The 72,089-nt window shown below is 44.1% G+C and overlaps 3 protein-coding genes across 8 annotated transcripts in view; 1 reads left to right on the top strand and 2 right to left on the bottom strand.

The window, feature by feature from the left end:
- Positions 1-879, top strand: part of rell1 (RELT like 1) — a 60,535-nt gene extending 59,656 nt beyond the window's left edge. For all 6 annotated transcript variants that reach the window (XM_036958272.2, XM_036958271.2, XM_090214894.1 and 3 more), the window contains one exon: positions 1-879. This exon is cut by the window's left edge and continues 1,279 nt beyond it. The gene's annotated coding sequence lies outside the window, so the exon portion shown is untranslated.
- Positions 880-13,687: 12,808 nt separating this feature from the next.
- Positions 13,688-43,951, bottom strand: zgc:194930 (uncharacterized). The gene is made up of 3 exons (XM_021578291.3): positions 43,552-43,951; positions 27,345-27,397; positions 13,688-17,266 (listed from the first exon to the last, which is right to left on the bottom strand). Exons 2-3 carry the CDS (start codon positions 27,374-27,376, stop codon positions 16,441-16,443), a joined length of 858 nt encoding a protein of 285 aa, XP_021433966.3. The 5' UTR covers positions 27,377-27,397; positions 43,552-43,951; the 3' UTR covers positions 13,688-16,440.
- Positions 43,952-57,459: 13,508 nt separating this feature from the next.
- Positions 57,460-72,089, bottom strand: part of nwd2 (NACHT and WD repeat domain containing 2) — a 94,844-nt gene continuing 80,214 nt past the window's right edge. Inside the window, exons 6-8 of the mRNA XM_036958270.2 lie at positions 66,166-66,316; positions 63,884-64,473; positions 57,460-61,826 (exon numbers count right to left, since the gene is read on the bottom strand). Coding sequence (XP_036814165.1) covers positions 57,927-61,826; positions 63,884-64,473; positions 66,166-66,316 — 4,641 coding nt within the window. The 3' untranslated portion in view covers positions 57,460-57,926. The remainder of the gene's footprint in view (positions 61,827-63,883; positions 64,474-66,165; positions 66,317-72,089) is intronic.

The raw sequence follows: 72,089 nt of genomic DNA, 5'->3' as shown, positions 1-72,089 counted from the left end.
CTTTTTTTTTTGTGTGTGTTTGTGTGTGTATTTTTCAACGTGAATCATGAGGTCAAATGTTTTGTTTTCTATGGTGAATAAGGTTTTTTTTTTTTAGTCCAGGACTTGGAAACATGAACATTACCTTTAGAAGAAAAAAAAACGGTATTTTTAAAAATCTAGAACAGGAGCTGAACCAAAATTATTATACAATGCAAAAAAATATATGTATATATTTCTCAGTGAGGAGAAGTCTTGTGATCAAATGTGTTTAAAATGTCATTTATACTGTAACAATTAATCTATTGACTCCCATTTGCCATGAATTGTAAACAAATGTCAAAGTATGTTAAAACGGACAGTGTTTCAAATGAACCAATACCAAAGCCAAAACTATTTTCTGGGCGGGATTACTTTTTAAGCTTTCCATTCGTCAACGAGTAGGCCTGCATTGAGCCAACCTGAACCACGTACAACGAACGGTACTCCAATCCATAATCTACCATCAGACATAAAACAAACCAAAAGAAAAGGGGTTTCAACCGTCTCAAAGTTTTCCCTGTGAACGTCTCCTCGTAGATGAAGGAAGAAGAGACAAATCCACTTTAGGTTTTTGAGGAATGGTGAACTTTTTTTGGGCTAATTTTAAAACTGGAATGTCTTTCATCTAAGAGCTTTAATATCAATAAAAAAAATTAATGTTTTGAGGATTTTCTCCAAAAAGCATTTGTTTATGTGAAATAGGAATGTTTTGAGTGTCTGACCTATTCAGTATCATTCAATGTGTTTTGTTATTTGCTCTCACGTTTGCTTTGGAGACTTTATCGTCTTATCAAAACCTTTTAAAACTGTTGTATGAAAATGTATTTAAAAAATAAAGCAAACTGACTGAAAAAAAAACTTGTAATGTTTTTGCCATTTTATGTTGACAGTTGACACTAATAAAAAAAAAAAAAATACTATAGAATTGAATGAGTTTTTTTTAAGGAGAGAGATGACGTGTTTTTAACTCATTTAAATTGATTAATACCCATCTTTGTGTTTTGAAGTCTTCTCTTCAGTCATCTTTTCTACTCTTCCTCGTCCCCTCTATCACATTGTCTATTTTCAGTATTCAATAACCTGTCGTTTCTCTTTCTCGCTCTCTCCATTTCCTGCCCTCCTCGTGATTACTTATCGTGGTCGTTTTTAATAGATCTACTTTCCCTTTGTCTTGATGTCATAGTGTTGCCAGATGGAGGAGGTGACGAGATGTTTGTTCTTTGTCTTGATGTCATAGTGTTGCCAGATGGAGGAGGTGACGAGATGTTTGTTCTTTCCCTTTGTCTTGATGTCATAGTGCTGCCAGATGGAGGAGGTGACGAGATGTTTGTTCTTTGTCTTGATGTCATAGTGCTGCCAGATGGAGGAGGTGACGAGATGTTTGTTCTTTGTCTTGATGTCATAGTGCTGCCAGATGGAGGAGGTGACGAGATGTTTGTTCTTTGTCTTGATGTCATAGTGCTGCCAGATGGAGGAGGTGACGAGATGTTTGTTCTTTGTCTTGATGTCATAGTGCTGCCAGATGGAGGAGGTGACGAGATGTTTGTTCTTTGTCTTGATGTCATAGTGCTGCCAGATGGAGGAGGTGACGAGATGTTTGTTCTTTGTCTTGATGTCATAGTGCTGCCAGATGGAGGAGGTGACGAGATGTTTGTTCTTTGTCTTGATGTCATAGTGCTGCCAGATGGAGGAGGTGACGAGATGTTTGTTCTTTGTCTTGATGTCATAGTGCTGCCAGATGGAGGAGGTGACGAGATGTTTGTTCTTTGTCTTGATGTCATAGTGCTGCCAGATGGAGGAGGTGACGAGATGTTTGTTCTTTGTCTTGATGTCATAGTGTTGCCAGATGGAGGAGGTGACGAGATGTTTGTTCTTTGTCTTGATGTCATAGTGCTGCCAGATGGAGGAGGTGACGAGATGTTTGTTCTTTGTCTTGATGTCATAGTGCTGCCAGATGGAGGAGGTGACGAGATGTTTGTTCTTGATGTCATAGTGTTGCCAGATGGAGGAGGTGACGAGATGTTTGTTCTTTGTCTTGATGTCATAGTGCTGCCAGATGGAGGAGGTGACGAGATGTTTGTTCTTTGTCTTGATGTCATTGTGCTGCCAGATGGAGGAGGTGACGAGATGTTTGTTCTTTGTCTTGATGTCATAGTGCTGCCAGATGGAGGAGGTGACGAGATGTTTGTTCTTTGTCTTGATGTCATAGTGTTGCCAGATGGAGGAGGTGACGAGATGTTTGTTCTTTGTCTTGATGTCATAGTGCTGCCAGATGGAGGAGGTGACGAGATGTTTGTTCTTTGTCTTGATGTCATAGTGCTGCCAGATGGAGGAGGTGACGAGATGTTTGTTCTTTGTCTTGATGTCATAGTGCTGCCAGATGGAGGAGGTGACGAGATGTTTGTTCTTTGTCTTGATGTCATAGTGCTGCCAGATGGAGGAGGTGACGAGATGTTTGTTCTTTGTCTTGATGTCATAGTGCTGCCAGATGGAGGAGGTGACGAGATGTTTGTTCTTTGTCTTGATGTCATAGTGTTGCCAGATGGAGGAGGTGACGAGATGTTTGTTCTTTGTCTTGATGTCATAGTGCTGCCAGATGGAGGAGGTGACGAGATGTTTGTTCTTTGTCTTGATGTCATAGTGCTGCCAGATGGAGGAGGTGACGAGATGTTTGTTCTTTGTCTTGATGTCATAGTGTTGCCAGATGGAGGAGGTGACGAGATGTTTGTTCTTTGTCTTGATGTCATAGTGCTGCCAGATGGAGGAGGTGACGAGATGTTTGTTCTTTGCCTTGATGTCATAGTGCTGCCAGATGGAGGAGGTGACGAGATGTTTGTTCTTTGTCTTGATGTCATTGTGCTGCCAGATGGAGGAGGTGACGAGATGTTTGTTCTTTGTCTTGATGTCATAGTGCTGCCAGATGGAGGAGGTGACGAGATGTTTGTTCTTTGTCTTGATGTCATAGTGTTGCCAGATGGAGGAGGTGACGAGATGTTTGTTCTTTGTCTTGATGTCATAGTGCTGCCAGATGGAGGAGGTGACGAGATGTTTGTTCTTTGTCTTGATGTCATAGTGCTGCCAGATGGAGGAGGTGACGAGATGTTTGTTCTTTGTCTTGATGTCATAGTGCTGCCAGATGGAGGAGGTGACGAGATGTTTGTTCTTTGTCTTGATGTCATAGTGCTGCCAGATGGAGGAGGTGACGAGATGTTTGTTCTTTGTCTTGATGTCATAGTGTTGCCAGATGGAGGAGGTGACGAGATGTTTGTTCTTTGTCTTGATGTCATAGTGTTGCCAGATGGAGGAGGTGACGAGATGTTTGTTCTTTCCCTTTGTCTTGATGTCATAGTGCTGCCAGATGGAGGAGGTGACGAGATGTTTGTTCTTTGTCTTGATGTCATAGTGCTGCCAGATGGAGGAGGTGACGAGATGTTTGTTCTTTGTCTTGATGTCATAGTGCTGCCAGATGGAGGAGGTGACGAGATGTTTGTTCTTTGTCTTGATGTCATAGTGCTGCCAGATGGAGGAGGTGACGAGATGTTTGTTCTTTGTCTTGATGTCATAGTGCTGCCAGATGGAGGAGGTGACGAGATGTTTGTTCTTTGTCTTGATGTCATAGTGCTGCCAGATGGAGGAGGTGACGAGATGTTTGTTCTTTCCCTTTGTCTTGATGTCATAGTGCTGCCAGATGGAGGAGGTGACGAGATGTTTGTTCTTTCCCTTTGTCTTGATGTCATAGTGCTGCCAGATGGAGGAGGTGACGAGATGTTTGTTCTTTCCCTTTGTCTTGATGTCATAGTGCTGCCAGATGGAGGAGGTGACGAGATGTTTGTTCTTTGTCTTGATGTCATAGTGCTGCCAGATGGAGGAGGTGACGAGATGTTTGTTCTTTGTCTTGATGTCATAGTGCTGCCAGATGGAGGAGGTGACGAGATGTTTGTTCTTTGTCTTGATGTCATAGTGCTGCCAGATGGAGGAGGTGACGAGATGTTTGTTCTTTGTCTTGATGTCATAGTGCTGCCAGATGGAGGAGGTGACGAGATGTTTGTTCTTTGTCTTGATGTCATAGTGCTGCCAGATGGAGGAGGTGACGAGATGTTTGTTCTTTGTCTTGATGTCATAGTGCTGCCAGATGGAGGAGGTGACGAGATGTTTGTTCTTTGTCTTGATGTCATAGTGCTGCCAGATGGAGGAGGTGACGAGATGTTTGTTCTTTGTCTTGATGTCATAGTGTTGCCAGATGGAGGAGGTGACGAGATGTTTGTTCTTTGTCTTGATGTCATAGTGCTGCCAGATGGAGGAGGTGACGAGATGTTTGTTCTTTGTCTTGATGTCATAGTGCTGCCAGATGGAGGAGGTGACGAGATGTTTGTTCTTGATGTCATAGTGTTGCCAGATGGAGGAGGTGACGAGATGTTTGTTCTTTGTCTTGATGTCATAGTGCTGCCAGATGGAGGAGGTGACGAGATGTTTGTTCTTTGTCTTGATGTCATTGTGCTGCCAGATGGAGGAGGTGACGAGATGTTTGTTCTTTGTCTTGATGTCATAGTGCTGCCAGATGGAGGAGGTGACGAGATGTTTGTTCTTTGTCTTGATGTCATAGTGTTGCCAGATGGAGGAGGTGACGAGATGTTTGTTCTTTGTCTTGATGTCATAGTGCTGCCAGATGGAGGAGGTGACGAGATGTTTGTTCTTTGTCTTGATGTCATAGTGCTGCCAGATGGAGGAGGTGACGAGATGTTTGTTCTTTGTCTTGATGTCATAGTGCTGCCAGATGGAGGAGGTGACGAGATGTTTGTTCTTTGTCTTGATGTCATAGTGCTGCCAGATGGAGGAGGTGACGAGATGTTTGTTCTTTGTCTTGATGTCATAGTGCTGCCAGATGGAGGAGGTGACGAGATGTTTGTTCTGTCTTGATGTCATAGTGCTGCCAGATGGAGGAGGTGACGAGATGTTTGTTCTTTGTCTTGATGTCATAGTGCTGCCAGATGGAGGAGGTGACGAGATGTTTGTTCTTTGTCTTGATGTCATAGTGTTGCCAGATGGAGGAGGTGACGAGATGTTTGTTCTTTGTCTTGATGTCATAGTGCTGCCAGATGGAGGTGACGAGATGTTTGTTCTTTGTCTTGATGTCATAGTGCTGCCAGATGGAGGAGGTGACGAGATGTTTGTTCTTTGTCTTGATGTCATAGTGCTGCCAGATGGAGGTGACGAGATGTTTGTTCTTTGTCTTGATGTCATAGTGCTGCCAGATGGAGGAGGTGACGAGATGTTTGTTCTTTGTCTTGATGTCATAGTGCTGCCAGATGGAGGAGGTGACGAGATGTTTGTTCTTTGTCTTGATGTCATAGTGTTGCCAGATGGAGGAGGTGACGAGATGTTTGTTCTTTGTCTTGATGTCATAGTGCTGCCAGATGGAGGAGGTGACGAGATGTTTGTTCTTTGTCTTGATGTCATAGTGCTGCCAGATGGAGGAGGTGACGAGATGTTTGTTCTTTGCCTTGATGTCATAGTGCTGCCAGATGGAGGAGGTGACGAGATGTTTGTTCTTTGTCTTGATGTCATTGTGCTGCCAGATGGAGGAGGTGACGAGATGTTTGTTCTTTGTCTTGATGTCATAGTGCTGCCAGATGGAGGAGGTGACGAGATGTTTGTTCTTTGTCTTGATGTCATTGTGCTGCCAGATGGAGGAGGTGACGAGATGTTTGTTCTTTGTCTTGATGTCATAGTGCTGCCAGATGGAGGAGGTGACGAGATGTTTGTTCTTTGTCTTGATGTCATAGTGTTGCCAGATGGAGGAGGTGACGAGATGTTTGTTCTTTGTCTTGATGTCATAGTGCTGCCAGATGGAGGAGGTGACGAGATGTTTGTTCTTTGTCTTGATGTCATAGTGCTGCCAGATGGAGGAGGTGACGAGATGTTTGTTCTTTGTCTTGATGTCATAGTGCTGCCAGATGGAGGAGGTGACGAGATGTTTGTTCTTTGTCTTGATGTCATAGTGCTGCCAGATGGAGGAGGTGACGAGATGTTTGTTCTTTGTCTTGATGTCATAGTGTTGCCAGATGGAGGAGGTGACGAGATGTTTGTTCTTTGTCTTGATGTCATAGTGCTGCCAGATGGAGGAGGTGACGAGATGTTTGTTCTTTGTCTTGATGTCATAGTGCTGCCAGATGGAGGAGGTGACGAGATGTTTGTTCTTTCCCTTTGTCTTGATGTCATAGTGCTGCCAGATGGAGGAGGTGACGAGATGTTTGTTCTTTGTCTTGATGTCATAGTGCTGCCAGATGGAGGAGGTGACGAGATGTTTGTTCTTTGTCTTGATGTCATAGTGCTGCCAGATGGAGGTGACGAGATGTTTGTTCTTTGTCTTGATGTCATAGTGCTGCCAGATGGAGGAGGTGACGAGATGTTTGTTCTTTGTCTTGATGTCATAGTGCTGCCAGATGGAGGAGGTGACGAGATGTTTGTTCTTTGTCTTGATGTCATAGTGCTGCCAGATGGAGGAGGTGACGAGATGTTTGTTCTTTGTCTTGATGTCATAGTGCTGCCAGATGGAGGAGGTGACGAGATGTTTGTTCTTTGTCTTGATGTCATAGTGCTGCCAGATGGAGGAGGTGACGAGATGTTTGTTCTTTGTCTTGATGTCATAGTGCTGCCAGATGGAGGAGGTGACGAGATGTTTGTTCTTTGTCTTGATGTCATAGTGCTGCCAGATGGAGGAGGTGACGAGATGTTTGTTCTTTGTCTTGATGTCATAGTGTTGCCAGATGGAGGAGGTGACGAGATGTTTGTTCTTGATGTCATAGTGTTGCCAGATGGAGGAGGTGACGAGATGTTTGTTCTTTGTCTTGATGTCATAGTGCTGCCAGATGGAGGAGGTGACGAGATGTTTGTTCTTTGTCTTGATGTCATTGTGCTGCCAGATGGAGGAGGTGACGAGATGTTTGTTCTTTGTCTTGATGTCATAGTGCTGCCAGATGGAGGAGGTGACGAGATGTTTGTTCTTTGTCTTGATGTCATAGTGTTGCCAGATGGAGGAGGTGACGAGATGTTTGTTCTTTGTCTTGATGTCATAGTGCTGCCAGATGGAGGAGGTGACGAGATGTTTGTTCTTTGTCTTGATGTCATAGTGCTGCCAGATGGAGGAGGTGACGAGATGTTTGTTCTTTGTCTTGATGTCATAGTGCTGCCAGATGGAGGAGGTGACGAGATGTTTGTTCTTTGTCTTGATGTCATAGTGCTGCCAGATGGAGGAGGTGACGAGATGTTTGTTCTTTGTCTTGATGTCATAGTGCTGCCAGATGGAGGAGGTGACGAGATGTTTGTTCTGTCTTGATGTCATAGTGCTGCCAGATGGAGGAGGTGACGAGATGTTTGTTCTTTGTCTTGATGTCATAGTGCTGCCAGATGGAGGAGGTGACGAGATGTTTGTTCTTTGTCTTGATGTCATAGTGTTGCCAGATGGAGGAGGTGACGAGATGTTTGTTCTTTGTCTTGATGTCATAGTGCTGCCAGATGGAGGTGACGAGATGTTTGTTCTTTGTCTTGATGTCATAGTGCTGCCAGATGGAGGAGGTGACGAGATGTTTGTTCTTTGTCTTGATGTCATAGTGCTGCCAGATGGAGGTGACGAGATGTTTGTTCTTTGTCTTGATGTCATAGTGCTGCCAGATGGAGGAGGTGACGAGATGTTTGTTCTTTGTCTTGATGTCATAGTGCTGCCAGATGGAGGAGGTGACGAGATGTTTGTTCTTTGTCTTGATGTCATAGTGTTGCCAGATGGAGGAGGTGACGAGATGTTTGTTCTTTGTCTTGATGTCATAGTGCTGCCAGATGGAGGAGGTGACGAGATGTTTGTTCTTTGTCTTGATGTCATAGTGCTGCCAGATGGAGGAGGTGACGAGATGTTTGTTCTTTGTCTTGATGTCATAGTGTTGCCAGATGGAGGAGGTGACGAGATGTTTGTTCTTTGTCTTGATGTCATAGTGCTGCCAGATGGAGGAGGTGACGAGATGTTTGTTCTTTGTCTTGATGTCATTGTGCTGCCAGATGGAGGAGGTGACGAGATGTTTGTTCTTTGTCTTGATGTCATAGTGCTGCCAGATGGAGGAGGTGACGAGATGTTTGTTCTTTGTCTTGATGTCATAGTGTTGCCAGATGGAGGAGGTGACGAGATGTTTGTTCTTTGTCTTGATGTCATAGTGCTGCCAGATGGAGGAGGTGACGAGATGTTTGTTCTTTGTCTTGATGTCATAGTGCTGCCAGATGGAGGAGGTGACGAGATGTTTGTTCTTTGTCTTGATGTCATAGTGCTGCCAGATGGAGGAGGTGACGAGATGTTTGTTCTTTGTCTTGATGTCATAGTGCTGCCAGATGGAGGAGGTGACGAGATGTTTGTTCTTTGTCTTGATGTCATAGTGTTGCCAGATGGAGGAGGTGACGAGATGTTTGTTCTTTGTCTTGATGTCATAGTGCTGCCAGATGGAGGAGGTGACGAGATGTTTGTTCTTTGTCTTGATGTCATAGTGCTGCCAGATGGAGGAGGTGACGAGATGTTTGTTCTTTGTCTTGATGTCATAGTGCTGCCAGATGGAGGAGGTGACGAGATGTTTGTTCTTTGTCTTGATGTCATAGTGCTGCCAGATGGAGGAGGTGACGAGATGTTTGTTCTTTGTCTTGATGTCATAGTGCTGCCAGATGGAGGAGGTGACGAGATGTTTGTTCTTTGTCTTGATGTCATAGTGCTGCCAGATGGAGGAGGTGACGAGATGTTTGTTCTTTGTCTTGATGTCATAGTGCTGCCAGATGGAGGAGGTGACGAGATGTTTGTTCTTTGTCTTGATGTCATAGTGCTGCCAGATGGAGGAGGTGACGAGATGTTTGTTCTTTGTCTTGATGTCATAGTGCTGCCAGATGGAGGAGGTGAAGAGATGTTTGTTCTTTGTCTTGATGTCATAGTGTTGCCAGATGGAGGAGGTGACGAGATGTTTGTTCTTTGTCTTGATGTCATAGTGCTGCCAGATGGAGGAGGTGACGAGATGTTTGTTCTTTGTCTTGATGTCATAGTGTTGCCAGATGGAGGAGGTGACGAGATGTTTGTTCTTTGTCTTGATGTCATAGTGCTGCCAGATGGAGGAGGTGACGAGATGTTTGTTCTTTCCCTTTGTCTTGATGTCATAGTGCTGCCAGATGGAGGAGGTGACGAGATGTTTGTTCTTTGTCTTGATGTCATAGTGCTGCCAGATGGAGGAGGTGACGAGATGTTTGTTCTTTGTCTTGATGTCATAGTGCTGCCAGATGGAGGAGGTGACGAGATGTTTGTTCTTTGTCTTGATGTCATAGTGCTGCCAGATGGAGGAGGTGACGAGATGTTTGTTCTTTGTCTTGATGTCATAGTGCTGCCAGATGGAGGAGGTGACGAGATGTTTGTTCTTTGTCTTGATGTCATAGTGCTGCCAGATGGAGGAGGTGACGAGATGTTTGTTCTTTGTCTTGATGTCATAGTGCTGCCAGATGGAGGAGGTGACGAGATGTTTGTTCTTTGTCTTGATGTCATAGTGTTGCCAGATGGAGGAGGTGACGAGATGTTTGTTCTTTGTCTTGATGTCATAGTGCTGCCAGATGGAGGAGGTGACGAGATGTTTGTTCTTTGTCTTGATGTCATAGTGTTGCCAGATGGAGGAGGTGACGAGATGTTTGTTCTTTGTCTTGATGTCATAGTGCTGCCAGATGGAGGAGGTGACGAGATGTTTGTTCTTTGTCTTGATGTCATAGTGCTGCCAGATGGAGGAGGTGACGAGATGTTTGTTCTTTCCCTTTGTCTTGATGTCATAGTGCTGCCAGATGGAGGAGGTGACGAGATGTTTGTTCTTTGTCTTGATGTCATAGTGCTGCCAGATGGAGGAGGTGACGAGATGTTTGTTCTTTGTCTTGATGTCATAGTGTTGCCAGATGGAGGAGGTGACGAGATGTTTGTTCTTTGTCTTGATGTCATAGTGTTGCCAGATGGAGGAGGTGACGAGATGTTTGTTCTTTGTCTTGATGTCATAGTGCTGCCAGATGGAGGAGGTGACGAGATGTTTGTTCTTTGTCTTGATGTCATAGTGCTGCCAGATGGAGGAGGTGACGAGATGTTTGTTCTTTGTCTTGATGTCATAGTGCTGCCAGATGGAGGAGGTGACGAGATGTTTGTTCTTTGTCTTGATGTCATAGTGCTGCCAGATGGAGGAGGTGACGAGATGTTTGTTCTTTGTCTTGATGTCATAGTGCTGCCAGATGGAGGAGGTGACGAGATGGTTGTTCTTTGTCTTGATGTCATAGTGCTGCCAGATGGAGGAGGTGACGAGATGTTTGTTCTTTGTCTTGATGTCATAGTGCTGCCAGATGGAGGAGGTGACGAGATGTTTGTTTTTTCTTCTTTAGGACATGTAACGGCTGTTCAGGTGCTCCTGACGTAGTGACTGACAATCAAATTCATTACACACACACACACACACACACACACACACACACACACACACACACACACACACACACTGTTTCCATGGAGTTTGTGTGACTGTTGTATCTGTCCTTTTTGATGTTGTTGAGAGAGTGGAACAATATCCGTAGGCGAGTTATTAGTTCTGTAACACTACTCCCCACACCACTACGCACCACACTACAGGACATGGGATAGCATCGAGAGGACCTTCAGCAAATATTGACTCTGGGCTTGTTTGCCCTCGCTCTTACCTTGGACAAACTGGTGACACCCATCTCTCTCTCTCCCGTTCAATAGTCTTTGTTCACATGATGTCATAATAGTCTTTGTTCACATGATATGTCATTACTGTACATAATGCAATAGAAATATTAAGAGGACACTTTGAATCAATAACCCGGATATCATCCCACTAGGACCGTCTCCTCTCTGCTTTACGGAGCCGGCTGCTCAGTGCTGCAGGGCTGTGTTCATAAGGTCACTACAGTACCAATGTGACTCATGTTGACATGCCATTTTGTATAGTGTATCATTAGTAACATTTAATCATTGGATTTATCAGTGGAGGCTGGTGGGAGGTGCCATAGGAGGACGGGCTCATTGTATTGGCTGGAATGGAGTCTGTGGTTTCCATACAAACGTGTGTTTTGATACCGTTCCAGCCAATACAATGAGCCCGTTCTCCTATAGCTCCTCCCACCAGCCTCCACTGGTATTTATCTAGGAAGCCAAAGTCAGAGCTCAGCCTCTGTTTCTGGGTGTTGGCCAAGAGGAAGAAGCTGTCAGCCCCCGGGGGAAAACTTTAAACATTAAGTGAGCGTGGGCAGTAGGTCTGTCTATTCAATGATTAACACCTTACTAAAGCTTTGTGACAACAGCAATGACCTTCCAGTGGTTCACACTCACTGAGTAACCTCACCTAGATCTGAAGGCACTAAGTAACCTCACCTAGATCTGAAGGCACTGAGTAACCTCACCTAGATCTGAAGGCACCGAGTAACCTCACCTAGATCTGAAGGCACCGAGTAACCTCACCTAGATCTGAAGGCACCGAGTAACCTCACCTAGATCTGCAGGCACCGAGTAACCTCACCTAGATCTGCAGGCACTGAGTAACCTCACCTAGATCTGAAGGCACTGAGTAACCTCACCTAGATCTGAAGGCACTGAGTAACCTCACCTAGATCTGAAGGCACTGAGTAACCTCACCTAGATCTGAAGGCACTGAGTAACCTCACCTAGATCTGAAGGCACTGAGTAACCTCACCTGAGAGCTCAAGGCTTGTTCCACACAGTGCCTAGTAACCTCACCTGAGACCCGAAGCCTTGTTCCATACTGCCTAGTAACCTCACCTGAGACCCGAAGCCTTGTTCCATACTGCCTAGTAACCTCACCTGAGACCTGAAGCCTTGTTCCATACTGCCTAGTAACCTCACCTGAGACCTGAAGCCTTGTTCCATACTGCCTAGTAACCTCACCTGAGAGCTCAAGCCTTGTTCCATACTGCCTAGTAACCTCACCTGAGACCTGAAGCCTTGTTCCATACTGCCTAGTAACCTCACCTGAGACCTGAAGCCTTGTTCCATACTGCCTAGTAACCTCACCTGAGACCTGAAGCCTTGTTCCATACTGCCTAGTAACCTCACCTGAGACCTGAAGCCTTGTTCCATACTGCCTAGTAACCTCACCTGAGACCTGAAGCCTTGTTCCATACTGCCTAGTAACCTCACCTGAGACCTGAAGCCTTGTTCCATACTGCCTAGTAACCTCACCTGAGAGCTCAAGACTTCTTCCATACTGCCTAGTAACCTCACCTGAGACCTGAAGCCTTGTTCCATACTGCCTAGTAACCTCACCTGAGACCGGAAGCCTTGTTCCATACTGCCTAGTAACCTCACCTGAGACCCGAAGCCTTGTTCCATACTGCCTAGTAACCTCACCTGAGACCTGTAGCCTTGTTCCATACTGCCTAGTAACCTCACCTGAGACCTGAAGCCTTGTTCCATACTGCCTAGTAACCTCACCTGAGACCTGTAGCCTTGTTCCATACTGCCTAGTAACCTCACCTGAGACCTGAAGCCTTGTTCCATACTGCCTAGTAACCTCACCTGAGACCTGGAGCCTTGTTCCATACTGCCTAGTAACCTCACCTGAGACCTGTAGCCTTGTTCCACGCTCACTAAGCCTGCAGCACATACAGATCTGGGACCAGGCTAACACCTCTGTACCCTATGACTTTCCTGTTCTATGAATCCCAAACATAGACATACACTTTTCATAGAATCATAGTTGACAGGTTATGGGAACTCATTATACTGGGCTTATTTTAGGCACTGGGCAGTATTAACTGATTCTCTCCTCTTAAGTGTTTTGTATTTAACTGTGGTGTGAAACATTAACAGAATCTCTTACAAAAGAAACACTATTCCTGCTTCCCCGTGTGCTGTTCACACTACATCTCCCAGAGGGCAGTTCACTGGGGATGTCATGCAAGTCACATGGTTAGAGAAGTGTGACTCATCCTTTTAAATAGCTTCAATGTTAACAGTGGTCACTTTCTGGTAAAAACAGATTTCTCTCCCTAAACCAGGCCCCTCCTGGCCAATAGACTACCTTTTAGGGTAATTATTTAAATCAGTTCCCTCCTGGCCAATAGACTACCTTTTAGGGTAATTATTTAAATCAGTTCCCTCCTGGCCAATAGACTACCTTTTAGGGTAATTATTTAAATCAGTTCCCTCCTGGCCAATAGACTACCTTTTAGGGTAATTATTTAAATCAGTTCCCTCCTGGCCAATAGACTACCTTTAGGGTAATTATTTAAATCAGTTCCCTCCTGGCCAATAGACTACCTTTAGGGTAATTATTTAAATCAGTTCCCTCCTGGCCAATAGACTACCTTTAGGGTAATTATTTAAATCAGTTCCCTCCTGGCCAATAGACTACCTTTTAGGGTAATTATTTAAATTATGTGAGCTATCCCTCTACGTAACTTGATCGTAAGTATTGATCACATCACTCCCAACCCAAAAGCCTTGAGAAAAATGAATTTGAAATGTGCACCCCATTCCTTTTCTAACGCAATGTACACTGGGAACTAAAGAAAACGTTGGACTGTCCGTCTGAGACTCTATTGGCCAGGACACACATACCAAAAGTACATCACTGGTGCAAACAACTTATTTTCATGGTTATTTTATTTATGAGAATTTGACAGAAATCATACAACACATTTCTGACCCACTGTAGTCTGTGCTTCTTCACAAGGATACTGTGCTGTTGACAATCTACCGTACAGGTTGGGCAGACAAAGCGCCATTAACTCTTCAACATATAGATTTCTACCTGACCGTCAAACCCCAGACGTCAGAGTTGAAACTGTAACCCTCTGTGTATTGTTAATTCACATTCATACGTACACACACACACACACACACACACACACACACACACACACACCAAAAGTAGACCCCAAGATGGCTGAAGGGGTAGTAGTTAATTTAACCTGCACTGTGACATCACAGACCATGAAACCTCCTACTGTCAGTCAGTCACTCACTTAGTCAGTCAGTCAGACAGTCACTCATAGTCAGTCACTCATGCACACAGGCAGGCAGGCAGTCAGTCAGTCAGTCAATCACTCACTCAGGGAGTCAGGCAGGCAGGCAGTCAGTCAGTCACTCAGTCAGTCCCTCAGTCAGCCAGTCACTCAGTCAGTTAGTCATGCAGGCAGTCAGTCAGTCACTCAGGCAGTTAGTCACTCAGTCAGGCAGGCAGTCAGTCAGTCAGTCAGTAGTAAGATTAACTGTGGTGCTGCTGAGTGAGCTGTTATTACATCATGTAACCTCTCTGGGAGAGTTTAGTAGCTGAATCAGACGGGCACATTTAGGTTTTCCTTCTAATAAAACAAGCAAGTTTACACCTCAAACAGCAGATCAGATGGTAACCTCGGTTTGAGCAGTCACTTTAGGGCACCGTGAGAAAGAGGTTGTTATTGTGAAGGAGTTGATATGGAGAGATATTAAGAGGAAGGCCACTGTTATATGTTAAAGCAGAAGCAACACTGTATTACCACAGAAACAGATGCTCCCCCCAAAAAAACCAAAACAGTGTCTTTACGGCGAGAGGGATGGTGTGTGATTAAACGGAGACAAACGGAGACAAACTCTCAGTAAATAAAAGGAGATGGGAGAGATAATGTGGCTAAAAAAGAAACATCACAAGATTGGGATATTTCGGTGTCTCCTCTCCGACTGCGAGGGGAGGTTGGGAGAGACACACTAATAGCTATCATGTGGTGAGCCAAAGTTAGCACGTTCACCGCCTTAGCCCGGGTGTAATCAGGTGTTTGTGAGTCCCTGGCGTCTCCTTTTGGCCTGAGTAACGCTCCAAGGGCCTTAGTTAGGCCTGGTCCCAGGGCTCTGGTGGCAAGGAATATCAGAGGGCTGTCAGAGAAACATTTCAGCTACGATCTCCTAAACACACTTAGATCTCAGAGAAATAACACACATACACACACACACACACCAAGGCTACACAGGTGTTAACAGAGTGGGGAGAGAGAGTTTTGTATTTGTTGCAAATCCTTGAGAGTGACGGAGCGATTGGATCTGGTAGAAAGACTGGAAAAAGGAAAGAGTTTGAGAAAAGGGGGGGGGGGTGTGTACAAGAGGAATATGGAGATTAGTGAGCGACCAGAGAAACATGGCCAATTCTTTTTTTTAAATGTTTTTTTTTTAATATTGTGCCCCTGAAAACATCTGTGCTTTGATTTAAAAAATAATTTAAGGCTTCTTTTTTGACAGTACATAGCAAATTAAACTTCTAAATGCATTTTATGTACATATACATTTGAATAGAAATGATTTTGGCAAACAAACAAAAGACTTTAAAAGGACAGTCCCGATTAAAAATATATATTTTTTTAATATAATTCTCCTTCACTGAAACAAAGACCCATCACAAATGTGGAATGTTTGCATTCGAGGGAAAACAGGATACAGAGATGCTACGTATATCTGTGATATATATATATATATATATACCTACTTCCTGTCTTAAGGTGTCATGAGGTCAGCCCAGTATGCTCCACAATGGGAGGTTGTAAAGTGAACCGACTACCTCTCTCTATGGTCTTTAACATGTCCGCTCTCCTCTCCAGAGTTTGGGAAATGTCTCTGACATAGCCTGGGTGCCAGTCTGTTTAGCTAACATTCCACTCCTTGCACTGTGCGTCATTGTTAAAGGAGTGCAGGGAGTGGAATCTTAGCTAAACAAGCTATCTCTGACATGTATTGAACTAGAAAAGTCTGAGCCAACCAGTCATTATATAAATAACATAGTAAAATAGGTAAACAACAACAACAACAACATGGATACGATACACCAATAGGTAGCTGGAGATGGCCTGTCAGTGTGTTTATATAATGAAGCACAGCAAAGCTCCCTGAAGACAAACAAAGCCATGGCAAGTACTGACAGAATATAGAGATAGAAGTTCTAGAAGCTGTGCAGAGCTGCATTTTATAGGACAGAATATAGAGATACAAGTTCTAGAAGCAGTGCAGAGCTGCATTTTATAGAAAATAATATAGAGGTAGAAGATCTAGAAGCTGTGCAGAGCGGCATTTTATAGGACAGAATATAGAGATAGAAGTTATAGACGCTGTGCTGGTGGAACATAGAAATGTAGATTGTACAGCTGAAGACCAGGAAGTTTAATATGTACCATATATTGGGGATTAGGACGCGGGGAATATTCACAGTCGAGCGCCAAGAGTCTTCTCTCCTTCTCCTGAGAGTGCAGACAACATTGATATACCCATGTGACATGTTAAAAGATACATCAGAATCTCCTCATTCAGCCCCATCGGATACTGAAGCTGAATAGATGTTAGATTGTGGTTTTTTGGACCTATTAAGAGGTTCTTGACAGTTAGTCCTCCCCGGCAGTCGCTGCCTCTAGAGCTGCCAGAGCTTCTGCCACCATAGAGTCTGTGACGCTCTGCACGTCATCGTTTTCCCCTTCCTTCCCCTCATCCTCGCTCTTCTTCACTGAGATCCCGATCCCATTCTCTGTGGTAGTGGCGTCCGGCGCCCCCCTATCGTCGTTTGTGTCTGCCGAGGACAGGCTAGTCGTACTGGTTTGAATGTCCACAGACAGGACACTCTGCTCATCTCCCGTGTCGCCAAGGTACTCCGGCGTGCCCCCCACCCCCTCGTCCAGCTCGTCCACTGATGAGGTGTTGCACCCCACCCCATACCTGTCCCCGATGGAGGGGTCCGAGAAGTTCCGGACCATCCTAATCTTGTCTGGGTGAGAGTCAGTGTCACCTGAGTGGGTCAGATTGAGAGTAAGATCCAGGGAGGGTGTGTTGGGATAGACTCGGACTAGATTGAGGCCCTTGGATGGATCTCGTCTTGGCACCTGGCCCTCTGGATGGAGGATATATAGATCTCCACCACCCTCCCCCACATGAGGCTTGGCTGCCTGCCCCGTGCCCAACTCCCTCTCTGGGTTGGTGGGCACGGCGTGGAGCTTGTTGATGTGGTTGTTGTCGATCTCCAGCTTGAGGCTTCCGCCACCTCCTCTTTCGGTGTACTTGTTGCTGAAGCCCAGGTTGTGGAAACCCTGGTTCTGCTTGATGTTGAACTGGTTCCCGCTGTCTCCTGGTAGGTGGTGGGACTGGTAGAGGGAGCTCTCAGCCGGGTCCCTCTTCCTGCCGTGGACGTCCACCTGAGTGGTCGGATCATAGATGTAACTGAGAGAGAGAGGAAAGGAAGAAATAAAGATATATATATATATATATATGAGTCAGAGAGAGAGAGAGAATAGTGACCATTAGATGCAGACAAAGACAAACAAATATATGTTAATCAGTAGTTCACATTTATTCACAAATTAGAATAAATCAAAAAAACATTTGTCAGTGGAATCTGTGTTCTATAAAAGAGTCTCTGTGTTCTATAAAAGAGTCTCTGTGTTCTATAAAATAGTCTCTGTGTTCTATAAAACAGTGGTCTCTGTGTTCTATAAAACAGTAGTCTCTGTGTTCTATAAAAGAGTCTCTGTGTTCTATAAAACAGTGGTCTCTGTGTTCTATAAAAGAGTCTCTGTGTTCTATAAAACAGTGGTCTCTGTTCTATAAAACAGTGGTATCTGTGTTCTATAAAACAGTGGTATATGTGTTCTATAAAACAGTGGTATCTGTGTTCTATAAAACAGTGGTCTCTGTGATCTATAAAACAGTGGTATCTGTGTTCTATAAAACAGTGGTCTCTGTGTTCTCGCAGACTATTTACATTGATGGACACAGCAGGCTCTGGGTGTCACCTGATTTCTCACACACACACACACACACACACACACACACACACACACACACACCTCTTTTGTATTTGGTCAAGATTATATTTGCATGAGCAACATCAACAACAGGATCTGTGAAGAAGGATACCAGTAGTTTGAGAGAACTCATACACAGCAGGGGGAGCTGATAAAGGGGGAGCTGATGCAGGGTGGAGCTGATAAAGGGGGAGCTGATAAAGGGGGAGCTGATGCAGGGGGAGCTGATGCAGGGTGGAGCTGATAAAGGGGGAGCTGATGCAGGGGGAGCTGATGCAGGGTGGAGCTGATAAAGGGGGAGCTGATAAAGGGGGAGCTGATGCAGGGGGAGCTGATAAAGGGGGAGCTGATAAAGGGGGAGCTGATAAAGGGGGAGCTGATGCAGGGGGAGCTGATGCAGGGGGAGCTGATAAAGGGGGAGCTGATAAAGGGGGAGCTGATAAAGGGGGAGCTGATGCAGAGGGAGCTGATAAAGGGGGAGCTGATAAAGGGGGAGCTGATGCGGGGGGAGCTGGTGCAGGGGGAGCTGATAAAGGGGGAGCTGATGCAGGGGAGCTGATGCAGGGGAGCTGATAAAGGGGGAGCTGATAAAGGGGGAGCTGATAAAGGGGGAGCTGATAAAGGGGGAGCTGATAAAGGGGGAGCTGATGCAGGGGGAGCTGATGCAGAGGGAGCTGATGTGGCGGTATCCCTGACTGAGTGTCTTTTCCAAAATATCAGCGAAATAGAGGGAGAGAGATGAAAACAGGACCAACCCCACTCTTACACGAGCCAAACCACACGACCGACAACATTGGACTCTTTATGGAACACGAAGCCTTCACTATCTCATCCTGAAATATCCAAAGCCTGAAGTCATCTGCCTTTGGCCTAAAGAGCAGGAACCTGGACTTCACCAAAGAAATCGCAAATAAAACATTGTCATCCTACAAGAAACCTGGTATAGAGGAGACGGACCTAGTGGTTGCCCTCCAGGTTACAGAGAGCTGGTAGTCCCATCCACCAAACCACCAGGTGTGAAACAGGGAAGAGACTCAGTATGCTAATTTGATATAGAGCAGACCTAATCCACTCTATTAAATTAGTCAAAACAGGAACATTTTACATTTGGCAAGAAATTAATAAGGAAATGATCTCAACAGAGAAAAATGTCCTCCTGTGTGCTACCTATATCCCCCCACTAGAATCCCCATACTTTAATGAAGACAGCTTCTCCATCCTGGAGGGGGAAATCAATCATTTCCAGGCCCAGAGGCATGTACTAGTCTGTGGCGACCTAAATGCCAGAACCGGACAAGAACCTGACACCCTCAGCACACAGGGGGACAAACACATACCTGGGGGTGACAGCATTCCCTCCCACATCTGACCCCTAGACACAACTAGGACAACTTAACCAACAAAACAGGTCACAACTCCTGCAGCTCTGTCACACGCTAGGTATGTACATAGTTAATGGTAGGCTTCGAGGGGACTCCTATGGTAGGTACACCTGTAGCTCATCTCTTGGCAGTAGTAGTGTAGATTACTTTATGACCTCTGACCTCAACCCAGAGTCTCTCAGAGCGTTCACAGTCAGCCCACTGACACCTCTATCAGACCAGAGCAAAATCACACTCTACTTGAACAGAGCAATACGGACCACTGTGACTGACCCAAACTTAAGGAAAGCTTTAACTATGTACAGACTCAGTGAGCATAGCCTTGCTATTGAGACAGGCTGTCGTAGGCTGGCTCTCAAGAGAAGACAGGCTATGTGCTCACTGCCCACAAAATGAGGTGGAAACTGAGCTGCACTTCCTAACCTCCTGCCCAATGTATGACCATATTAGAGAGACATATTTCCCTCAGATTACACAGATCCACAAAGAATTTAAAAACAAACCCGATTTTGATAAACTCCCATATCTACAGGGTGAAATACCACAGTGTGCCATCACAGCAGCAAGATTTGTGACCTGTTGCCACGAGAAAAGGGCAACCAGTGAAGAACAAACACCATTGTAAATACAACCCATGTTTATGTTTATTTATTTTCCTCTTTGTACTTTAACTAGGATTCCATCAAGACCACAGGACTTTTTGGGTTGGAGGGTTTGTATGTCATTTGTCAAGTAGTTCATTCGATGTAATTGGAGAATCCAGTGGGTTCTGGAATCCAGTTTGTTCTGGAATCCAGTTTGTTCTGGAATCCAGTGGGTTCTGGAATCCAGTTTGTTCTGGAATCCAGTGGGTTCTGAAATCCAGTTTGTTCTGGAATCCAGTGTGTTCTAGTAGTCTTTAATAGTTGATTCTAAAATTTGTATTTGATCATGTATATGCCTTTGCTGTTTGTTCTTTGTTATAGAGCCAAAAAGATTGGAGAAGTGGTTTATCCATACATCTCTGTTTTGGAACTCTTTGTGTTGTTGTTTGTTTAGTGTGTTCCAAATTTCCCAGAAGTGGTTAGATTCTATGAATTCTTCAATTACAACCTCTCTCTCTCTCTCTTTCTCTCTCTCTCCCTCCCTCTCTCCATGCCTCTCTCCATGCCTCTCTCCTGAAAGTTACACATAGTCAGAATGTTACTGGTCCCTCCCTCTCTCCATGCCTCTCTCTCTCCCTCTCTCCATGCCTCCCTCTCTCCCATTTCAATTCAATTCAAGGGGCTTTATTGGCATGGGAAACGTGTTTACATTGCCAAAGCAAGTGAGGTAGATCATCTACAAAAGTGAAATAAACAATAAAAATTAACAGTAAACATTACACATACAGAAGTTTCAAAACAATAAAGACATTACAAATGTCATATTATATATATATATACAGTGTTGTAACAATGTACAAATGGTTAAAGTACACAAGGGAAAATAAATAAGCATAAATATGGGTTGTATTTACAATGGTGTTTATTCTTCACTAGTTGCCCTTTTCTTGTGGCAACAGGTCACACATATTGCTGCTGTGATGGCACACTGTGGTATTTCACCCAGTAGATATGGGAGTTTATCAAAATTGGATTTGTTTTCGAATTCTTTGTGGATCTGTGTAATCTGAGGGAAATATGTCTCTCTAATATGGTCATACATTGGGCAGGAGGTTAGGAAGTGCAGCTCAGTTTCCACCTCATTTTGTGGGCAGTGTGCACATAGCCTGTCTTCTCTTGAGAGCCATGTCTGTCTACGGCGGCCTTTCTCAATAGCAAGGCTATGCTCACGGAGTCTGTACATAGTCAAATCAAATCAAATTTTATTTGTCACATACACATGGTTAGCAGATGTTAATGCGAGTGTAGCGAAATGCTTGTGGTCGTACTGATGATGAGTTGACGCTGATCTTATATTCAGCAGTTCTTCTCGACTGTATGTAATGAAACCTAAGATGACCTGGGGTACTAATGTAAGAAATAACACGTAAAAAAACAAAAAACGGCATAGTTTCCTAGGAACGCGAAGCGAGGCGGCCATCTCTGTCGGCGCCTGGCTGGTAGACTAGGCTTTCCTTAAGTTTGGATCAGTCACAGTGGTCAGGTATTTTGAAACACATGTTTCCCGGCCTAATTCTGCTCTACATGCATTATTTGGTGTTTTACGTGGTACACGGAGGATATTTTTGCAGAATTCTGTATGCAGAGTCTCAATTTGGTGTTTGTCCCATTTTGTGAAATCTTGGTTGGTGAGCGGACCCCAGACCTCACAACCATAAAAGGCAATGGGCTCTATGACTGATTCAAGTATTTTTAGCCAGATCCTAATTGGTATGTTGAATTTTATGTTCCTTTTGATGGCATAGAATGCCCTTCTTGCCTTGTCTCTCAGATCATTCACAGCTTTGTGGAAGTTACCTGTGGAGCTGATGTTTAGGCCAAGGTATGTATAGTTTTTTGTGTGCTCTAGGGCAACGGTATCTAAATGGAATTTGCATTTGTGGTCCTGGCGACTGGACCTTTTTTGGAACACCATTATTTTTGGTCTTACTGAGATTTACTGTCAGGGCCCAGGTCTGGCAGAATATCTAGGTGCTGCTGTAGACCCTCCTTGGTTGGTGACAGAAGCACCAGATCATCAGTAAATAGTAGACATTTGACTTCAGATTCTAGTAGGGTGAGGCCGGGTTCTGCAGACCTTTCTAGTGCCCGCGCCAATTCGTTGATATATATGTTGAAGAGGGTGGAGCTTAAGCTGCATCCCTGTCTCACCCCTCGCCCCTGTGGGAAGGAATTTGTGTGTTTTTTTGCCAATTTTAACTGCACACTTGTTGTTTGTGTACATGGATTTTATAATGTTGTATGTTTTACCCCCAACACCACTTTCCATCAATTTGTATAGCAGACCCTCATGCCAAATGGAGTCTAAGGCTTTTTTGAAATCAACAAAGCATGAGAAGACTTTGCCTTTGTTTTGGTTTGTTTGGTTGTCAATTAGGTTTTGCAGGGTGAATACATGGTCGGTTGTACGGTAATTTGGTAAAAAGCCCATTTGACATTTGCTCAGTACATTGTTTTCATTGAGGAAATGTACGAGTCTGCTGTTAATGATAATGCAGAGGATTTTCCCAAGGTTACTGTTAACGCATATCCCACGGTAGTTATTGGGGTCAAATTTGTCTCCACTTTTGTGGATTGGGGTCTCTCCCTCTCTCCTGAAAGTTACACATAGTCAGAATGTTACTGGTCCCTCTCTCCCTCTCTCCATGTCTCTCTCTCTCCCTCCCTCTCTCTATGCCTCTCTCCCTCCCTCTCTCCCTCCCTCTCCCCCTCCCTCTCTCCATGCCTCTCTCCCTCTCTCCATGTCTCTCTCCCTCCCTCTCTCCTGCCCTCTCCCTCCCTCTCTCCATGCCTCTCTCCCTCCCTCCCTCTCTCAATGTCTCTCTCCCACCCTCTCTCCCTCCCTCTCTCCATGCCTCCCTCTCTCCATGTCTCTCTCCCGCCCTCTCTCTCTCCATGTCTCTCTCCCTCCCTCCATGCCTCTCTCACTCCCTCTCCCTCCCTCTCCCCCTCCCTCCATGCCTCTCTCCCTCTCTCCATGCCTCTCTCCCTCCCTCCATGCCTCTCCTCCCTCCACGCCTCTCTCCCTCCCGCCACGCCTCTCTCCCTCCCTCCACGCCTCTCTCCCTCCCTCCATGCCTCTCTCACTCCCTCCATGCCTCTCTCCCTCTCTCCATGCCTCTCTCCCTCCCTCTCTCCCTCCCTCCCTCTCCCTCCCTCCATGCCTCTCTCCCTCCCTCCATGCCTCTCTCCCTCCCTCCATGCCTCTCTCCCTCCCTCCATGCCTCTCTCCCTCCCTCCATGCCTCTCTCCCTCCCTCCATGCCTCTCTCCCTCCCTCCACGCCTCTCTCCCTCCCTCCATGCCTCTCTCCCTCCCTCCATGCCTCTCTCCCTCCTTCCATGCCTCTCTCCCTCCCTCCATGCCTCTCTCCCTCCCTCCATGCCTCTCTCACTCCCTCCATGCCTCTCTCCCTCCCTCCATGCCTCTCTCCCTCCCTCCATGCCTCTCTCCCTCCCTCCATGCCTCTCTCCCTCTCTCCATGCCTCTCTCCCTCCCTCCATGCCTCTCTCCCTCCCTCCATGCCTCTCTCCCTCCCTCCATGCCTCTCTCCCTCCCTCCATGCCTCTCTCCCTCCCTCCATGCCTCCCTCCATGCCTCTCTCCCTGCCTCTCTCCCTCCCTCCATGCCTCCATGCCTCCCTCCATGCCTCTCTTCTATTTTTGTCTTTCCCCTAAGTTTCGTCTACTGCTGTTTGCCCGAGGTGAAACTTCAGGTTTATCTTTTAGAAAGCAACACGGAATCTGTTCACAAAAATGAACAACTATGGGGTGTTAGTTGGAAATACCAGAGCTTACATAGAATAAAATGAACAACTACGGGGTGTTAGTTGGAAATACCAGAGCTCACGTAGAATAAAATGAACAACTACGGGGTGTTAGTTGGAAATACCAGAGCTCACGTAGAATAAAATGAACAACTACGGGGTGTTAGTTGGAAATACCAGAGCTTACGTAGAATAAAAGCATTGCCAGAAGAAAGAAAAGAACAGAGATCAAGGCAAATACTATCTAATAATACTATCCTTCAGAAAACACTGAGACAAAGTGGTATAAGTCTTTATCCTTTTGTAAATAGAGAAAACAGAAGCCCTATAATTCCCTATTCTGATAAATGTTGTATTTCCTTCCTAAGAAGGAATTGGATCTCATTGGAATTGGGGGGGAGAGAGAGAGGATGTGGATTTTCAGCTTGGGTCACGGATGGATGGCTGTGTTGTAAATTGGCTGATTGGGGGAACATGGCAAAGCTAACTAGAAAAGACAACACAAACAACACACAGAACACCACTTCAACACAAAGTGCCAGTCTAGTGCTGAAGAGGAACTGCAGGGAGTAGAGGCAATACGTTTCTCAAAAACAAAAAGAAGGCAAAAAATGACAGTATGAACTATACACATTTATTATTTTTCTTCTTTGTTTACACTTTGTGATGTCTGTCTGCCACGCCAGCAAGTTGTTGTTTTTAAAAAGCTGCTACTATTCTAATCCAAGTGTGTCAAAGTGTTTCAGCAAGAAAAGGTAACTTATGTTATTGTCACGCCCTGACCTTAGTGTCACGCCCTGACCTTAGTGTCACGCCCTGACCTTAGTGTCACGCCCTGACCTTAGTGTCACGCCCTGACCTTAGTGTCACGCCCTGACCTTAGTGTCACGCCCTGACCTTAGTGTCACGCCCTGACCTTAGTGCCACGCCCTGACCTTAGTGTCACGCCCTGACCTTAGTGTCACGCCCTGACCTTAGTGTCACGCCCTGACCTTAGTGCAACGCCCTGACCTTAGTGCCACGCCCTGACCTTAGGGTGTGATTTGGCTGGGCATTCTAGTTTTTCTATTTATTTGTTGACCGAGTATGGTTCCCAATCAGAGGCAGCTGTCTATCGTTGTCTCTGATTGGGGATCATACTTAGGTAGCCCTTTTTCCCACCTCCTGTTGTGGGATCTTGATTTTGTATAGTTGCTGTGTAGCCTGCAGAACGTTACGTTTGTTAATATATATATATATATGTTTTGGTGTTCATCAAAATAAAGAAAGATGCGCCTTGGTCCAATCCATCTCTAAACGATCGCTTTCTTCTATAAAAGATCCTGTGTGATTTGTGATCAGGCATGAGAAGGTGTGAGAGACCGTACTTTAACCATTTGCACATCGTGACAACACTGTATATATATATATATATATATATATATATATATATATATATATATATACATAATATGACATTTGTAATGTCTTTATACTTTTGGAACTTCTATGAGTGTAATGTTTACTGTTCATATTTACTGTTTATTTCACTTTTGTATATTATCTAACTCACTTACTTTGGCAATGTTAACATATGTTTCCCATGTCAATAAAGCCCCTTGAATTGAATTGACGAGAGAGAGAGAGAGAGAGAGAGAGAGGGTGGGGGGTGGGGGGGTCGTCAGGCAGTTATAGTGGGAAGGGACCCAGTAACCTACAGTACAGTCCCACCCAGCCAATCCGTTTAAGGGGGGGGGGGGGTGCCCTTTTATTCAGTCAGAAAGATTTACTCCTTCCTCCTTTCCTCTTATCGTTACATTCAGAGGGAGAGGCAGAGAGAGAAGGAGCGAGAGAGAGGGGGAGAGAAGATAAAAGCCATGTACACAAACAACAAGTGTGCGGTTAAAATTGGCAAAAAACACACACATTTCTTCACACAGGGTCGTGGGGTGAGACAGGGATGCAGCTTAAGCCCCACCCTCTTCAACATATATATCAACGAATTGGCGCGGGCACTAGAAAAGTCTGCAGCACCCGGCCTCACCCTACTAGAATCCGAAGTCAAATGTCTACTGTTTGCTGATGATCTGGTGCTTCTGTCACCAACCAAGGAGGGCCTACAGCAGCACATAGATATTCTGCAAAGATTCTGCCAGACCTGGGCCCTGACAGTAAATCTCAGTAAGACCAAAATAATGGTGTTCCAAAAAAGGTCCAGTCGCCAGGACCACAAATACAAATTCCATCTAGACACTGTTGCCCTAGAGCACACAAAAAACTATACATACCTTGGCCTAAACATCAGCACCACAGGTAACTTCCACAAAACTGTGAACGATCTGAGAGACAAGGCAAGAAGGGCATTCTATGCCATCAAAAGGAACATACATTTCAACATACCAATTAGGATCTGGCTAAAAATACTTGAATCAGTCATAGAGCCCATTGCCCTTTACGGTTGTGAGGTCTGGGGTCCGCTCACCAACCAAGACTTCACAAAACGGGACAAACACCAAATTGAGACTCTGCATACAGAATTCTGCAAAAATATCCTCCGTGTACCACGTAAAACACCAAATAATGCATGCAGAGCAGAATTAGGCCAATACCCACTAATTATCAAAATCCAGAAAAGAGCTGTTAAATTCTACAACCACCTAAAAGGAAGCAATTCCCAAACCTTCCATAACAAAGCCATCACCTACAGAGAGATGAACCTGGAGATGAGTCTCCTAAGCAAGCTGGTCCTGGGGCTCTGTTCACAAACACAAACACACCCCACAGAGCCCCAGGACAGCAGCACAATTAGACCCAACCAAATCATGAGAAAACAAAAAGATAATTACTTGACACATTGGAAAGAATTAACAAAAAAACAGAGCAAACTAGAATGCTATTTGGCCCTAAACAGGGAGTACACAGCGGCAGAATACCTGACCACTGTGACTGACCCAAAATTAAAGAAAGCTTTGACTATGTACAGACTTAGTGAGCATAGCCTTGCTATTGAGAAAGGCCGCCGTAGACAGACCTGGCTCTCAAGAGAAGACAGGCTATGTGCACACTGCCCACAAAATGAGGTGGAAACTGAGCTGCACTTCCTAACCTCCTGTCCAGTATGAGAGAAGGAGAGAAGGAGCGAGAGAGAGAGAGAGGGAGAGGCAGAGAGAGAAGGAGCGAGAGAGAGGGAGAGGCAGAGAGAGGAGCGAGAGAGGGCGAGAGGGAGGGAGAGAGAGAGAGGGAGAGAACAAGAGAGAGAATGCAAGCAGGCAGTACTCAAGAGACAAGGTGGGGGAGGGGGGGATGATGAGTTGAGTATTGGCATATTGACCCGCTGTTTATACAGAAAGCCAATGTTGAGTCACTGTGAGACAGGCCACTTCATAATATAGTTCCTCTCTAAGCACATGAAAGAGACAGCAATGAATCCGTGGGATTGGAAGAGAATGTCCAGTGACATTTAGATAGAAGCGCTGTCTGTTTCAATGGGATCCATAGAGGTGGATGCAGGAGATACAGGAGCTGTATCTCATGCTAGTAAGAAGGATTGGATTTAGAAACTCCTCTATACTTTATGTTTGTCCACCTTCGCTGAGAGATGGAGAGCTGCTGTCAATGAGTAAAACCTTCACCCTGTCCTCACACACAGAAATACAACGGGCAATACAGACAAACTACAGAAACACACACACACACACACACACACACACACGCTCTTCCTCACCTTTTCAGCATCCGACAGCATTGGCACCCCATCTGGCCAGCTGGGTAGTGGAGCTGTGAAGTGACAAATAGAATTGTGTTTACTAAAAAATCAAACTTCAAAGAACAAGTCCAGAGTAAAATTAGACACCGTTAATGACATGCCAAATCCCGTCAAACTCGGGGGAGATTTCTCAATCGGTGACATTTTCACGAAGCCCCTGACAGAAAGGTTATATCCCAGACTGGCTGGGTAACTAATGTTGTGACACACACTTTTCAAGTCTCGATCTATTGATCGTTTAGTTCAATATAGTTATTTTGTCATCTGTCCTGTGACATATAGGCAGCTTTGGTGAAGGCTTTTCTTATCGGGAGGATTTAAACCACATTGGCCAGGTTTAGTTTGGCTTGACCTCTGTCCATAGTGACTCCTGTTGTCCTCTCTGTCCATAGTGACTCCTGTTGTCCTCTCTGTCCATAGTGACTCCTGTTGTCCTCTCTGTCCATAGTGACTCCTGTTGTCCTCTCTGTCCATAGTGACTCCTGTTGTCCTCTCTGTCCATAGTGACTCCTGTTGCCCTCTCTGTCCATAGTGACTCCTGTTGTCCTCTCTGTCCATAGTGACTCCTGTTGTCCTCTCTGTCCATAGTGACTCCTGTTGTCCTCTCTGTCCATAGTGACTCCTGTTGTCCTCTCTGTCCATAGTGACTCCTGTTGTCCTCTCTGTCCATAATGACTCCTGTTGTCCTCTCTGTCCATAGTGACTCCTGTTGTCCTCTCTGTCCATAGTGACTCCTGTTGTCCTCTCTGTCCATAGTGACTCTTGTTGCCCTCTCTGTCCATAGTGACTCCTGTTGTCCTCTCTGTCCATAGTGACTCCTGTTGCCCTCTCTGTCCATAATTACTCCTGTTGTCCTCTCTGTCCATAGTGACTCCTGTTGTCCTCTCTGTCCATAGTGACTCCTGTTGTCCTCTCTGTCCATAGTGACTCCTGTTGTCCTCTCTGTCCATAGTGACTCCTGTTGTCCTCTCTGTCCATAGTGACTCCTGTTGTCCTCTCTGTCCATAGTGACTCCTGTTGTCCTCTCTGTCCATAGTGACTCCTGTTGTCCTCTCTGTCCATAGTGACTCCTGTTGTCCTCTCTGTCCATAATGACTCCTGTTGTCCTCTCTGTCCATAGTGACTCCTGTTGTCCTCTCTGTCCATAGTGACTCCTGTTGTCCTCTCTGTCCATAGTGACTCCTGTTGCCCTCTCTGTCCATAGTGACTCCTGTTGCCCTCTCTGTCCATGGTGACTCCAGAGCTGTATCCATGGTGACTCCTGAGCTGTATCCATGGTGACGCCGTGCGTCTGTCACTATTTCACTGGATGTGTGTGTGTGTGTGTGTGGTAAAGAAAGAGTGTGTGTGTGTGGTAAAGAAAGAGTGTGTGAGAGTGTGCGTGCGTGCGTGTGTGCGTCTGTGTCTGTGTGTGTGCGTGTCTGTGTGTCTGTGTGTGTGTGTGTGTGTGTGTGTGTGTGTGTGTGTGTGTGTGTGTGTGTGTGTGTGTGTGTGTGTATACAGGATTTCTCTCCCGGCTGTGTGTTTGTATGTTTCCCTAGGCTTTAGCATTTATTTGCCTGGGTAAATAATTAATCGACGAGTCTCGAATGGGTTCGTCTGCTAGTGAAAGAGAGAAAGAGAGAAGCAAGGACACGGTGTCTTTCTACCTCCAGCTTTGGTCTTTACTGAGAAACAGAAGAAAGTGTAGCTGCAAGAAAGATCCAATGACCCGTGTACATCTTAAAGGCAGCGGCCATCTTTCTTCCTGAGAGACTATGTGGTGCTTACGGATATTATTATGATATAAACATCACTGTGAAATAAGATACGAATAACATATAAAGACAATTACTCTTTTTTTCTCTCCAATTATTATTTTTTATACCACAGTGTTCCTCACATTGACATTCACTGCAACTCTGAAACAAGTTGCAATATCTGTTACAACAGTTTTAGTTTTACTGTTGCAAAAATGTTTTCCTACGATGTGTCCTACTAAACATACCCCAGGACTGATAGGTCAGGGACACAGCGTGTTTCAAAAGGGCTTTGGACTGTTTGATAGAGAGAGAGACAGTCGAATGTCAGGAAACGGGTCTATCACTTAGCTAGTGGCTTCGATTGGCTCATTTAGTGCACAGATTCAGCCAATCCCTTCAATGACACCTGTTTGTTGGGTTGTCGGGAAAGAGAGTTACCTGGATCAGCTTTCTGCATGTCTCCTGGATATGTAGTGTTCTGAAAACACATTGGACATGAGTGTCTGGGGAATCCCTACCAGGAATGACGTTTTCACAACCAGTTCTGTGAAGTCAGCACATTCAAATAAATAACCTTTCTCTGGGCTTTGGGAGAAAAGGACCCATTAATTTTTATCTACGGGTATTAACCACACAATTCTCTGATTAAACCCTCCTAAAACCGCCAAGATCAAATTAAACACATTTTAGGGGTAGCACAAACATATCGTCACGAGGCTTTGTGTGAATTATGTACACGGAAGCTAAATATATTATGTACACGGAAACTAAATGTATTAAATTCTGAATTACTTCAACATGTTCAGTGGTGTGTTTCACCAGAGGCACATTGCTAAAATGACTGAGATAGGAATTGGGAGGATATTTGCAAAGGTAAAACCTGTTTCCGTTGACTGAGAACTGACAACGTGACACCAGGTCACAACAGTTGAACCCGCAGCCTTCAGGCTAGTGTTAAGGTTTTTTTGTGTCGAAAGAGAGGAGGACCAAAATGCAGTGTGGTTATTTAGATTAATCTTTAATAATGACGATATAATACAAAACAATAAACGTAACGTGAAAAACCTAACCAGCCCTATCTGGTGCAAACTAACACAGAGACAGGAACAATCACCCACAAAACACTCAAAGAAAATGGCTGCCTAAATATGGTTCCTAATCAGAGACAACGATAAACACCTGCCTCTGATTGAGAACCACTCCAGGCAACCATAGACAACCCCACTAAACCACAATCCCATAACCTACAAAAACCCAAGACAAAACACACCACATAAATAACCCATGTCACACCCTGGCCAAAATAATAAAGAAAACACAAAATACTAAGACCAGGGCGTGACAGCTAGAACATTCTGTCTTGGGGTCAGCTGAGACGAGCACATGTTCCACTGTCTTGTCTTTGACAACTGAGACAGAGGTGACAGAACAGAACATTCGTGTTAAGACTGGGCTTAAGGCTTAACTGAGATACGCCGATGAGCAAGAAAACAGACCTGGGTTGAAATACGATTCAAAAATTGATTTCAAATACTTTATATCAGCAAGTGAAATTGGGAAGGTTGCAGAATGCACAGAACAAGGCAGTAAGGATTGTTTTAAGGTGGACATATGGTTCTTCTGTTGAAGTCATTGCTCAATGCTCTTGGTTGGTCGTCAAATCAACAAGATAATTGAAAAAAAAATATTTATTTTATTTTATAATATGCATAATTTAAACCGGCCAAACTCTATTCACAACGGTATTCAGTTGGTAAGAGACAGACATTCAGTAAATACTAGGAATAGATTGTCCACCATCTATGTGTTATCCAGAAAAGAAAAGAGAAACAGGCAAAATAACATTTCGATTCAGAGCCATAAAGAAATGTAATAATTTATCTGAGCAAACCAGAAACCTTTCAATATATAAACTCAATTCATACTTAAGAACCATTTCAATCTAATACATGGCTGTTCTGGACTCTTTGAAGGTTCGTCCAAATGAGGACTAAAACAGACCCTTAATAAAATAAAATAAAATAAATGTGCTTGATTGAACTTTTCTGACTTAATAAAGCCAATAGGAAACATCGGACACTCCAGACAGTCAAAAGCATTTCTAACCCAGGTCTGCCTTGGGCTAACTGAGTTGCTCTGCTGAACAAGAGAGAGCCGGTGACATAACGAAAGGAGTTAACTGAACCGTCCTGTTAAACAAACAGTATCGGCATTTGTAGTACCTGGCCCACTCCCAAGCTCACACGGCCTGGGTACTGATGGAAAGAAAAAAACACCTGTGTGATCTTCAGGTCTCTGCTTGGTGAGCAGGTTTCAGTTAGTTCTGTTACCTGAGGTGAACTATAACAAGCCGATAGTTCACAACTCCACACCTTGAGGCTTTCACAGTACAGCTGGTTTTGTGATTCAACCTATATACTACAACACTATGACACTATAACATTATGACACTATAACATTATGACACTATAACATTATGACACTATAACACTATGACATTATAACACTATAACACTATAATACTATAACACTATGACACTATAACACTATAACACTATAACACTATGACATTATGACAATATCACACTATGACACTATAACACTATGACATTATGACATTATAACACTATGACATTATAACACTATAACACTATAATACTATAACACTATGACACTATAACACTATAACACTATAACACTATAACATTATGACAATATCACACTATGACACTATAACACTATAACATTATGACACTATAACACTATGACATTATAACACTATGACACTATAATACTATAACACTATGACACTATAACACTATAACACTATAACACTATGACATTATAACACTATGACACTATAACACTATGACATTATAACACTATGACATTATCACACTATGACACTATAACAATATACTACTATACCATTATGACATTATGACACTATAACATTATGACACTATGACATTATAACACTATAACATTATAACACTAACATTATAACACTATAACATTATAACACTATAACACTATAACACTAGGACACTATAACACTATAACACTATAACACTATGACACTATGACATTATAACACTATAACATTATAACACTAACATTATAACACTATAACATTATAACACTATGACATTATAACACTATAACATTATAACACTAACATTATAACACTATAACTTTATAACACTATAACACTATAACACTAGGACACTATAACACTATAACACTATGACACTATGACACAATAACACTATGACACTATGACACTATGACACTATAACACTTTAACACTATGACACTATGACACTATAACATTATAACACTAACATTATAACACTATAACATTATAACACTATGACATTATAACACTATAACATTATGACACTATGACATTATAACACTATAACATTATAACACTAACATTATAACACTATAACATTATAACACTATAACACTATAACACTAGGACACTATAACACTATAACACTATGACACAATAACACTATAACACTATGACACTATGACACTGTAACACTATAACACTATGACACTATGACACTATAACACTATAACACTATGACACTATGACACTATAACACTATAACACTATGACACTATGACACTATAACACTATAACACTATGACACTATAACACTATAACACTATGACACTATGACACTATAACACTATGACACTATGACACTATAACATTATAACACTATAACACTATAACATTATAACATTATAACACTATAACATTATAACACTATAACATTATAACACTATAACACTATGACACTATGACACTATAACACTATGACAGACAGACAGACAGAGACAGACAGACAAGCAGGCAGGCAGACAGACAGGCAGAAGACAGACAGACAGGCAGGCAGAAAGGCAGAGAGAGAGAGAGAGAGAGAGAGAGAGAGACAGACAGACAGACAGACAGACAGACAGACAGACAGACAGACAGACAGACAGACAGACAGACAGACAGACAGACAGACAGACATACAGACAGATAGGCATACAGAGAGACAGAAGGACAGATAGGCAGGCAGAGAGACAGAAGGACAGTTAGGCAGACAGAGAGACAGACAGGCAGGCAGACAGGCAGAGAGACAGACAGACAGACAGAATTACAGAGAGACAGACAGATAGACAGACAGAGAGGCAGATAGATATACAGACAGACAGAGAGACAGACAGGTAGACAGGCAGACAGACAGGCATACAGGTAGACAGACAGACAGACAGACAGACAGACAGACAGACAGGCATACAGGCAGACAGACAGACAGACAGAGAGAGAGGCAGACATGCAGACAGACAGGGACTCATAAGTATGCCAGGTAGACCAGAAGAAGGAGGAGGGATGAATGACAGGCCCTACCGTCACTCAAATATTACACCACATCAATACCCTGGCATCAATAGTGTCAGCCTCAGAGATGCATCAGAACATCAACGTGACCAGTCGTTGCTCTCCCTTGGATAACTTCCACGGGGAATAGTGAGTTGGAGAATTCAATCTGTGTGTCAGATAACCTGTCATTGATTCTGATATTGGTCATTGTCTACCGGTGGTAATAGCATTTTATATTTCTTATGATCTGAGGAGATAAGAAGGGCTAAACCTCCAGGACATTCTCCTAGTTGTTTTCCTCAGGAGGAAAGTGAAACGTTCCATTTTGGAAAAGTAGGCAATAAAAGTTGAATTGCTGAAGATTGTTCCCTAGATGTGAATTGGAATGGAATCAGTGGGGGGGGCATATTGCATTGGCAATCAGATCGATATGTGCAAAGGCAAGGGGAAGATTTGTTTTTTTCCTTGAATATAGGCTTCCCATATGGCCTGAAATAAAATATGTTTTATTGTCACATACACCAGATAGGTGCAGTGAAATGTGTTGTTTCTCAGGGTCAGCCACAGAGGTATGGCGCCCCTTGAGCAAAATTAGGGTTAAGTGCCTGGCTCAAGGATACATCAACTCATTTTTCACCTTGACGGCTCAAGTATTCAAACCAGGAACCTTTCGGTTAGGGTTTCAGACCAAACTAAACCCTGACACTAGGGTTTCAGACCAAACTAAACCCCCGGAGCTAGGGTTTCAGTCCAAACTAAACCCTGAAGCTAGGGTTTCAGACCAAACTAAACCCTGAAGATAGGGTTTCAGACCAAACTAAACACCCGAAGCTAGGGTTTCAGACCAAACTAAACCCTTAAGCTAGGGTTTCAGACCAAACTAAAGCCTGAAGCTAGGGTTTCAGACCAAACTAAACCCTGAAGCTGGGGTTTCAGACCTAACTAACCCCCGAAGCTAGGATTTCAGACCAAACTAAACCCCCGGAGCTAGGGTTTCAGACCAAACTAAACCCCCGAAGCTAGGGTTTCAGACCAAACTAAACCCCCGAAGCTAGGGTTTCAGACCAAACTAAATACCCGGAGCTAGGGTTTCAGACCAAACTTAACCCTGAAGTTAGGGTTTCAGACCAAACTAAACCCCAAAGCTAGGGTTTCAGACCAAACTAAACCCCCGGAGCTAGGGTTTCAGACCAAACTAAACCCCCGAACCTAGAGTTTCAGTCCAAAGGTATTGCACTAAAATCTTTAGATAAAAAATGAGTGCGTCATCTCATACCAGTCTAGAGATACGAACCTGTCCTACAGAAATACTGGCAGGCAAAGCAAACTCACATACACTGTAGTTATGTACTTTGTGGATAACTTAATAACCTTTCATTGCCTGTGTAATTACAGTATAATGAGCACTATGATAGAGGAACAACAGTTATGGAGTTGTTGATGCCACTGGTGTAGTACAATGTTTTTAGGTGAGGGAGCCCATAAAACAAAACAAAAAATGACATCATAATTGCTTCAATCCAAGTTGAATATTGTCATAATGAAATATGCGTCAAATGCATCATCCAATTGCAACGTCCAGAACATCATTAACATCATTATCTAAAGAACATATTTGATATTTTTAATCGCCTAATACACCCAAGTTAGCCATAGGCTACCTAATAGTCTATCCTTACTGGCAATCGTGAAAGATAATCCTTCACGTTTTACCGGGTGAAAAAAAATGTCCCAACTGCCAGTCCCTTGATTTGATCTCCATCGGTTTCATGGGAACATGTATTCAGAGATCTTCTTCAATGACATTTTGGTGAGAGAATAAGAGCAGGTGGTGTTAAAACGAACTATTAGCCTTTCTTGTATTTTGTTTCAATCAAAGCATACATCCTGCCTAGTGGCTTTGTTGAGTTTTGACAAATGAGAAAATTAAATGTGACTATTTAGCTTCAGCTAACCATCCTAAAATGTCATTAGAAATGAGGAGGTGTTTATAGTGGAACAGTATAGCTGAAGGAGAGCTGAAGTAAAACTGGATGGCTGAAGGATAGCTGAAGGATGGCTGAAGGATAGCTGAAGGATGGCTGAAGGATAACTGAAGGATAGCTGAAGGATAGCTGAAGGATAACTGAAGGATAGCTGATGGATAACTGAAGGATAACTGAAGGAAAGCTGAAGGATGGCTGAAGGATAGCTGAAGGATAACTGAAGGATAGCTGAAGGATAGCTGAAGGATAACTGAAGGATAGCTGAAGGATAGCTGAAGGATAGCTGAAGGATGGCTGAAGGATAGCTGAAGGATAGCTGAAGGATAACTGAATGATAGCTGAAGGATAACTGAAGAATAACTGAAGGATAACTGAAGGATAGCTGAAGGATAACTAAAGGATAGCTGAAAGAAAGCTGAAGGATAACTGAAGGATAGCTGAAAGATAGCTGAAGGATAACTGAAGGATAGCTGAAGGATAGCTGAAGGATAGCTGAAGGATAACTGAAGGATAGCTGAAGGATGGCTGAAGGATAACTGAAGGATAGCTGAAGGATGGCTGAAGGATAGCTGAAGGATAGCTGAAGGATAACTGAATGATAGCTGAAGAATAACTGAAGGATAACTGAAGGATAGCTGAAGGATAGCTGAAGGATAACTGAAGGATAGCTGAAAGAAAGCTGAAGGATAACTGAAGGATAGCTGAAAGATAGCTGAAGGATAACTGAAGGATAGTTCAGGAACAAATAAACAATCATTAGTCTAATAGGACTACAACTCTATGGTATAGCTATTAGTAGGCTACAGTCTAATGTAAATATATACAAATAGCTTGATATCATTGCACAGTTTGTGAGGAGAGCTTAATTGCTAGTAGACATTTCATTGTATTGTTTAGTTTAAATAAACGTTGATTAGCTTGAACACATGATTACATAATGCCCTGTTACAGAATGAAAGAAAACAGAAAGGTGAACTGTAAATTCATAGAATTTATTCACATAGATTCGACATGCTATCAAATCGATAGACCGAGCAGGGAACATAAATCTATGCTAAGTAGAAATCCAGGAAATTTGTTTGAAACCAAATCATCAAATTAACATTTATTGTATTCTTAGTGGTAATTAAATGTAGTGTCTCACTTTCTCCAATGTTAAGTCTCCAGTTAGCTATCAAACCAAGGAGAAGGAGACTGTTCACAAAAATGACTCCTGAAGACATTTAGAAAGGTTGGCTCAGGAGTGTGTGTGTGTGTGTGCGTTTCTGTGTGGACACTGAGTAGGGAGATGGGGTTTATATGGGTGACAGGAAGGTGTGGTGGTGATGGGAGAAGTGCTGACCTGTCTCTCCTCTCTCTGTTCCTGTCTATCATCTCACCTCATCTCCTCTGTCCCTGTCTATCATCTCACTTCATCTCCTCTCCTCTGTCCCTGTCTATCATCTCACCTCATATCCTCTTTCCCTGTCTATCATCTCACCTCATCTCCTCTGTCCCTGTCTATCATCTCACCTCATCTCCTCTGTCCCTGTCTATCATCTCACCTCATCTCCTCTGTCCCTGTCTATCATCTCACCTCATCTCCTCTCCTCTGTCCCTGTCTATCATCTCACCTCATCTCCTCTGTCCCTGTCTATCACCTCACCTCATCTCCTCTGTCCCTGTCTATCATCTCACCTCATCTCCTCTCCTCTGTCCCTGTCTATCATCTCACCTCATCTCCTCTGTCCCTGTCTATCACCTCACCTCATCTCCTCTGTCCCTGTCTATCACCTCACCTCATCTCCTCTGTCCCTGTCTATCATCTCACCTCATCTCCTCTGTCCATGTCTATCATCTCACCTCATCTCCACTGTCTCTCTCTCCCTGTTTCACTTTAATAGTTTGTTGCTGTCATGAGAACCTTGCTCAGGTACAGTATGGTAGGAAATGCTTCTGATGTGTGTGTGTGTGTGTGTGTGTGTGTGTGTTTTTATAGAACAGCCCACATTTTCTTGATTATTGTAGAGCCACGTAGGACCTCTCTTATCAACTTTGTGTCTTTTCAAGACTTTAAAACCCACCGAAATGATGCAGAATCCACGCCTCTCTCCCTCTCATTCACTCTTCTGTTTCTCCATTCGAAAAGTTAGGCTGCGTCGAAGAGCTTACCAAGCCTGTACTAGTGACACCAGGAAATAATTTGCAAATGTCAAATGTCATAACCAAAGGACTTCGACAGGGAGACGATGATGTTTATCACAGCGCCGAGCGAACTCAGTACAGTAGCTTGTGACGCCGTCCGTAACACACGTACAGTATCACAGATATAACGCCTCGGTCCAAAATATAATCAGGCTACAGATGTTTTCTTTTTCAGAGCAGCAACGTGAGCCCGAAACACACCATGACTCAGCACTAAAAGTACAGTGTCATTTGAATAAGCCAGGCAAGGCCCGGTGGGTTACCACTGTGCCTGTAGTCATGGTGATATGTCATGAGGACCACAACACAATAACAATAGGAACTCATTAGACGCCGAACTACACACAACACAAAACAGACACACACCCCATCAGTATTGACTGAACTTGGTCGGCGCAAGGATTTTCGTCCTGTGAAAAAAAGCTGTGTTATTATTTACCTCTCCTAACATGACGCAGCCTGTCTGACACTGACACGGCCTGTATAGCTCACTTTAGTCACTGAAATGTCACTAAACGGACAAAATAATGCAGAACAAAATCACAAATGGCGGATTTTTAAATTTATTTTACCTTTATTTAACTAGGGAAGTCAGTTAAGAACAAATTCTTATTTTCAATGACTGCGTGTGTGTGTGTGTGTGTGTGTGTGTGTGTGTGTATTCCACAAACATCCCTTATAATCAGCATTACCTAAAAAATAAACCTCTCTCCCTCCTCTTATAAATGTCTCTTATCACCCCACTACCCTTACATCACCTTATCAGCCCACTACCCCTACATCACCTTATCACCCCTACATCACTGTATCCCCCCACTACCCCGACATCACCTTATCACCCCACTACCCCTACATCACCTTATCACCCCACTACCCCTACATCACCCCACTACCCTTACATCACCTTACCACCCCACTACCCCTACATCCCCCCACTACCCCTACATCACCTTATAACCCCACTACCCCTACATCACCTTATCTCCCCACTACCCCTACATCACCCCACTACCCTTACATCACCTTATCTCCCCACTACCCCGACATCACCCCACTACCCTTACACCACCTTATCTCCCCAGTACCCCTACATCACCCCACTACCCTTACATCACCTTATCACCCCACTACCCCTATATCACATCAGCTAATCACCCAATTCCACTACCCCTACATCACATCAGCTAATCACCCAATTCCACTACCCCTACATCACATCAGCTAATCACCCAATTCCACTACCCCTACATCACATCAGCTAATCACCCAATTCCACTACCCCTACATCACATCAGCTAATCACCCAATTCCACTACCCCTACATCACATCAGCTAATCACCCAATTCCACTACCCCTACATCACATCAGCTAATCACCCAATTCCACTACCCCTACATCACATCAGCTAATCACCCAATTCCACTACCCCTACATCACATCAGCTAATCACCCAATTCCACTACCCCTACATCACATCAGCTAATCACCCAATTCCACTACCCCTACATCACATCAGCTAATCACCCAATTCCACTACCCCTACATCACATCAGCTAATCACCCAATTCCACTACCCCTACATCACATCAGCTAATCACCCAATTCCACTACCCCTACATCACATCAGCTAATCACCCAATTGCACTACCCCTACATCACATCAGCTAATCACCCAATTCCACTACCCCTACATCACATCAGCTAATCACCCAATTCCACTACCCCTACATCACATCAGCTAATCACCCAATTCCACTACCCCTACATCACATCAGCTAATCACCCAATTCCACTACCCCTACATCACATCAGCTAATCACCCAATTCCACTACCCCTACATCACATCAGCTAATCACCCAATTCCACTACCCCAACATTGCCAACAAACCTGATGTTGGTCTGAGTACTGAGCCAAAGGAAGCAGGAAGTTACTCTTTGGCAGGGTTCTCCAACCCTGTTCTCGGAGAGCTACCATCCTGTAGGGGTAGTGGGGTGATAAACCTACAGGAGGGCAGTTCTCCAGGAACAGGGTTGGAGTTAAAACCTACAGGAGGGTATCTCTCCAGGAACAGGGTTGGAGTTAAAACCTACAGGAGAGTGGCTCTCCAGGAACAGGGTTGGAGTTAAAACCTACAGGAGAGTGGCTCTCCAGGAACAGGGTTGGAGTTAAAACCTACAGGAGGGTAGTTCTCCAGGAACAGGGTTGGAGTTAAAACCTACAGGAGGGTAGTTCTCCAGGAACAGGGTTAGAGAGTCCTGCTCTTTAGACACTAATCTGAAGTCAGTCTTGAGGTTCCCACTCTAATGGTAAATGCTTGATTTTGGGGATGAACTGAGAGGATGATCATTGGTCTGTTGCTAAATGAAAACGGACCTTGTGGACATCTTCCTGCTGGTCACTAGGTTACATGAGGGAGTAGGACACACCTATTCAATGCACAGTGTTTTTCGGTAGGAGAGAGTCAGGAGAGAGGGGAGAGTCGGGAGAGAGGGGAGAGGAGAGAGGGGAGAGTCAGGAGAGTCAGGGGAGAGTCAGGAGAAAGTCCGGAGAGAGGGGAGAGTCAGGAGAGAGAGTCAGGGGAGAGTCAGGAGAGAGGGGAGAGTCAGGGGAGAGTCAGGAGAGATGGGAGAGTCAGGGGAGAGTCAGGAGAGAGAGTCAGGGGAGAGTCAGGGGAGAGAGAGGGGAGAGTCAGGGGAGAGTCAGGAGAGAGTCAGGGGAGAGGAGAGAGTCAGGATAGAGGAGAGAGTCAGGAGAGAGTCAGGAGAGAGGAGAGAGAGGAGAGAGTCAGGAGAGAGGAGAGAGAGGAGAGAGTCAGGAGAGAGGAGAGAGAGGAGAGAGTCAGGAGAGAGGCCTACACTGTTCAACACTGCTGGTACATATCTAATGACATCATGTCTGTGTCTTTTGAACAACACCTATGGGGTGAGTTTTATGTGAACGGCAGCCTCAGTCGTGTGTTAGCTTAGAAAAACACAGTCCTAGAGCCTACAGAACGATCCATGCACAAAAAAAGCTCCACTTGGTAAATTGATGAGACCTGCGACAGCTGATAGATATTAAGTTTACATAAGAGGCATCAGGCACAGTACAAATGTTGCCAGAGGCCAAGCAAACAGCTTTTTAACTGTTTTCAGAGCCACCCACCCCCTAGGTAGCGAATATAGTCAACTGTTATTACTGTTAGCTCATTAACTTCATTAACTGACATTGACAACATGGAGGAATACTTGTCCATTGACTGTTTTAGAGCTCGGGCTCTGCATTCCGATCTCATATAGTCCTACAACATGTACCACAACCCCTACCCCGGTCAACTGCCCGGCAACCCGCCAAAGCCCCCACCATTTCTCCTTTACCCAAATCCAGATAGCTGATGTTCTGAAAGAGCTGCAAAATCTGGACCCCTACAAATCAGCCGGGCTAGACAATCTGGACCCTCTCTTTCTAAAATAATCTGCCAAAATTGTTGCAACTCCTATTTATAGCCTGTTCAACCTCTCTTTCATATCGTCTGAGATTCCCAAAGATTGGAAAGCTGCCGCGATCATCCCCCTCTTCAAAGGGGGTGACACTCTAGACCCAAACTGCTACAGACCTATATCTATCCTACCCTGTCTTTCTAAGGTCTTCGAAAGCCAAGTTAACAAACAGATTACTGACCATTTCAAATCCCACCGTACGTTCTCCGCTATGCAATCTGGTTTCAGAGCTGGTCATGGGTGCACCTCAGCCACGCTCAAGGTCCTAAACGACATCATAACCGCCATCGATAAGAGACATTACTGTGCAGCTGTATTCATCGACCTGGCCAAGGCTTTCGACTCTGTCAATCACAACATTCTTATTGGCAGACTCAACAGCCTAGGTTTCTCAAATGATTGCCTCGCCCGGTTCACCAACTACTTCTCTGATAGAGTTCTGTGTGTCAAATCGGAGGGCCTGTTGTCCGGACCTCTGGCAGTCTCTATGGTGGTGCCACTGGGTTCAATTCTCGGGCTGACTCTCTTTTCTGTATACATCAATGATGTTGCTCTTGCTGCTGGTGATTTTCTGGTACACCTCTACGCAGACGACACCATTCTGTATACTTCTGGCCCCTCGTTGGACACTGTGTTAACTAACCTCCAGACGAGCTTCAATGCCATACAACTCTCCTTCCGTGGCCTCCAACTGCTTTTAAACGCAAGTAAAACTAAATGCATGCGTTTCAATCGATCGCTGCCCGCACCTGCCCGCCCGTCCAGCATCACTACTCTGGACGGCTCTGACTTAGAATACGTGGACAACTACAAATACCTGGGTGTCTGGTTAGACTGTAAACTCTCCTTCCAGACTCACATTAAGCATCGCCAATCCAAAATTACATTTAGAATCGGCTTCCTATATCGCAACAAAGCATCCTTCACTCATGCTGCCAAACATACCCTCGTAAAACTGACCATCCTACCGATCCTCGACTTCGGCGATGTCATCTATAAAATAGCCTCCAACACTCAACAAACTGGATGCAGTCTATCACAGTGCCATCCGTTTTGTCACCAAAGCCCCATACACTACCCACCATTGCGACCTGTACGCTCGCGTTGGTTGGCCCTCGCTTCATACCCGTCGCCAAACCCACTGGCTACAGGTTATCTACAAGTCTCTGCTAGGTAAAGCCCCGCCTTATCTCAGCTCACTGGTCACCATTGGCAGCACCCACTCGTAGCACACACTCCAGCAGGTATATCTCACTGGTCACCCCCAAAGCCAATTCCTACTTTGGTCATCTTTCCTTCCAGTTCTCTGCTGCCAATGACTGGAACTAATTGCAAAACTCTCTGAAGCTGGAGACTCACATCTTCCTCACTAGCTTTAAGTACCAGCTGTCAGAGCATTTTACAGATCACTGCACCTGTATACATAGCCCATCTGTAGACATCCCATCTATCTGCATACCTCATCCCCATACTGGTATTTATTTATTTAGCTCCTTTGCACCCCAGTATCTCTACCTGCACATCCATCTTTTGCACATCTACCATTCCAGTGTTTAATTGCTATATTGTAATTACTTTGCCACCATGGCCTATTTGTTGCCTTAACTCCCTTATCTTACCTCATTTGCACTCACTGTATATAGACTTTTTGTTTTCTTTTATTCTGCTGTATTATTGACTGTATGTTTTGTTTATTCCATGTGTAACTCTGTGTTGTTGTGTATGTCAAATTGCTATGTTTCATCTTGGCCAGGTTGCAGTTGCAAATGAGAACTTGTTCTCAACTAGCCTACCTGGTTAAATAAAGGTGAAATAAAAAAACGAATCTACTCAGGCTTTTCAGTCTCCAACGGAATGGTAATCGACAGTACTAAACCTTGATACAGTAGTTAATAATGACATTACATCTGTAGATCCACATAAAACACACACACACTTTTAAAAAAAAAAGTTTATACCAACAGCCTTAATTATTTACATGGGAAATTCTTATTATGTGACACCCCGTATTATCTCGCCTTAATGCTGTATTTATTAAAAAACAAAACTAATTTTATTTTTAATAACTCAACTTTCCAAAGTGTATTTTATAAATTGTTTTCATGGAAATAGTTTTCAAAGATGTACATTTACTCGTGGAAGTAGGATGGGAAGCCTATGACTGAGTCGAGCGCAACAGATGTGCAAACCTACTTTGTGCGTGTGTATAAATAGTAGCCATATGCCCGTCATAATAACTACAACTCTCTGCCGTTGTTGTTGTTAATATCTGACTTGTAAATGTGCAATAACGTATTTGTGTAGACTTCTACTACTAGGCAGGCTTCTCTTATTACCTTCACATGCACCGTTAAGAAGGGAAGAGGAGAGGTCGAGATACTTTACCTGTTGCGCTAAATGAAGGTGTGGCACCCGTTCGCCGTAGGTATCAACAATTCACGGAAAACTTCCGTTTTCATTTATAACACACAACCTCCGCAAAGCAACGAAAGGAAAAAGTTCAAACCATCCGAAAAGAGAGTATAGTTTCTGTTCATATTTGACAATGATAGCTCCTTTGTAGTGTGTGTTGCCGTCTGTCGCTGCTAAGGAAAGGTCCCCCGTGACTGCCTTGTCCCATGTCTCTAGAAAAGCACGGCTATTTGAATGTCTGATGTTAGCCCAAGCAGGGCCTGGATTTAAGCTGCCTAGTTTGCATGGCCATAATGAGCGATCATGTGACTTCAACCGGATCACAAAACTTCTAAATACTCGCACTGTTTTCTGAACCAACTGGTGCTCCGTCTATGAACAAGGGTGTGGAAGCAGGGCTGGATGACATAGGCTACGTTTTGATAATATTCTATTTGGATAGTATTAGTAATACTATAATAGTCTTACATTAATCATAACACGTGAGCTATAGTGCCTCTTTTCAAACTGAGAATTAATATGACATAACATAAGCTCATATTAGGTGCTTAAAGAGTGTGCTAATTTTTATCGGTTGATTTTATTAATATATAATATGACTTCCTTTTATGACAGTGACATAGCCACCCCTGTCATCTGTCACTAAGCCAGGGTTATATTCGTTACGCCGTTTCTGTTGCAAAACAAACGTTTACTCCAAACGGAACAACAAAAACGAGAGTTTCTATTGGACAAATGCAAGGTAGGCCCCTCCCTGTTTTACTACGTTTACTCTGTTTGCTTCCGTTTGGTTCATAAACGGTAAACGGTTTCCGTTGCGAAACGTAATGAATACACCCGTTCCACTGTTTGATACGATTCTCGTCACTAACCACTTTCCCATCCACAGTAAGTAAAGTCATAACGGGAGTAAAGTCATAACGTCAACAACAAAAATCACGACAGCTGTGATGGAAACAATTATATATATATATGTCGAAAGATAATTTGTTCGTTCGACATGGTGGAATCTTTTTGTGTTTGTAAAATGAATTATGCGAGTTGTTGGAAACGCCTTTATGTGCAAATATTGATATAATCGCATCATATCGGAGTCCTTCCACTATGATGATATGGTTTGTGGTCCTCCCACTATTTTTTCAGGAAACCAATCACATTACTAGGCTGCAGATTAAATCAATTATGATAAACTTCACAAGGTGGTGAAAGTGCACGGTGATCTTGATGCTCCTTTCCAATAAATATTGATGGTTTTATTCTGGCGACATGATGATCGGTGCCTGACTGCCGTTTGACAAACACAAAGATTCTCGCTCTCGTCCATCATTATGTGATCATGTAGACTAGTCTACCAGCACAGTCTACCCCCACTATATCTGGTAGCTGTTGGCTAGAGGCCGCCTGCCAACACCAGAGGCACACTTGCTATTCTACGCAACCGTTTTTTGTGACAAAATTATCCGCAGAGTTGAAAATGCGACGGAAACACATTGACCTTTAGATTTGTATTCTGTACATGGACATTTACGCGAAAAAGTAGGCCTACATTTTGTGTGCACTACGTCATCTCACACTGATTGTTTAGTTATTTATCCGCGAACAAGTCCCCAACACAAGTCCATTCTGTGGAAACGACTGGTGGGAAAAAAATGCGCATATTTTCTTTCGATTTTAGAATATTTACATGCAATTCTGTCGCCAATTGGATGGAAACGTTGCTATTGATAATCTACAAGGGGAGTTTTTTTAAATATATTTTATTTTTTATTTTTTTTATAAATAAACAAAAAAACACATCTGAATTCAGGACTACCTGTGATATGTGTTCATCCACTTTCTTTTTGCAATATTCAACTGCTACACCTAAATTGTAGTTTAATCTGAATAGAGAAACCCGTAGGATTTTCATAAATCTTGGAGGCATGATAAAAAATTATACTGGGTACAGTCTCCTCTAAATGTACTGACAAACAGGGTTAACAACAGCCACTAAGGATTAGTTTAGATGGTGGTGGTACTGGTGGTGTTGGTGGTACTGGCATGTGTGTGTGTGTGTGTGTGTGTGTGTGTGTGTGTGTGTGTGTGTGTGTGTGTGTGTGTGTGTGTGTGTGTGTTTCCACACAGGTGGTGAAAAACACTGAATGTCAGATTTTCTTCTCACCAGAGATGTTTTTCCCACACCAACTCAGCCTGACAGGGATCGTGGAGGGCATCAACCTGTCACATTAACAAGACATGACTACAACAATAACAGGACATGACTACAACAATAACAGGACATGACTACAACAATAACAGGACATGACTACAACAACAACAGGAACCAAACAATAACAGGACATGACTACAACAATAACAGGACATGACTACAACAATAACAGGACATGACTACAACAATAACAGGACATGACTACAACAATAACAGGAACCAAACAATAACAGGACATGACTACAACAATAACAGGACATGACTACAACAATAACAGGACATGACTACAACAATAACAGGACATGACTACAACAATAACAGGACATGACTACAACAATAACAGGAACCAAACAATAACAGGACATGACTACAACAATAACAGGACATGACTACAACAATAACAGGACATGACTACAACAATAACAGGAACCAAACAATAACAGGACATGACTACAACAATAACAGGACATGACTACAACAATAACAGGACATGACTACAACAATAACAGGACATGACTACAACAATAACAGGACATGACTACAACAATAACAGGAACCAAACAATAACAGGACATGACTACAACAATAACAGGACATGACTACAACAATAACAGGACATGACTACAACAATAACAGGACATGACTACAACAATAACAGGACATGACTACAACAATAACAGGAACCAAACAATAACAGGACATGACTACAACAATAACAGGACATGACTACAACAATAACAGGACATGACTACAACAATAACAGGACATGACTACAACAATAACAGGACATGACTACAACAATAACAGGACATGACTACAACAATAACAGGACATGACTACAACAATAACAGGACATGACTACAACAATAACAGGATATGACTACAACAATAACAGGACATGACTACAACAATGACAGGACATGACTACAACAACAACAGGACATGACTACAACAACAACAGGACATGTGAGCTGTCAAGTCTCTGTCCTCACAGCTTTAAAGGAATGGCCAGCGGTGGCACAGAGGAATGGAGTGGCCTCTCTCTCTCTCTCTCTTTGTCCTTCTCTCTCTCTCTCTCTCTCTCTCTCTCTCTGTCCCTATTTGTCCTTCTCTCTCTTTGTCTCTCTCTCTCTCTCTCTCTCTCTCTCTCTCCCTCTCTCTCTCTCTCTCTCTCTCTCTCTCTCTCTCTCTCATTCTCTCTCTCTCTCTCCCTCTCTCTCTCTCTCTCTCTCTCTCATTCTCTCTCTCTCTCTCTCTCTCTGTCCCTATTTGTCCTTCTCTCTCTTTGTCCCTCTCTCTCTCTCTCTCTCTCTCTCTCCCTCTCTCTCTCTCTATCTCTCTCTCTCTCTCATTCTCTCTCTCTCTCTCCCTCTCTCTCTCTCTCTCTCTCATTCTCTCTCTCTCTTCTACCCATCCTGGGTAACAACACCTGCTGGCTGGCCACATGTCTTTTCCTCTGGACAGGCTGCCCTGAGGCCTGACCCTGACGCTCCCGGGTATAGTCTTTTACCTCATCTAACTTTGATTGTTTGTGATCTCCATATCTGTCACGTTCACGATAGAAGTTGAACTAAGCCTGCCACTGTACGTTGACCAAACGGGCAGAAAACAATTGATTGGGCATGTTATGGAATAATCTATCATAGAGGGTTTATTTAATACTTATTAACAAATGTCCCTCAGACCTGAAGTATATTTGGTCATAAGACTATAAGCAAACAAGTAATGTTCACACGGTTCTCTTTCCGTATTGAATTTATACAAGTAGAGGTCCATCTCCTAAGAGAACTATGAGGGAGAGAAAACGGGTGATTGGAATGGGGCCGTGGCAGCCTAATGTAAACTCACCTCCCCCCCAACCAATCCTTGTGTGTTTAAATTGACTTTGTCATCTACAAGTCTCTGCTAGGTGAAGCCCCGCCTTATCTCAGCTCACTGGTCACCATAGCAGCACCCACCCAAAGCACGCACTCCAGCAGGTATATCTCTCTAGTCACCCCAAAAGCCAACTCCTCCTTTGGTCGCCTTTCCTTTTAATTTTACCTTTATTTAACTAGGCAAGTCAGTTGGCTGTATGTCATTGCCAACAAAGGGAGATAAACTTTTGTTATTGACCAAATACTTATTTTCCACCATAATTTGCAAATAAATTAATACAAAAAATCTACAATGTGATTTTCTGGATTTTTTCCCCTAATTTTGTCTGTCATAGTTGAAGTGTATCTATGATGAAAATTACAGGCCTCTGTCATCTTTTTAAGTGGGAGAACTTGCACAATTGGTGGCTGACTAAATACGTTTTTTGCCCCACTGTATGTATTGATCTATTGTGTAAATAGCCTTAAATCGGGCTTGATTGACAGCAATGTCTATGACATTGTTGAAAATATTCTTGAAATGAATTGGCTGTATGAATTGGCTTCCTATGACACTCCACTATCAGCCTCCTTTTTTATGACTCTGGTCTCTTCTTCTCCACATGTATGTTGGGCCTTTTCATACTGTTTTCCAATTCCATCCTCCATGTCTCCGCAGCCCAAAGCTCCAGATGTATCAGAGACAGCATCACACACGGCCTACGATAATCTCCCTAACCTATCACAGGCACACAGCGCAGGACGTCTACCCCCCCCCCCCCCCCCCCCAGAATGCTTCACTTCATAGGTGAATTGGGCCAAAGGAACAGTTATCTTTCCCCACAGGGCCTGTATTGGGTAACTGTCCAACTGTTTACTGTGGAGAAGAAAATACAACGGCACTGCTAAAATGGGACTTCAGACATTCCAAAATGTCTGGGCCCTTCACTTGTGGTCGCTATTACTTTATTAGGCCTCTCTTTGACCTGATATTTGCTTAACTGACAACTTTTGAGAGGCTCGTATTGTTTTGAGAGTTCCAGAATCCTTGTCGTTGCCCTTTGTCAACATTCCAGGCTCCTCCTGACAAAGCCTTCAGCGTACACAAAGAAGGGCAGGTGTGTTGGTTGGTTGTGAACACTCAACATTGAAAGCAATCAGACTGGTTCCAATTGCTTGTATCTATACAAGGATGTAGGGGATTGTTTTTCCCAACAGCGAGGCTGCTATCTAGGTGAGGGCAGAGCTTTCATTAAAACTTTAGCCCACTGCAAGATTAATGTGTGTAGTCTTGGGTGGTTTAATCTTCTAGTACTCTGGAGAGAGGGAGAGAAGAGATAGAAAGGGAGTGAGAGAGAGAGAGAGAGGGAAAGAGGGAGAGAGATAGAGGGAGAGGGAGAGGGAGATAGAGAGAGAGAGGGAGAGAGAGAGACAGACAAGAGACATAGGGAGGGACAGGGTGAGAGAGGGAAAGAGGGTTAGAGATAGAGGGAGAGAGAGGGAGAGCGATAGAGAGGGAGAGAGAGAGAGAGAGGGGGAGAGAGATAGAGGGAGAGAGAGGGAGAGCGATAGAGACAGACAGAGAGAGACAGACAGACAGACAGACAGACAGACAGACAGACAGACAGACAGAGAGAGAGAGCACCCGGCCTCACCCTACTAGAATCCGAAGTCAAATGTCTACTGTTTGCTGATGATCTGGTGCTTCTGTCACCAACCAAGGAGGGCCTACAGCAGCACCTAGATCGTCTGCACAGATTCTATCAGACCTGGGCCCTGACAGTAAATCTCACTGAGACCAAAATAATGGTGTTCCAAAAAAGGTCCAGAAATACAAATTCCATCTAGACACCGTTGCCCTAGAGCACACAAAAAAACTATACATACCTTGGCCTAAACATCAGCGCCACAGGTAACTTCCACAAAGCTGTGAACGATCTGAGAGACAAGGCAAGAAAGGCATTCTATGCCATCAAAAGGAACATCAATTTCAACATACCAATTAGGATTTGGCTAAAAATACTTGAATCAGTCATAGAGCCCATTGCCCTTTGCGGTTGTGAGGTCTGGGGTCCGCTCACCAACCAAGACTTCACAAAATGGGACAAACACCAAATTGAGACTCTGCATACAGAATTCTGCAACAATATCCTCCATGTACAACGTAGAACACCAAATAATGCATGCAGAGCAGAATTAGGCCGATACCCACTAATTATCAAAATCCAGAAAAGAGCTGTTAAATTCTACAACCACTTAAAAGGAAGCAATTCCCAAACCTTCCATAACAAAGCCATCACCTACAGAGAGATGAATCTGGAGAAGAGTCCCCTAAGCAAGCTGGTCCTGGGGATCTGTTCACAAACACACCCCACAGAGCCCAGGACAGCAGCACAATTAGACCCAACCAAATCATGAGAAAACAAAAAGATAATTACTTGACACATTGGAAAGAATTAACAAGAAAACAGAGCAAACTAGACTGCTATTTGGCCCTAAACAGAGATTACACAGCGGCAGAATACCTGTCCACTGTGACTGACTCAAACTTAAGGAAAGCTTTGACTATGTACAGACTCAGTGAGCATAGCCTTGCTATTGAGAAAGGCCGCCGTAGGCAGACATGGCTCTCAAGAGAAGACAGGCTATGTGCTCACTGCCCACAAAATGAGGTGGAAACTGAGCTGCACTTCCTAACCTCCTTCCCAATGTATGACCATATTAGAGACACATATTTCCCTCAGATTACACAGATCCACAAAGAAAACAATTTTGATAAACTCCCATATCTACTGGGGGAAATTCCACAGTGTGCCATCACAGCAGCAAGATTTGTGACCTGTTGCCACAAGAAAAGGGCAACCAGTGAAGAACAAACACCATTGTAAATACAACCCATATTTATGCTTATTTATTTTCCCTTGTGTACTTTAACTATTTGTACATTGTTACAACACTGTAAATATATATATATATATATATATATATATATATATATATATAATATGATATTTGTAATGTCTTTATTGTTTTGAAACTTCTGTATGTGTAATGTTTACTTTACATTTTTTATTGTTTATTTCACCTCTGTATATTATCTACCTCACTTGCTTTGGCAATGTTAACACATGTTTCCCATGCCAATAAAGCCCCTTGAATTGAATTTAATTGAATTGAGAGAGAGAGCGAGAGAGAGAGAGAGAGAGAGAGAGAAAGAGAGACAGAGAGAGACAGGGAGGGACAGAGAGAGAGAGAGACAGAGAGGGACAGAGAGAGAGACAGAGAGAGGGAGAGAGAGGGACAGAGAGAGACAGAGAGGGACAGAGAGAGAGGGAGAGAGACATAGGGACAGAGAGAGAGGGAGAGAAAGAGACAGACAGAGAGAGACAGGGAGGGACAGAGAGTGAGGGAGAGAGAGAGAGAGAGACAGAGACAGAGACAGAGAGAGAGACAGAGAGAGAGAGAGACAGAGAGGGACAGAGAGAGAGAGAGAGAGACAGAGACAGGGAGGGAGAGAGAGAGAGAGAGAGAGACAGAGACAGAGACAGGGAGAGAGAGAGAGAGGTGAGGGTGGTGATGGTGTCACTCCAACCCTTCTAATCACAGGTTTTATAATTAAAGATGGAAAAAGGATGAGAGAAGGAGGCCCTTATGCTGAAGTGTCAATACAACAACACAATAAGACAGTTATTTTGGGCTGAGTAAATGCAGCTAATGCCACACAGTGTATAGCCTGCTGTTAGGACATGTTAGATGTGTTGTCTCCCAAACTCTGTAATTAGCAGTGGTGTAAAGTACTTAAGTAAAAATACTTGAAAGTACTACTTAAGACGTTTTTTGGGGGGTATCTGTACTTTACTTTTTATATTTTTGATAACTTTTACTTCACTACATTTCTAAAGAAAATTAAGAACTTTTTTACTCCATACTATTTCACTGACCCCCAAAAAGTACTCTTTATATATTGAATGCATAGCAGGAAAGAAAATGGTTTAATTTTCACACTTATCAAGAGAACATCCCTGGTCATCTCTACTGTCTCTGATCTGGTGGACTCACTAAACAGAGAACATCCCTGATCATCCCTACTGCCTCTGATCTGGTGGACTCACTAAACAGAGAACATCCCTGATCATCCCTACTGCCTCTGATCTGGTGGACTCACTAAACAGAGAACATCCCTGGTCATCCCTACTGACTCTGATCTGGTGGACTCACTAAACAGAGAACATCCCTGGTCATCTCTACTGTCTCTGATCTGGTGGACTCACTAAACAGAGAACATCCCTGGTCATCCCTACTGCCTCTGATCTGGCAGATTCACTAAACAGAGAACATCCCTGGTCATCCCTACTGCCTCTAATCTGGTGGACTCACTAAACAGAGAACATCCCTGGTCATCCCTACTGCCTCTGATCTGGTGGACTCACTAAACAAAGAACATCCCTGGTTATTCCTACTGCCTCTGATCTGGTGGACTCACTAAACAGAGAACATCCCTGGTCATCCCTACTGCCTCTAATCTGGTGGACTCACTAAACAGAGAACATCCCTGGTCATCCCTACTGCCTCTGATCTGGTGGACTCACTAAACAGAGAACATCCCTGGTTATTCCTACTGCCTCTGATCTGGTGGACTCACTAAACAGAGAACATCCCTGGTTATTCCTACTGCCTCTGATCTGGTGGACTCACTAAACAGAGAACATCCCTGGTCATCCCTACTGCCTCTAATCTGGTGGACTCACTAAACAGAGAACATCCCTGGTCATCCCTACTGCCTCTGATCTGGAGGACTCACTAAACAGAGAACATCCCTGGTCATCTCTACTGCCTCTGATCTGGTGGACTCACTAAACAGAGAACATCCCTGGTCATCCCTACTGCCTCTAATCTGGTGGACTCACTAAACAGAGAACATCCCTGGTCATCCCTACTGCCTCTGATCTGGAGGACTCACTAAACAGAGAACATCCCTGGTCATCTCTACTGCCTCTGATCTGGTGGACTCACTAAACAGAGAACATCCCTGGTCATCCCTACTGCCTCTAATCTGGTGGACTCACTAAACAGAGAACATCCCTGGTCATCCCTACTGCCTCTGATCTGGAGGACTCACTAAACAGAGAACATCCCTGGTCATCCCTACTGGCTCTGATCTGGTGGACTCACTAAACAGAGAACATCCCTGGTCATCCTTACTGCCTCTGATCTGGAGGACTCACTAAACAAAGAACATCCCTGGTCATCCCTACTGCCTCTAATCTGGTGGACTCACTAAACAGAGAACATCCCTGGTCATCCCTACTGCCTCTGATCTGGAGGACTCACTAAACAGAGAACATCCCTGGTCATCTCTACTGCCTCTGATCTGGTGGACTCACTAAACAGAGAACATCCCTGGTCATCCCTACTGCCTCTAATCTGGTGGACTCACTAAACAGAGAACATCCCTGGTCATCCCTACTGCCTCTGATCTGGAGGACTCACTAAACAGAGAACATCCCTGGTCATCCCTACTGGCTCTGATCTGGTGGACTCACTAAACAGAGAACATCCCTGGTCATCCCTACTGCCTCTGATCTGGAGGACTCACTAAACAGAGAACATCCCTGGTCATCCCTACTGTCTCTGATCTGGAGGACTCACTAAACAGAGAACATCCCTGGTCATCCCTACTGCCTCTGATCTGGTGGACTCACTAAACAGAGAACATCCCTGATCATCCCTACTGCCTCTGATCTGGAGGACTCACTAAACAGAGAACATCCCTGGTCATCCCTACTGCCTCTGATCTGGAGGACTCACTAAACAGAGAACATCCCTGGTCATCCCTACTGGCTCTGATCTGGTGGACTCACTAAACAGAGAACATCCCTGGTCATCCCTACTGCCTCTGATCTGGAGGACTCACTAAACAGAGAACATCCCTGGTCATCCCTACTGTCTCTGATCTGGAGGACTCACTAAACAGAGAACATCCCTGGTCATCCCTACTGCCTCTGATCTGGTGGACTCACTAAACAGAGAACATCCCTGATCATCCCTACTGCCTCTGATCTGGAGGACTCACTAAACAGAGAACATCCCTGGTCATCCCTACTGCCTCTGATCTGGTGGACTCACTAAACAGAGAACATCCCTGGTCATGCCTACTGCCTCTGATCTGGAGGACTCACTAAACAGAGAACATCCCTGGTCATCCCTACTGCCTCTGATCTGGTGGACTCACTAAACAGAGAACATCCCTGGTCAACCCTACTGCCTCTGATCTGGTGGACTCACTAAACAGAGAACATCCCTGGTCAACCCTACTGCCTCTGATCTGGAGGACTCACTAAACAGAGAACATCCCTGGTTATCCCTACTGCCTCTGATCTGGAGGACTCACTAAACACAAATCCTTTGTTTGTAAGTGTCTGAGTGTTGCAGCCCCTGGCTCTCCGTAAAATAAGATAAAAAGGCTTTTGGTGATGGGGGGGGGGGGGCTTATGGTCCCCAAAAGGCCGCCTCTGACTGGATGCGTAAGAATGGATGTGGGTACAAAGTTATTGTGTGACCCCCCCCTACCATCAAAGTTGCCCAGTTGGATGTGGGTACACAGTTATTGTGTGCCCCCCCCCCCATCAAAGTTGCCCAGTCCTGGTCCAGATGACCAGTACCGACTTCAGACTGCTGTAACGACGAGCACGACAAAGTTCTGGAGGCAAAAAAGTGTACCGTTTTATTACATAAAAATTTTCCATACACACTATTTCATATTGCTTCAGACACAAGTTCATTTTTTTTTCTCTCCCCCCCCCTGTTAGAATAATTCCAGTTAAACAACTCTGTAACAAAATGTAGGTACAACATTTATGAAAATATAAATATCTCTAAACAGGTCAGTCCTGACCATACAAAGAATAAGGTAGAAACATTCATTACCAGTTTGTCAACTATTTGTTTTAGACATGTACGTTATTTAAAAGTCATTGAAGTTACATAACATAATACCATATATTGGTTTCCATATGGACACGTTCCAATATACTCTTTAAACTGGCATTCCAATATATCAAGTGGACTCAATGTCTTAGCAAAGATACAGGAAAATGTACTCTCATGGTTCAACATAATCACAGTAAAACACTCAAACAATTTGGTCATGATGTATAAGTAAGTACAAGCCTTATAACAAATGGACCGTTGTCAACAGAACAGCACATCAAACTAAGATCTGAACTTTTCTCAAATACACTTATAGGATATTTCTAGACTGAGAATGTTTGCTTTGAAATATATAATAATGAAATATGTTAAAGCTTAATACTGCTACTTAAGTTCTTTAGTGGGCCAACGTTTTTCAACTGTGAAAAATAAGTACACAAACAATTAGACAGAATAGCCCTTAAAAGGTTTAGAGAAAACCAAAACGCTAGTATCGACTGATGATATCCTTTCGTTTCAACTCTGAATCCCTGTGACTATGTTAAACAAAGCCACATACCTGTTTAAAGAGCAAAGACAAACGATTATCAATATGACTAATAAATAAACCCCGAATGTCCTTCATAACGTCCCGACGCAAAACAAAACCTTGATAATCTAACACGTTTCAATACTTTCACCACATTGTGCCTATTATCACTATTTTCTCTCTCTCTCTCTCTCTCTAAATGTTAAGACAATTTAAGTTTTTTTCTCTCTCTCTCTCTCTAAATGCTAAGACAATTTACGTTTTTTTTTTCTCGCTCTCTCTAAATGTTAAGACAATTTAAGTTTTTTTCTCTCTCTCTCTCTAAATGTTAAGACAATTTAAGTTTTTCTCTCTCTCTCTCTCTCTCTCTCTCTCTAAATGTTAAGACAATTTAAGTTTTTCTCTCTCTCTCTCTCTCTAAATGTTAAGACAATTTAAGTTTTTCTCTCTCTCTCTCTCTCTCTCTCTCTCTCTCTCTCTCTCTCTAAATGTTAAGACAATTTAAGTTTTTTTTTCTCTCTCTCTCTCTCTCTCTCTCTCTAAATGTTAAGACAATGTAAGTTTTTTTCTCTCTCTCTCTCTAAATGTTAAGACAATTTAAGTTTTTCTCTCTCTCTCTCTCTCTCTCTCTCTCTAAATGTTAAGACAATTTAAGTTTTTCTCTCTCTCTCTCTCTCTAAATGTTAAGACAATTTAAGTTTTTCTCTCTCTCTCTCTCTCTCTCTCTCTCTCTCTCTCTCTCTCTAAATGTTAAGACAATTTAAGTTTTTCTCTCTCTCTCTCTCTCTCTCTCTCTAAATGTTAAGACAATGTAAGTTTTTTTTCTCTCTCTCTTTCTCTCTAAATATTAAGACTATTTTTTAATTTTTTTTTTTACTGAAGGTAAAAGCTGTAAAACAGAAGACTGTTTAAGGCGTGGATACGAACAGTGAGATGCTACACTGAGAAATTCATGAACCGGAAACTGCAGGTAAAGTTGGACCAGCTGTTAATACATCTATTTATAATCTCAAACTCAACACGGCCACTAAAGTACCTTAATCCTCAACTTTTTATTTTTGTATTTTTAATTTATTTTTAAACATTTTTTTGATCATTTTAAAATCAATCAAATTGATTATGTATGCTAAATTAGTATATGTATTTGTATATAGTGTGTCTACGAACTCCCTGCAATTCTCAGTAGTCTATACGAAAATAAAAGACATTTCAAAAACCAGGCACTCACTTTGATTGCATTAAGCACAACATAACATGTTTTTTAAGGAGTTGCACGAATTGCAGCAGCCAAAAGATATATATATATATATATATACACACTACCATTCATAAATGTGGGGTCACTTCGAAATGTTCTGGTTTTTGAAAGAAATGCAACATTTTTTTTGTCCATTAAAATAACATCAAATTGATCAGAAATACAGTGTATATATTGTTAATGTTCTAAATGACTACTGTAGCTGGAAACGGCTGATTTTTAATGGAATATCTACATACTGTAGGCGTACAGAGGCCCATTATCAGCAACAGTGAAGAGGCGACCCCCGGGATGCTGGCCTTCTAGGCAGAGTTGCACAGAAAAAGCCATATCTCAGACTGGCCAATAAAAATCAAAGATTAAAATGGGCAAAAGAACACAGACACTGGACAGAGGAACTCTGCCTAGAAGGTCAGCATCCCAGAGTCTCCTCTTCACTGTTGACGTTGAGACTGGTGTTTTGCGGGTAATATTTAAGTAAGCTGCCAGTTGAGGACTTGTGAGATGTCTGTTTCTCAAACTAGACACTCTAATGTACTTGTCCTCTTGCTCAGTTGTGCACCGGGGCCTCCCACTGCTCTTTCTATTCTGGGTAGAGTCAGTTTGCGCTGTTTTGTGAAGGGTGTAGTACACAGCATTTTACGAAATCTTCTTGGAAATTTCTCGTAAGGAATAGCCTTCATTTCTCAGAACAAGAAACTTCATCAGAAGTTCTTCGTTTCTCACCATTCTGAGCCTGTAATCGAACCCACAAATGCTGATGCTCCAGATACTCAACTAGTCTAAAGAAGGCCAGTTTTATTTCTTCTTTAGCTGTGCTAACATAATTGCAAAAGGGTTTTCTAATGATCAATTAGCCTTTTAAAATGATAAACTTGGATTAGCTAACACAACGTGCCATTGGAACACAGGAGCGATGGTTGCTGATAATGGGCATATGTAGATATTCCATACGAAATCTGCCGTTTCCAGCTACAATAGTCATTTACAACATTAACAATGTCTACACTGTATTGCTGATAAATGTGATGTTATTTTAATGGATAAAAAAAAGTGCTTTTCTTTCAAAAAACAAGGACATTTCGATGTGACCCCAAACTTTTGAACGATGGTGTATATAGTTTAATGTTCAGTACGTATGATTTAATTAAACATAAATAAATACACATTTCTTAACAACGACATTATGGCTTAATGTGCACAACGCAAAGAAATGAACACACGTACAAAGACAATTGGTAAAGAGCTAACCGAAATGGAAATGTGGAAATGGAAAATGGAGAAATGTAAAAATCGACATTGTTCTTCAAATGCAAAAAGGAAAAATGATGTCAAACCAAATAAATATATTTTATATATAAATTAGAACCATACAAAACTACTTGGATTCTAACAGTCGTCGTGTGAAGAAAATGAATAAGCTAACATCATATAGGTTGTTGTGATACATGACTTGAGTGCAGCGTTATAGTAGCAGCCAGCATATAGTAAACTACACAGAGGACATCTGCAGCTGAATCAGGTGGCTGTAAACAAGGGTCAACTGTAGCCCCCCCTACCCCGCTCTCACTGCAACAGTTCACTCTTTTTGGTGGGAGTGGTGGTCTCTGGCTCCCCTGAGTCAGACACATTGATGGGGCTATCCCTGGAGAAGACTTCAGTGGACTCCCTCCACACGCAGTCGGCGATGGTCTTGAAAGTGTGGTTGCCGCACTTGGGCCTTACCTTCTGCGAGGCGTTGTTGACGATCTGCCGGCTGTTGGACGTGGCAATCTTGATCTTGAGTGCGGCATCCACGCGGTCCACCACCGTGTAGGTGCTGATGCTGCCGTCCTCGAAGCCGATGATGATGTTGAGTGCCCGCTGGGACAGGCAGAGGAAGGTGGGCGTCTTGTAGAGGGAGCATGTCCCGATGCTCTTTCCATCCGCCAGACGCATCACGATCAGGTTGGACACCACACCCGCTTCGTCATCTTCATCGCAGTTCCGGAAGCAGATGTAGACCAGGTAGCGCCCGTCCCTGGACAGCTTCTGCCGCCAGATGATACCGGCGGCGTGAACGAGCCTCAGCTTCCCGCTGTGAAGGTCCAACACGTTAATGTTCTCGTCGCCCTTGGAGACAATGCCCAGTTTCCCATTTGGTGAAATCTGGAAGTCTTCCAGGTTTTTGAGGAAGTTAGTAGGCAGCTGGACGCGTCTGCAGACTGACTCGTCCGCCACGCTCCATATAAACACAGTCTCTGTCGATGTAATGAAGACCACGAAGTCAGGGCAGTCGGGAATAAGCTTGAAGTTGACAATGCTAATGCCGTCGTCACAGACAAACTTCTTAGAAATACTGCCTGACCAGAGGCTGACAGCGAGCAGCTTATTTTTAGTAGTTCCCACTAGGAAGGTGTTTGCGGTGGTGATCAGTGCGTTCTGGAGGGTCACCAGTATGTTGCACACTTTGTGTCCGGTGGCCAGCCTCCAGACTCGGGAGCAGTTTTGTTCGCAGAGGGACACCACGAACTGGTCATTGTGGGTCATCAGGAGCTGGGATATCTTCTGTCCGTTGATGCGGAAAATGTTTTCGCCGGTGGACGTATGCCAGATGTACTGGCTGCACTTATCATCCGACGTCACCATGAGATCCCCGGAGGAGGTCAGGACACAGTTCTCCACCGAGCCCTCGTGCTTGAAGACAGTCTCGATGAAGCCTGTGCTGAAGTTCCACTTGTGGATGGCTTCGGAGCCGTCCATTGTGAACACAAAGTCTTCCCTTCCAGAGAGCTGTAAACTCTGGATCCTCTTACCTGTTTTGTCAATGTTGGACATGGCGGTGATGATGTCAATGTCCCAGACTGATAGCACTCCACTGCTGGCCACAGACAGGAGCAGGTTGTGGTGGGTGGACTTGATGAGTTTAATGATGGCCCCAGAGATCTCAATCAGGCTGGCCATGCACTGCCCACTGTCCCTCCTCCACACAAATATGGACGACGTGTTCTCCATGGAGGCCACGATACTTTGGCCATTTTTGGAGAGGACTGCAGCCACGAAACGCTCTGCCCGCTTGGCCTTGAACTTCTCTGCCATCTTCCACAGCTTGGTGTCCAGGACCTCGATGCTCTTGTCTTTGCAGATGAGGATGGAGTGCTGGTCTTCTGACAGCTCAATGCCTACGACCTCGTTCTCGTCCCCCCGGCAGTCGTAATCTTCCATCAGTCTGGGGTTGTTGATCTCTTTGGTGTTCCACACCGACAGGCTCCCCTCATTATCGATCATCACCATCTGGTGAATGGTGTCCAGAACTAAGATGGACTTGACGAATCCCCCGGAAAACTCAGACGTGACCGTGGCTAGCTTGTCCCCGGTGCCCAGATGGAAGATGGACGTGGTGTTGAGATACTGACCACAGAAGGCATACATTCCATCCGGGGAGCATTGGACGCAGGTGACCTCGTACCAGCAGTGGAACTGGTAGAGGGGCCAGCCGTAGAGCAGATCGATCACATTAACGTCTTTACTGGCCTCTAGCCAGGCCAAGGCATGATGGCTGGCCAGTGTGAATCCGTTGATGAAAGCCACCCCTCCTGTGATACCACAGTGCTTGGAGCCCTTGATGTCGACTTCAGACAGCAGGCAGGACTTATGGTTGTCATAAATGAGCAGCGTATTCTTGGTGGTTGCCACGACCAGGTACTTCTCGTCACTGGTTAGTCTGATCCCCAGGACAACTGAGCGGGCCGTGTCTATCTGCCGGAGGAGCTGCCTGCTCTCCACATCCCATGTGCTGACGGACCCATCGTCCAGGGCCACGAGGACAATGTTGGGGGCTAGGGTGGGCAGGATCTCCACTATCTGCATGTAGCTGGAGCACAGCGGCAGTCTTTCAGGACTGTAGGTGACATCCATGGAGGAGTGGAGGGGCACGATGGAGCAGTACTTGGGGCCGTCCTTGTCGCACTCCAGGAGGAGGTGTCGAAGCTTTGGTAGGGAGGTTACCACAGGGAGGAGCCTCTGCTGCAGCTCTGCAGACAGGGATGCCGGGTTATTCATCACTTTGACCTTGATGCTGCGCAGTGTGGTGGCCAAGAACTTGAGTTCTTTCTCCTGGGAGTAGCTGTAGGCTACGTCGATGTCAGTCAGCGCCTTCTCAAACTGCCCTATCTTGATCATGGTGTAGAGCCAACTGAAGTTCATGATGACCCCGTACATGAGGTCGTCTGTGCGGCCACTCCGAGTCAGGTGGTAGAGGAGCTCTGTCATCTTCCTGTGGTTGACGAAGAAGATGTCAGGCTCCAGGAGGTTGCACTGGAACACCCAGGGCTGCTCAGGGGTCTGCCTGTCATAGGAGTACTTCTCGGCGGATGCTTCTTTGTGGGACGGCTGCTGGGGGTGGGGGTTCTTGTGTTGGGAGATGTTGAGCGAGGCAAAGTGGTTGTTGTCGCAGTGGAATATCTTTTTCCTGCCGCCCGACCACGCCCCCAGGAAGTACTCAGCCAGGAGGCTGTGCATTTGGTGCACGTCCTCCTCATTGCTAAGATACAGCTTCTGGGCGATGAGGTGCAGATGTCTATTGGCCCACACCATCAGAGTAACGTTTCTCACCTGCCTCTCCACCAGGTACCCCTCCAGTTCCTCTTTCAGCCTCGCCACCAGGTCATAGGAGATCCTCAGCGGGTTTTTTAGATTTGAACTGACCATGATGTCTCCCAGCACACTGTTATCCAGTGACAAAATATCCTCCAGCTCTACCTCCGTTAAGCCCGCCTTGGCCATGGTAATGTATCCCAGCGCCCTGAACACGAACCGCTGCCCCAGCTTGTTCTCCACCGAGTAGAAGAGCTGCTCGATGCTCTCGTGCACGGTGGAGCACAGCGAACGGTCGTCCACGTCCTTGTGCGAGCGCCAGTGTACCACCTCCCGGTAGACGAGGTTGACGAACATGGGTAGCGTGCACTTGGCCAGCGCTTCATTGACATAGATCTGCTGTCCCGAGGTCACCTTCCTCTTCAACCCCAGCAGCTGCTGCTTCAGTGTTTGACTACAGGTCTTGCGGTCACGCTGCACCAGCTCTACGTAGCGTCCTTCATCATGGATCAAACAGCGGAGTTTTTGGAGGATTCCGTGCTTGTTGGGTAATGTTGAGACAACGATGCGGACAGTGCGAGGCAGGTGGGCGGGAAGCCACCACAGCTTGCGGGCCTCGTCAGCCTCTGAGAGCTGCTCCAGCGCATCCAGGATGATGACCAGGGGCCGTTGGAAGGAGGACTCCCCAAGGAGGTTGACTAGCAGCTCCGTCATCTCCTGGATCTTGTTGGGCAGAAAGTGGATCAGGCAACGGTAGTTGATGGCTATCTGCTCGCAGATGCTCTGGAGTAGGGTACGCAGATTTGTGGCAAACTCTGAGGAGCCCACGAAGCGGACGATGACTACCGGGTCTGTCTCGGGGCCCATCTCCGTCTGGAGCCACGTGTAGGCCTGGAAATGACAAAGAGAGAGAAGAGAAAATATATTTAGTCACTTTCTCAAGGATGGTTGTCTTACATGAAGGAGCTCTGTGAAGAGATACGCAACTCAGAGAGAGAAAACATACAAGGCCATGTTTTCAATAATGGATTGCATTTATAAAACAGTTTTCAAAGCCTCAAAGCGCGTTCCACTGTAAGGGAAGGGTTATCTAACCGGAAAAAGCTCTGTGAAAAAAATGTGATATACAGTTTTGTCGTTCATTTTGTGTTATTGTGTAATTTCTAATTGGCTTTAGCTTTTTGCAATCATTTTTACCCAATCAATATTTACTCTGTGTGACTCAGAAGACAACATACAGTTCTACTAACGTGGAGGGAGCTTGAATTTCTATTCGGAAAACATTGGGCGTGATGTGATGCCAAGGTTAGAGCAGTGTACAGAGGACAGAGGTCTGCTTCAATACCAGGTATTCTGTCTCCTGGGGACATATACTTTACAAATAGAACCGCAATGAATGTGAACTCAGTTTGTAGAGTTGATACATTATTCAAGAGATCCTGTTTTAAGCTGTCCTCTCCTCGCCAAGGCCATGAGGTAAACAGAAAAACAACAAGCCAAAATGTAAACATTTTCAAGAGTTAGATAGACGTTGCCTGATCCCAGATCTGAGGACGACTGGCCAGTCTGGTGCCCAGTGCATATCTCAGATATGTGAGTCTAAAAATGCCTGATCCCAGATCTGTTTGTGCTATAGTCTACTTCATTGTCATTGTCAAGTCAAATCATGTTTTGCACAAGAACTCTACAAGGAATTGGCATGAGTGCAGAAACAGACTGGCAGCCATGCAGGCTAAGATAGAAGAAGTATCCAATGACTTTCCCAACATGAGAAATATTTCATGAATCAGTGTTGCTCCCTGTTTCCCTTGTTTCATACATATTTATAGTTTCATTCAATCATTCACCAAGGCCCCCTGCTGTGATTCCTAGAATCCCTTCCTAGACAATAGCAGTGTGTGTGTGTGTGTGTGTTAGTGCGGGTGTGTGTGTGTTAGTGCGGGTGTGTGTGTCTACATGTGGGACTGGGACTGTGTGGATTCTATTGTACGTGACACGCATGGCACGTAGAATCCAGGGGCCTCATTTCTGACCGTAAATGTCACACTAAATATCTATGTGGCAACTCCAAGGAGACCAGGTCTCAGAGCTCATCATGACAGATATACAGTTAGTGACTAAAATCTGTGACAGTCTGTGACAGTCTGCTCTGGTCGACAGGCTGTCAACAGATCCCCCCCTCTCCCTCCCTCCCTCCCTCCCTCCTTCCCTCCCTCCCTCCCTCCCTCCCTCCCTCCCTCCCTCCCTCCCTCTCTCCCCAGAAGCAGCAGGGAGAAGAAAATAAAGGAGAAGGCTTTTATATCTACTATATCTAGCACTCTGATCTATGTGACAACTCTGAACAATCTATGTCACCTGTGATAAATTAACTGTCAACTGTGAGATATTAGAGGTGAAGAATCTATTATAAAGGTCAAGAAGCAGGGCAGAGTGACTGCACTGTGTGGGCTCCCTTGCAACATGACCCTAACATGACCTGGGCAAACAGACGGCCCAGTAACAGACAGGCCAGTAAGTGAACAGTGACCTCGCACGCACACACACACACACACACACACACACACACACACACACACACACAGACACACACACACACACATACACACATATACATCCTCACACACACACACACACACACACACACACACACACACACACACACACACACACACACACACAAAGATAGGCACAAGTGCATAGTTGATGGATAGACTTACATGCAGCTAACTAACACAGATGGATAATGCATGCGTAACGAGCACATCTACACCCTTGCGTACTCTTACACACAGACAGACGCACTCAAGCGGACGAACACAGATAGACCCCAAAATGTACATTATCCCTCACACAAATGCCTTATTGTGATTGATAAAGCCTTTCATTTTATTGTTGCAACATCTAAACCAGGAAGTCCCATTAAGACCCCCAACAGTACAGTCAATCACCTGTTTGGCCACCTGGGCCAGCAGCAGTGTCTTCCCCGTGCAGGGCCCACCGTAGACCACCAGGGGGCTCATCCTACTCCCTTTAGACGGCAGCAGATACTCCTGCACCAGGTCCAGCGTCTCGCTCTTATAATCGTAGAAGGCAGAGAAGTTCTTACACAGGGAGAGGTGCTGGAGGATCTCGTCGTACAGGGGGTCGGTCTCTGTGTCAAAGTTCTGCTGGACCGTGGCCTGGATGATGTCCACCATATCCTCGTAGAACTGTTTACACAAGCCTTCAACGTAGTGGCTCTCCACTTCCTGGGAGTAGCCTAGCTTCATGTCGCAGTGCGTCACAGAGGAGTAGACCCGGAGGTTGGACGAGGCCACCACCGTGGGGATAAACTCGTCTCGTACTTTTAAAAGACGTTCGTAGGCTTCCTGGTTACGCATGACGCGGTCCTCGGCGACGACGATGTCCATGTACTTGGCCATCTCCGGGAGTTTGGCGTGCCGGTCGAAGTTGGAGATCTTGCGGATATAGCAGACACACTTCTTGAGGAAGGCAGGCGTTTGTTTGCCCAAGGCAAAGTCCAACTCATCCTCCAAGGCTGAAAAACGGGAGAGAAAAAACAAACAAACAATCAATTAAAAGTTAGAACATTTTTGTCCTTGAAGAAACTTGCTATATAATATTTCTGAGGAGTTAGGCTAATCCACACATGATTTGCAGTCTTAAAATTTTTCAAAATTACGTGAGTTATTGTTTCTGAACCCACACTATAGGCCTACTACTTTTCTAAGTAGCTTGAAGAAAAGGCTAGCACTGGGTTCTGTTGTGAGCTCCTAAGCTTGCCTTCAAAACAGACTTGGGAGATTTGCGAGTCTTTAAGTGAAGCCACACAGATTCTGGCAGTCTTTTTTTTAGCCTGCTTTTAGTCTGCGATTAGATATGTTTCCCCCTAAGCCTTTTTTGAGACGGTTGATACAATCACATAACCAACATTGCAGCCCCCCGACCCCCCCACACCCCTCCCCCTCAAAGAGCCGGTTCTACTGAAACTCTGCCAGCATCTCCCGTGTCGCCCACACTGCAGCGTGCTATAGAGTAGACGGTGAGAAAAGACAGAGGGGAAAGAAAAGGGTGGAGATAAACGTTGTTTGAAGCTCGGTACAGTCAATTAACTGGCATACTGAATGTCTTTTTTCTTCCCCCGTACACATAAGCATTGGCTATGCCTTTGAACAAATCAAGCATAGAAATCTGCATGGTAATCAAGTAAAATGACTTTGTGTGAATTTGTCCACAGCGTATATATATATATATATATATATATATGGCTCAGCAGGGGAACATAGCAGGAAACAATCCCCAAACTCTCCCTATATTCATTACAAAACAGGCTGCTGCTAGCAGTGTTGCTGCGTTCTCTCTAGGTACAAACACCTAGCCTACAGAGAAACCCAGCCGCACCCATGATGCATCAGAAAGGCTACAGAGAAACCCAGCGGCACCCATGATGCCAATGTCCCACAAAACTCAACCAACATCACATCAGTCTAGAAAGGCTACAGAGAAACCCAGCGGCACCCATGATGCCAATGTCCCACAAAACTCAACAAACATCACATCAGTCTAGAAAGGCTACAGAGAAACCCAGCGGCACCCATGATGCATCAGAAATGCTACAGAGAAACCCAGCGGCACCCATGATGTCCCACAAAACTCAACCAACATCACATCACCCTATAACGGCTACAGAGATATGCCCGAGAAACACCTTGCAGACACCGGAAACACACTTACTTCCTCTTTCACCCTCAAAATGGGTGACAGTGTCCAATTCAATCAGAGATCATTACATTAACCCAAAACGGAGTGACTTTTAGTGTGATTAGACCCAATTTTGGAATACTTTAGGAGCCCTCTAGGGCAGACCTACTTTAAATTGTAAACACAGAGCGATATTTTTTTTTAAAGGGGATATATATATATCTAGTCTGCATGTGTCGGTTTATCTCTATGTTCCGTATCAGTAGAAACTCCCTGATGGTACATTAGCTCATGAGAAAAACTGATTGCTACCACAAAATCATCATAATAATGACTTAACTGATTTAACTAAAGCCTTCCCCAGTTAAATGTTTTAGGAGGTCAAATGAACGCACACACACATATCTTGGTTGTACAATGTAGCTCAGTAAAACAAGAAAACGCCACAACACTAAATAACACAATATACTATACTGAGTTTGATGGTTTAACACCATAGAAGAAGAAGGGGACAGGAGTAGCAGAATACCAGAACAGAGGAATTTCTTGGCCTGAGGGGGCTTCATGGTGCCCTTCTCCTGGAGCTGCAGGACAGACCTACGAAAGATCCCCTTGATCTCCTCAGACACGTTCCTCCACGCCTTGTCGTTCTTCGTCTTGGCTGCACTGCTCGACTCCATCTGTAGAAGACAGGGAGATAAAGGGAGTTTTTTAATGTTGAAATTGACGCACAGTTCAGCTTTTTGTTGTTGGAACATATAGAGTAGATTAAACAATAAGTAACTAGCTCGATTGGTATGCTTTTGATGATTTTAGACGGCAGAGACCAGAGACCTGTGTACAGCTGTGTACAGCTTCTTTTTTTTTGGGAAGGCAAAAGGAAGGAACTTAAAGATAAGTTGGTAAATGGTAGAAACTGTTGAAGTTGTTTGGGCCTACAACAAATCAATGCAATATAGTGCAGAACTGGACCACACAGAGATAGTATAGAGGACATCTATATCTGCTGATACCAATAGAACTACAGTAGATATCCTTTTTTCAATTTTTTATTTTACCTTTATTTAACTAGGCAAGTCAGTTAAGAACAAATTCTTATTTTCAATGACGGCCGGGTTAACTGCCTGTTCAGGGGCAGAATGACAGATTTGTACCTTGTCAGCTCGGGGGTTTGAACTTGCAACCTTCTGGTTACTAGTCCAACGCTCTAACCATTAGGCTACCCTGCCGCCCCGCCAATCCTTGGAGAGCAGTGGAGGCTGCTGAGGGGAAGACGGCTCTTAATAACGGCTGGAACGGCGCGAATGGCATCAAACACATAGAAACCATGCGTATTTGATACCATTCCTATGATTCAGCCTCAGGCATTACCACGAGCCCGTCCTCCCCAATTAAGGTGCAACCAACCTCCTGTGCTGGAGACAGGAAGTTCATGAGATTCACGAGAGAAGGTTCCAGCAGGCCAACTGTGCTGTTCTCCTCCATCAAACCTCCAACCAAGAGGAGGAGCCGCATTGAGTGACACAAGCGCTAAATGTTCAGCTAGCCAAAGTCGGCATGCTAAAAGCTAGTACTGTAGTGACAAGGTGACCGTCACACAGGCATGGACAAACGTTCAGCTACCCCGCTACTGTGTACTTATAATGCTTTACTTAACTAACTAGCCCGAGGACTGTAGTGACAAGGTGACCGTCACACAGGCATGCACAAATCAAATCAACTCAAATCAAATGTTATTTGTCACATGCGCCAAATACAACAGGTGTAGTCGACCTTACAGTGAAATGCTGAATACAACAGGTGTAGTCGACCTTACAGTGAAATGCTGAATACAACAGGTGTAGTCGACCTCACAGTGAAATGCTGAATACAACAGGTGTAGTAGACCTTACAGTGAAATGCCGAATACAACAGGTGTAGTAGACCTTACAGTGAAATGCCGAATACAACAGGTGTAGTAGACCTTACAGTGAAATGCTGAATACAACAGGTGTAGTCGACCTTACAGTGAAATGCTGAATAGAACAGGTGTAGTAGACCTTACAGTGAAATGCCGAATACAACAGGTGTAGTAGACCTTACAGTGAAATGCTGAATACAACAGGTGTAGTCGACCTTACAGTGAAATGCTGAATACAACAGGTGTAGTAGACCTTACAGTGAAATGCTGAATACAACAGGTGTAGTAGACCTTACAGTGAAATGCTGAATACAACAGGTGTAGTAGAACTTACAGTGAAATGCTGAATACAACAGGTGTAGTAGACCTTACAGTGAAATGCTGAATACAACAGGTGTAGTAGACCTCACAGTGAAATGCTGAATACAACAGGTGTAGTAGACCGTACAGTGAAATGCTGAATACAACAGGTGTAGTAGACCTTACAGTGAAATGCTGAATACAACAGGTGTAGTAGACCTTACAGTGAAATGCTGAATACAACAGGTGTAGTAGACCTTACAGTGAAATGCTGAATACAACAGGTGTAGTAGACCTCACAGTGAAATGCTGAATACAACAGGTGTAGTAGACCTCACAGTGAAATGCTGAATACAACAGGTGTAGTAGACCTTACAGTGAAATGCTGAATACAACAGGTGTAGTAGACCTCACAGTGAAATGCTGAATACAACAGGTGTAGTAGACCTCACAGTGAAATGCTGAATACAACAGGTGTAGTAGACCTCACAGTGAAATGCTGAATACAACAGGTGTAGGAGACCTTACAGTGAAATGCTGAATACAACAGGTGTAGTAGACCTTACAGTGAAATGCTGAATACAACAGGTGTAGTAGACCTTACAGTGAAATGCCGAATACAACAGGTGCAGTAGACCTTACAGTGAAATGCTTACTTAAAAGCCCTTAACAAACAATGCAGTTTTAAGAAAAATAAGTGTTAAGTAAAAAATAGATAGGTACAATAAAAAAAAAAAAAGTAACAAATAATTAAAGAGCAGGAGTAAAATAACAATAGTGATGCTATATATTTTCCAAACACAGGCATGGACAAACGTTCAGCTACCCGTTAGAGCAGGGGTGTCAAACTCAAATACCCAGTGGGCCAAAATGTAAAACCTGAACAAAGTCACGGGCCAACATTGAACAAATTAACCTTTTAATATGGACCCAAACAAGTTTTGCTTTAACATTGAATATGGAACAAGCATCGCTTATTACCATACAATATATAATTTAATAGTGGAGACATGCAAAATCGAATTTCAAATGAAAAAACACATCAATGGCATTTATTTATTAAATAAATAAAATTTAAATAAAAATTGTATGCCTCTTTTCTATTTGCAGCCTTCTGATTTAAATACCAAAATAAACTTTTTCCACTGGCTAATAATTTTACAAATAAAATGATAATAAATCAATCAACCATTCAAGCCCATGCCTTGTAGCAAGAAAAAGTGCATAAAGAAAACGTTAATTATTGCACACTGGTCTAATCTGATGTGCCCAAGCCAGATACCTGGCATCTCTTCTTGGATGCTAGTTCATCAATGTCTGGGCTCAAGCTCTGAGCTGAAGAAATCCTCAGTATCGAGCGAAGATGTTCATCAGTCAGACGTCTCCTGTGAGTTGTTTTGGTCATCTTCATCGAGGAGAAAAGTTGCTCGCATAGATAAGTGCTGCCGAACATGGAGAGCATCTGAGCAGCTTGGGTGCGGAGCTGAGGCATTGTGTCAGGGATGAACCGTGGAAACTGTGCGGCGCCCACAGCATCATACTTTGACTTCAGCGTGTCGTTGCACTGGAGTTCAATCAGCTCCATTTGGATGTTGGTTGGTGCATTTTCCACATCAACTGCGAAGGGATTACTAAGCAGTTCAAACTTGCATTTCTGGGCATCGAAGTCGGCAAATCGCCGGCTAAACTCAGCGGCGAGAACACTGAGTTTTTCAGCAAACTGTGCGCATGGGAACACGGCGGTAGAGATCTGCGCTTTTATGGATTGGCAGCAGGGAAAATGGCAAGGGTTTCCTTGCAGCATCTGATTCTCCCACAGGCACAGTTTAGTTTTGAAGGCCCTCACTGCAGCGTACATGTCTGTGATGATGCGCCCCCGCCCCTGAAGCTGCAGGTTCAGCGCATCGAGATGGCTCGAGATGTCACAGAGAAAGGCCAGCTCACACAGGAACTTTTGCTCCCGGAGCTCTGCTGTATCCTTCCCTTTGGTTTCCAGGAATTGACATATTTCCTCACACAGCTCGAAACATCTGTTCAGTACTTTTCCTCTGCTTAGCCATCTCACCTCTGTGTGATACGGCACTTCTGCGTATTCCGAACCACACTCCTCCAGAAAATATTTAAACTGGCGGTGATTTAGACCTTTGGCTCTTATAAAGTTAACTACCTGTGTTACTGTGGTCATAACATGTTCCATCTTTAGGGCTTTGGCACACAGTGCTTCCTGATGTATGATGCAGTGGTAAACAGTTAGCTCACCTGCACAGTTCTCTTCCCGCATCTTCTCCCGAACCATGCCCACCAGTCCACTCTTTTTACCGCACATCGCTGGCGCACCATCTGTCGTTAATCCAACGAGTTTATCCCACGGCAGCTTTATTTCAGTTACACATTTGGAAACCTCCTCAAAGATTTCCTTTCCTGTGGTTGTGCCATGCATTGATTTGAATCCTAATAGCTCCTCCGTAACACACAGATTTGAGTCCACTCCACGGATGAAGACTGACAGCTGAGCAGTATCAGATGCGTCGCAGCTCTCATCCACAGCGAGGGAGAACGCAACAAAATCTTTTCCCTTTTCCATCAGCTGGTCATACAGATTGGTGGCAAGATCACATGTGCGATCAGCTACTGTGTTCCTGCTCAGGCTCACGTTTGAAAATGCTTGTTTTTTCTCTGGGCATACGAGGTCACAAACCTTCATCATGCACTTTTTCATGAACTCTCCCTCATTAAAGGGCCGGGCTGATTTTGCGATCTCTGCTGCCACTATATAACTAGCCTTTACAGCAGCCTCGCTTTGTGATGTGGCTTTTTTTAAACATATTCTGTTGTGAAACCAAACTTCTTTTCATCTCCTCTACTTTCTGGCTCCTTTGAGTCATGTCCAGGTCCTTGTATTTGTCATGGTGTTTCGTTTCATAGTGTCGTCTAATGTTGTACTCCTTACTTACAGCCACGTTGACTCCACAAACAAGACAAACAGGTTTGTCTTTTACATATGTAAACAGATATTCTGCCTCCCACTTGTCCAGAAAGCTCCTGTTTTCTGCCTTTCTTTTCGCCATTTTTGGGAAGGGTTAGCTCGCTGACAGTTGTAGCGTCTATGTTGCTATGACTACTGTCACAGAGGAGAGAGCGTTTCTGGGTCCTGTCCTGATTGGCGCGCGAAAACAGCAGAGCATTATGGGATTCGTAGTATTAGTGGTGAATGCGCTGTATAATACCGGCGGGCCAGCTCTAGTAGTAATTTGGTATTGTCTCGCGGGCCAAATATAATTACCCCGCGGGCCAGAGTTTGACACCCATGCGTTAGAGTGTACTTATAATGCTTAACTTGACTAACTAGCCGAGCGCTGTAGTTACTGTAGTTACTGTAGTTACTGTAATTACACTGTAGTGACTGTAGTTACACTGTAGTTACTGTAGTTACTGTAGTTACACTGTAGTTACTGTAGTTACACTGTAGTTACTGTAATTACACTGTAGTTACTGTAATTACACTGTAGTGACTGTAATTACACTGTAGTGACTGTAGTTACACTGTAGTTACTGTAATTACACTGTAGTTACTGTAATTACACTGTAGTTACTATAGTTACACTGTAGTTACTGTAGTTACTATAGTTATACTGTAGTTACTGTAGTTACACTGTAGTTACTGTAGTTACACTGTAGTTACACTGTAGTTACTATAGTTACACTGTAGTTACACTGTAGTTACTGTAGTTACACTGTAGTTACACTATAGTTACTGTAGTTACACTGTAGTTACTGTAGTTACACTGTAGTTACTGTAGTTACACTGTAGTTACTGCAGTTACACTATAGTTACTGTAGTTACACTGTAGTTACTGTCATTACACTGTAGTTACTGTAGTTACACTGTAGTTACTGTAGTTACTATAGTTACACTTTAGTTACTGTAGTAACACTGTAGTTACTGTAGTTACACTGTAGTTACTGTAGTTAAACTGTAGTTACTGTAGTTACACTGTAGTTACTGTAGTTACTATAGTTACACTGTAGTTATTGTAGTTACACTGTAGTTACTGTAGTTAAACTGTAGTTACTGTAGTTACACTGTAGTTACACTGTAGTTACACTATAATTACTGTAGTTACACTGTAGTTACACTGTAGTTACACTATAGTTACTGTAGTTACACTGTAGTTACTGTAGTTACACTATAGTTACTGTAGTTACACTGTAGTTACACTGTAGTTACTATAGTTACACTGTAGTTATGTAGT

Source organism: Oncorhynchus mykiss, chromosome 21 (assembly GCF_057628025.1).
Source record: "Oncorhynchus mykiss isolate SJ-2025 chromosome 21, ASM5762802v1, whole genome shotgun sequence".
Taxonomy (NCBI): Eukaryota; Metazoa; Chordata; class Actinopteri; order Salmoniformes; family Salmonidae; genus Oncorhynchus; species Oncorhynchus mykiss.
This window is presented reverse-complemented; position numbering and strand designations above follow the sequence as displayed.

Bases quoted from the DNA above. Each gene is read 5' to 3' on its own strand.
- zgc:194930 (XM_021578291.3), bottom strand. From the start codon at position 27,376: ATGGGGTGCCAATGCTGTCGGATGCTGAAAAG. The intron at 17,267-27,344 runs GTGAGGAAGAGC...TCTCTCTCTCAG, and splicing joins TGCTGTCGGATGCTGAAAAG to TTACATCTATGATCCGACCA.